General features: G+C 41.1%; 2 protein-coding genes across 2 annotated transcripts; one reads left to right on the top strand and one right to left on the bottom strand.

Annotated features, from left to right (window-relative positions):
- Positions 1-1809: 1809 nt before the first annotated feature.
- TMEM229A (transmembrane protein 229A) lies at positions 1810-4871 on the top strand. The gene has a single exon (XM_075599884.1). It carries the CDS (start codon positions 2227-2229, stop codon positions 3133-3135), a length of 909 nt encoding a protein of 302 aa, XP_075455999.1. The 5' UTR covers positions 1810-2226; the 3' UTR covers positions 3136-4871.
- A 7356-nt stretch (positions 4872-12227) lies between these two features.
- Positions 12228-36255, bottom strand: LOC142495030 (ADP-ribosylation factor-like protein 8B-A). The gene is made up of 7 exons (XM_075599885.1): positions 35919-36255; positions 34793-34873; positions 25622-25695; positions 24988-25081; positions 17867-17934; positions 17093-17163; positions 12228-14946 (listed from the first exon to the last, which is right to left on the bottom strand). The coding sequence occupies exons 1-7, from the start codon at positions 36039-36041 to the stop codon at positions 14897-14899; spliced, it is 561 nt and encodes a 186-aa protein (XP_075456000.1). The 5' UTR covers positions 36042-36255; the 3' UTR covers positions 12228-14896.
- Positions 36256-52451: the final 16196 nt, after the last annotated feature.

The raw sequence follows: 52451 nt of genomic DNA on the forward strand, positions 1-52451 counted from the left end.
GACACTAAATGTGTAAGGTAGTAAAATTAGAGCAGAGTGTAATTTCTCTCCAAAAGGAATTTGATAGACTGGAAACGTGGGCAGGTAAATGGCAGATGAGGTTTAATAACGTGTATTATTTGGTATTTATATGATTGTCATATGAACTACTACTGTGAAGCGCTATGTGCATTGATGGCGCTATATAAATAAAGACATAAATACAAGTACATAGGTTATGCATTTGGGAAATAAGAATATACAGGTGACTTAAAAACTAAATGGGGGAAAATTTGGTGAATCCTTGATGGGTAAGGATTTAGGAGTGCTTGTGGACAGCAGGGTTAGCAATAGAGACCTATGTCAAGCAGTAGCTGCAAAGGTAAACAAGATCTTATCTTGCATTAAAAAGGGAATGGATGGAAGGGAAGTAAGGATAATTATGCCTCTTTATAAAGCATTAGTAAGACCACACTTTGAATATGGAGTACAGTTTGGGGCCCATTTCATAAAAATGACATTATGGAACTAGAAAAAGTTCAGAGAAGAGCCACCGAATTAATAAAGGGGATGGGAAATCTGATTTATGAGAGGAGGCTTGCTGATTTAGATTTCTTTACATTAGAAAAGAGGCGTGTAAGAGTGGATATGATAACTATATACAAATATATTAGGGGACAGTACAAGGAGCTTTCAAAAGATCTATTCATCCCAAGGGCAATACAAACGACACAGGGTCATCCCTTAAAAGAGCAATCCAAGCAGTATCCTACATGGTTTTTTTTAATATAAATCAGTTTTATAGTATTTGATAATACTTAATACCTTTTTATTATAAAATTCAACTCTTAATGCCATGTTTAATGAGCTCTATTACTGTACATTGAGCATCTTTTGATTTCTGTAGCAGGTTTTAACCCACCTCCCCAGCAGTGCAAGGTCTTTGCAACACTTTCCTGTTTGTGATCATTTGTTGCAAATATTCCCAGCGGTTTGAGATGTAAACTGTAACAATAGATAATGTTACCTTAGAATTATAAGAATACATTGTATCTACTGAGTTACACTGATTAAAGTAGCCATTATGTTAGGCACACAATCAGGATTTTAACAGATTTGTAACAGGAGCATCAAATGATTGCCAATTTAGGTAAGAATGTAGAATTATACATTGTCACACGCTTTACATATAAAAATGATTAAAAAAGAAAAAAGTTGGAAAGTAGTATTGTTGCTTTAAATCACTTGTCACAGTTAGCAGTTACTCCTGGGCCCAAGAGCTCAGTCAAAATTAAAAAAAACTCATATAACAAGTTTTATACATTTAATTCCAGTACAAATTGACATACAGTAAGTGAATATTCTGGTACCCTGAAGTGATTGAAGGAAAAACTAGTGAAGACAGAAGTCTGCATTTAAAATAAAAAGCAAAATGTTAAAAAGTTAAACATTAGACCCTTGTGTTGTGTTTGGTTTCTGCTACTCTGGACAAACTGCTGGCTGAGATGTGTATTAATATAATTAAGAGTATTGTACGATGTTTTGCCTATAAAGACAGGTTGGTATAGGCGTTAACTAAGCATTTACTAACAAACCGCTTTACTTCCACGTTTAAATGCATTGCAGGCCTCTCGGCAGCTGACGAGCAAATATGCTTTTGAAAGGCAAATGTTAGTAAATATGGAGTTAATAACTTTTTTTGAGAAGACAACAGTGCACACATAATGCACAAGTGTGAGGATTCAAAGGGAGAAGTGCCAGGCACTACTTTTTCTCAGGGACTGTTCCAGTTGCTTTATGGGAGATGTGAAAGCAACACTGCCATTCTCAAAAGACATCAGGTGAAGTTCAGCCTCTTTGTTAGCTATATATAGCATGCATTGTACTCTTGTATTTCCAGTTCTACCAGATGGAAATATCCTTCACCCAATGCAAGGGAATGGAAGATGAAGAGATTCCCCACATCTCTCTTTCAACAACAACAACAACAACACCAGCACCAGCAGCAATACGTGAGTATGAGGGATGGGGAAAAGAACAGCAGCTGTGCACTAAATGAATAGGACAATGGTGCCATGTGATGACTTCGTGCATGACCCGAGATATAAAAGGCCTTCAGGTGAGAGGGGGTGTGCTTCTTATGACAAGTGCAGAGCGCAGCACACAAGGAGGGGCTGCTGAGTGCCGCTCTGCAGCAGCACCCACCACCATGCAGCCCTGACACCGGACCACTCACGCGCCAGCAGCATGGGCAGGAGCGACGGCGCCTGGAGGTTGCAGGAGGCCAACACGCCGGCAGCCAGCTCCCCTCCCACCTCGCTCAAGCCCCTGCCCGCGTGGATGCGGTTGTATTTCTACGGCATGCACGGCCTGACCCTGGACGTGCTGAGCTCCTGCGTGCGGCGCTTCCCTGGCAGCCAGGATTACAACCTGCTGGGCTTCTCCTCTCCATCCCGCTGCCTGCTGCACGCCCTGGCTCACTTCGCCCTGGAGCAGGTCTACCTGCGGAGGGGGCGCTTCCCGGGCACGGCGCCGGCGTTCCACCTCGTCTTCTACCCCGCAGTGTTCGTGGGCCTGCAGCTGCTGCAGTGCTGCCTGCAGGAGCGGGCGCTGGGCGCGGCGGAGCTGGGGCTGCAGTACGGGCTGGCTGTCTACCACTCGCAAGTGTTCCTCAGGAGCTTCCTGCGGCTGCACTACTGCCAGGGGCGCTGCAGCCCCGGCGCTGCCCACCGGCTGCCCGCCCTCCTGCGCTTCGTCTTCTTCGGCATGCACGGCTTCCTGGACGAGGTCTTCTTCACGTCCATCTTCAACGCCCTGGAGAGGCCAGCGGCCCCCCTGCGCGGGCACACGTCCCTGTGGTCCTTCCTGATGTACGGCAGCTGCAGCCTGGTGGTGGAGAAGCTCTACTTCTACCTGGGCTGTGGCAAGGGATGGGGAGTGTGGAGGAGATTCCCCGTCTACATCGCCTTCGTGTATGCGTGGGAGTTTGCGTGGGGCTGGGGGCTGCGCAATTGGAACGCGTGTTCGTGGGATTATTCTCATTACCCTCTGAATTTCATGGGGTTGGTGACGGTGATGTACTTGCCAGGCTGGGTATTTCTTAGTTTCTACCAGGATCTGCTGTCTAAGGTGCTGCTGGGGGTGCGCTATACCTAGCTGCCTGTCCCAGAACCCCATATGTAGGCATCCTTTTATTTAAGTAGCGCTGTACAACATGACAATACAAGGTAAAGTACAAACAAGGGATACAAGCACATGACAACACACGGCAAAGGGTGGCCCTGCCCCAAAGAGCTTACAATCTAAGTGATATGAGCATTTTTAGAGAAACCGGACCATATGACATTGTAATAGAAGTTTCCTGATTCTCACTGACCTTGTAGATGACCAAAGATATTTTGGAGGCACTGCACTATACAAATGACATTTAATAGAATAGTTCTGAAGCTAGTGAATGAGACTGTTGAAACTGAAGCAGATCATTCAAGCTGCGATCGCTGGTGCCAACATCTAAAGACCTTAACTAAATGAAAATGTTGTGGGCTCTTTGTTTTAGGAGAATACAATAATCGAGGGAAATAGTTCTGATGAAAGGAAATAGGTAATAACCCTCCTTTTATTAGACACACGTTTTAATACCTCAATGTGGTTCTTGGTCAGGAACACTTATATGCTAACACTAACCATTGTTGCTCCAATAAAAAGGTGTAATACTGCCTATTTTTCGTCATCTGAAATAAGCTTTGTACAGTTAGTTTTTTTTTTTTTTTTTCAGACAATTTCTCTGTACTGGAGGAATATCTCCAAGAAACCAGATAAATGACAGGGATAGGTTGTTTTACAAATCCCTTAACTAGAATTTATGGTAAAAATTCATAGGTTTGGCCGAGTTCCATACTAAGTTTTTCAGCAACCATTCACACTGTTACTCTCTTGCTGCATTCCGGGTCATTTGAGTATGCTGGAAATAACGTTGAACTTGGGCTACCAAACTTATGTGGACATAGAAGAAAACAGAACAGCACTGGGCTAGATAAGCCTTGGGTAACATAATCATTACTTAAGGGTCAGGTGTAGATTTTGGCTAGTCCTTGAGAAAGCACCAATGTAGGTGTGAGCTGCAGAGTTTGTGGGGTCACCCAACCCCTACGTATTACTACAATCTGTTATTTTTTTCTATGATGTTTTGAATGTATGTCTGTATTGATTTGTTTTTTTTTTGTTTGTTTTTTTAACTCTATGGCTGTGCGCTGGTTTTTTTTTTTTTTTTTTGGTTTCTTCTACAAATTCTTTTTTTTGTCTGATTCTGTTGAATGAGGCTCAATTGAGTCTTGTCACACTTCATATAAATGAGACTTACTTTAACTGTGTGAAACTTATTGTGATAGCAACTCTAAAACAGATATTTTTTTTTGTGGGGTACTGTGCACAACTACTGTATATTTTAATTTTGTAATAACTGATGGCGACAATTTCCCCCTTTTTTTCTTTCCTTTGATACACTAACCAATGGTAAGAGAAACAGTACACAAGGACAAAAACGAACCCTCCAGTCCTAATAACTATATCAATCAGTGGGGGTCCTCGGTACTCAAAGAAAATAAAATCACAAAGAAGGAAAGTACTGAAAATTACGAAATGTAATCTGAAAAATGAATAAAAACAAAATGCACAAAGAAAACACAGGCTAAACCAATGGCACAACAGATCATCTGGAACAAATTACATGCATTAGAACATACAGTAGATAAATCCACAAAACCAACTATGAAAAGATGTCTATACAGAAAAAACCTGGGAGTAAATACTAACTGATGCTGGGGGGCAAGGCAACATAGGGAAGAGAAAAAAAAAAAAAAAAAGAAGGTTGCAGAGCTTCGGGGAAAACCCTTCACTAGGCCCATTACCAGAGGTCCCTATTGGACCCATGGTACTTCCCTTAGATAATCCTTGAAGAGCGAAGTCAACTGCAAGTCTCCTCCGTGCCTTCCCCAGTCAATAGAAGCCCAGACATTCCAGACATGCATTATTTTTCAGATGAAATTACCACATTTTCAGTTCTTTTCTTCTTTGTGGTTTTACTTTGAGTGCTGATGATCCCCATTGATTAAATATCCCCTCTAATCTATTTAAAAACAGCAATCCAAGTGGACTGTTTTTATTACATAGCATTGAAGCAGGGCGTTTCCAGAGCTGAACCCTGTTCATTTCAGCTCCTGGGACCCCCTGCTCCCCGAGATACCTCCATAGGGGGTGCCTATATCTCTGTGCAGTTTAAAGGTCCTTGTCACACAGACCAAAAGAAAGCTGCATCAGATGACAACACGGCTTCCTATTAGCCCACCAGAGTCTTGAACACCTCCATTACAAGAGCCCAAGCTGCAGCTACTAACAGCACACCCTATGGCGGTAGCTCAGGAAGCAGTGGGTAACTTGAGCTTAAATCAATGGGGTTCAGCTCCTGAGATCCCCTTCTTCAATACTGTGTGTATTATTATGTTAAAAAAAAAGGAAGCAGGATCCACTTGGATTGCAGTTTTAAAATGTTAGAATATTTGGCACTAGGCAGTTTTAAAAAGTTAGTAAATAGACCAAAAAAAAAAAAAACATTTAGCTACTCAAAACCAATCTTTTCACCACAGGTTAGATTAAAGACTATTAAAACCTTTCCAATTTATAGAAACATACAATTCCAAATATATGTAAAGGTATCTTTTGGAGCAGAACAGGAGCTCTTCATGGCTGAAATTATAGTATACAGAGCTTTGAAAACCATACAGGTTCCTTTTTATTTTGTCTTCTTGCAGAAAAAAATCATTCAATTTGCATGAACATTTGAGCAATTATAGAACTGTCACAGTAGATTACTACATTTAAGAATGATTTGATAATGTAATAAATATTCGGAATTGGTGATGGCATTATGACTTCATCAAGTGCAGTTATAAAAAGGAATCTAGCGAAGATGATAAGCACGTTATAAAGTGCTTGAGACAGAACAAGAATTATGATCCAAAACGGAACAAATGATTCCTGATAAAGGATGGTCGCTAGGACTGAGAAAACTAATTCATAAAACAATGTATCATTCAGGAGTTGCTGGATCAACACATTATCGATTATGTAATCAGTGGCATTCTTGTCTTTAGTGTGCTTTCCACCAGGACATTTTGAACACACGCACTTTGAATTCAAACCTTATAGTAATTAGTGTTTCAGATAAACTGTTTTAATCTAAACACATTTACAAGCTACAAAAGAAAAAAAAACACCTATCAATCAACATGAATCTACCACTGTATCTGGTACTTGTTGACATAATGTTACTAAATTGATGTCACTGTTATCACTTACCAGTGTATACCAGTGTAGCCCCCTGTAAACAGCACAGGCTATACCTATCTTCCTTCTGCTGTGGTAAGTCCTGTTAAGATCAGGCACCAGTAATCATCATGGGTTTTCCCCCTTCATAGCCCTATCCTGAATGATAGACACAGGCCTGGACTCTGCTGCAGGCGTGAGCAACAGGGGAGGTCCTGTTGACATCACGAGGGGCGGGGCTAGCTCTATATTTAGCAGCCAACTCCGGTGAGTAGAGTTCGTCGTTCGTTCGAGATTAGTCAGAGAGAGTTGATAGTGATACCGAGAGTCTGGAGTTGCCGGTTAGTTATGCCGGGAGTATGCAGTGCAGTTAATATGCTACGAGTCAAGAAATCCTGCGGATCGGTCCGAGGATTTGGAGGAGACTACGGTTTCCCCTGCGCAGAGTGCAGGCGAAAGAAGAGCGGAAAGATTCAGCGTCCTTTAGTAGAGCTGATAGAATTATAGATTTGGTGGACAAATGTGGCTAAATAAACAGGTAGTGGAGAAAAAGTAAAAGGAAGAGGCAGGCATTTTGATTATTACAGTCAGATGGATGGAGGCATAGTATCAGAATTTGAAGGAATGTAACAAAAAAAGGTGCAAAAGGATCAAAAATTAGCACAAGGAAAAGAAAAAAAAAGACTGCTACAGGAAGATCAACCCTAAAAAGTTATTTAAGTACCTTAATAACAAAGTGATTAGAAAATAAAATATAAGACCCTTTCAGTGTTAGATGGGCAGGCAAATTACTAGAGATAAAAAGCAGAGGTAGTAAATAAATTTGTTGCCTCTGTGTTTACCAGTGCTATTGTGTGTTATGGGTCAATAACACCCTCTATTTTGCATTAATTTTGTCTGGTGCAGATAATTAGACCATTCTGGTCTTTTCTTCAAGCTCTATATTTACCAGGGAAGAATTGCAAAAATAGTGCCACAGGAGGAAGCCACAACCTCTATATTATTCACAATTGGTTAACTTGGGAAGCAGTGCATAGGGCGGCGGCTTGATAAAATTAAAGCAAATAAAGCACCTGGCCCTGATTGCATACACCCAAGAGTTCTTAAAGGAGCCAAGTTCAGTAATAGCCAAACCATTACAGTACATTTAATATTCAAGGACTTCATATCAGCAGGCTCTGTACCACAAGATTGGCACAAAGCAAACATGGTGCCTATATTTAAAAAAGGGATTTATATCACAACTGGGGAATTACAGACATGTAAGTTTATCAATAGTGGGAAAGCTACTTGAAGATTTAGTATGGAAAAATATTCAGGAATACCTAGTGGCTAAACATAATTATTAGTAATAGTCAGCTTGGATTTATAAATGATAGGTTGTGCCAAACAAACCTTATTAATTTATTTGAGAAAGCAAGTAAGAATTTAGGCCAGTGTAATGTAGTTGATGCGGTCTATTTAGATTTTGCAAAGGCTTTTGACAGAGTGCAACACAAGGTTAGTGTACAAAATAAAGGAAATTGGATTTGGGAAAATTTTTGCACCTGGATTGAAAACTAGTTGAAGGATAGACCACAGAGAGCGGTCATAAACCTTTTCTGGTAAGTCTAAAATTGTGTGGAGTACCTCAAGGATCAGTACTGGGACCCCTGCTTTTTAACTTGTTTATTATTAACCTTGAGGTTGGTAGAGAGAGCAAAGTCTCCATCTTTGCTGATGACACTAAATGTGTAAGGTAGTAAAATCAGAGTAGGATATCATCTTTGCCCAGAAGGACTTGGATATAGACTGAAAAACTTGGGCAGGTAAATGGCAGATGAGATTCACTACAGATAGATGCAAGTTTATGCATTCGGGTAACAAGAATAAACAGGTCACTTACAAATTAAATATGAGTTGGGGCAAATTAGGAGAATCCATGGAGGATTTAAGAAGGCTTATAGACAGCAGGTAGAAAAAAAGGGGGGGGACCCCTAAGTTGATGCTGCAAATATTGCAAAGTCTAAATTAGGCACTGAGACAAAATGCCTTGATGAGCCGGTATATGTAAAAAATAAAGCAATGACTGTCCCTTGTGTAGTGCCGATGGTGTGTGTGAGCCTAGATGACCCCCATCTCACCTGTATGGAACCGGGATGGACTCCGACCGAGCCGATGGTGCACACCCCCCGTGGCAGATGGGGTAAAACCCTCCTCAATCGGACATGCGGTCACGGCTACCCGGTGTAATAGGACAAGCTGATGGTAGTAGAGACCTGCACGCAGTCTCCCGCCGCCTTACCGGGTGCCAGATGAATCTCCCGCGATGTACCGGTCCGACACTGTCAAGGGGGTGATAGATAGAGCGAAGTCTCCATCTTTGCTGATGACACTAAATGTGTAAGGTAGTAAAATCAGAGTCGGATATCATCTTTGCCCAGAAGGACTTGGATATAGACTGAAAACTTGGGCAGTTAAATGGCAGATGAGATTCACTACAGATAGATGCAAGTTTATGCATTCGGGTAACAAGAATAAACAGGTCACTTACAAATTAAATATGGGTTGGGGGAAATTAGGAGAATCCATGGAGGATTTAAGAAGGCTTATAGACAGCAGGCATCGTAATAGTGCCCAAAGTCATGTAGTAGCTGCAAAGGCAAATAAGATCTTATCTTCCAATAAACCGGAAATAGATGGTAGGGAAGTAAACAAATTATGCCCCTCTATAAAGCATTGCGACCACACCTTGAATATGGGGGATATACCATATAAGTAAACGTGGGGAGGATGTTGTTCCAGGGAGAAGTTTGATTGCTGTTAATTGGAGTCAGGACGGAATTTAATGTTCCCTTGACCAAAGATCATTGGCAATTTCTCTGAGGTTTTTTGTTTGCGTTCCTCTGGATCAATATACTACAAATACAGGATAAAGCAACAGTCATCTAAATTTTGCATAGGAGGGACATATGTCTTTTTCCAACCTCATCTACTATGCAACGTCAGATGAATGTAGTATACAGAAACTCCATCAAGAACACACAAATCGGAGAAGAAACGAAAAATAAAATTATGGGTTAATCAATGTGATTTTATATCTGGTTTGACAAATAATTGAAAGTGAATATACTGCATAGAAAATCAATGCAAATACAATCTCAGATCCATGTTCAAATATAATATATACAGTCCTATATTTCGTGTAGTGTAAAAACCTATTGTACAGTATGTTGCCAAGACAAAAAAAAAAAGCAGACAGATAAGCAGTGCCTCCAGAGATCTCGCTAGATAGACAAGATTTCCAGACCCCACGTAATGCAGAAGAGTGGTCAGGCTGCCCTCAATGTAGCGAGAATGGTCAAGCTCAGTACTTCTGTCATATGCTCTATTTTATGGGTTGAATGGAGTTGGTTTTACTATCCTTGTTAACTTTGTCAGCCTATGTCCTATTCCTCTTTTCTACTTACCTCAACAGATTTATATCAAGAAGAGTGTTCCCAAATGAGGATGTGATTCCACCCTGAACAAAAAAAATTAAAAAGCTATACAATAAAGACACTGGTTTGTGAGAACCATTTATTTGAAATCCAAAACGTTCCCAAAGTTTCCATTATTTTTAGTATCCCATGCACAGTTCTACAGAAATGTAGCACGTTCCGTTAAGAGAGATTTTATTTACCGGTAATAAAACTTGTACAACCAACCCAAAGATATGCCACAAACCCTTCCGGCACAGAAAGCCGTTTTATGGAAGAGAACATTTAGTACATATGATCCTCAAACTGTTAGGATCAAATATATAGTGTTGTTTATGACAGTAGTGCAAATCAGCCCTTCGTGGGGTCAAATAGTATATATGCAATATTTCCGTTTTTAACACAAAAATAAAGCACTTTAAATCCGCCTGAAATTTTATTAATACTCCAAGGTAACAATACATTAAAAAAAAAAAATTAAATAGATATGGACAGTACTCATTGAGCTCTTTCAATTCCTGTGGGTTAATGTTATGGTCTTTCTTGAACTCACATTCTGAGCAGCTTTGTTATGATTACTTGAGCAGAGGGTGCTCTGGAGAAGCTTCATGGCCCCTCAATGTCTAGGAACTTGCCAGTTTCCCTACTCTGAGAACTGGCAAAATAAATGCCCTCCAGACAAAACGGTGACCAGATTTGTATTTTTTGGTGGAGGGGGGGAGCGTGGTGTCAAAGCCAGCAGAATAAGTTACAAAGATCAGGGAAACCCAGCAATTGTGCTAAATTTTTGGCAATAATTATTTAATTATTATATAATTATTATTTTTTTTACATCATAAAAATTAATTTATATATTTTTCGCCATCAAGGCATCTGAATGGGGTAAAATCGCATTTACTCAACCTCTGCTGACCCTTTTGGGGGTGAAGAGAAAGGATAAATGGGAGCTTTAACTGCAAACTTATTTTCAATACAATAAAAGGGAGACGCTAATAGAAGGCAAACCCATCATATTTCAAGCCACCAAAAGGTCTATAAACCAATGTGAAACATTCTTACAGGTGTCCGATTTTAAAAAAAAAGTGTTCACCTACATTTTTTTAAATTCTTTTCATGTCACTGCCATTGCTTAGTCCAAAATACAGCTGTCCTATGAATATATAATGTATATATTGGCCATGTCAGTCCATTAAATTAATATCAATGAGCCAATTAAATAAGGGTCTATATAAAAATAGAGGGGGTGAAATAAAAAATAAAAATATTAATCAGAGGGGGAAATCACACAACCTTCCCAGTGTTAGATTTATTCCAATACAAGCCTAACCCTAAGATTACTCAACACTTAAATTGGGTGATAATTCCTGGGAGTATGAATTTTAAGCAAAGGAGAGGGGGGAATTTTTTTTTTTTTAGATAATTGCACTCTGACAATGTATTTACTCACTTATTTTATTTGCCAAGGTATGCAAATGCAGCAAAATGTAATAGAGGTTCCAGCAATGGGAATACAAATTCACAATATACTGGGCAGGGGCATTAGAATTGAACAAAATAGGCATTTCAGCCACCTACCTGTAGCACGAAACTCCTCCCATAGAAAATGTAAACAGAATATCTATAGACTGTATGACAACTAGATTGCAAATCAGCGTTTGTTAATATGGGGCCTCTGTATTCAGGTCTTTAAAAAGTAAACATACAGCAATTGTTATTGCTCATGTATACACAATATAGCCTGTTAGAATGCAGAATGTCACAACATACTGTATCCCACAATAAGGCTGCGCTTATAGGGTGGCAAACAAATGCATTGTCGCGGTCGCTTATAGTGCACGCGACAGAGCGACTGTGCTAACAGAAATCTGGTAGTCACGATTATTTTTTTGCCGACGGTCTCCCCTTGCGGCACTCAGGAGCTTCTCCGTGCCTCTGCCCTCCCCTTTTGACGTCAGCCAGTGATCTCCCCTAAACTTCAAATACAACTCATCGCAATGGTGACGGGTGACGTCATTGGTCACGTTGCCGGCTGTATAAGCGCAGCCCAAGGCACAAAAAAATATAGACTGCTACATCTACACCTCTGTAAGCAGTTGTTTGGGGAAAGGGGGGGAGGGGAAAGAGGGTGGGAGTTCCATTGTGCCCCTTTATACAGTCCCCTTAGTTTTCAACAAGAAGTTGCGTTACCGGCTTTTGAGAAATTCAAAGAATAGTAAATTGATTGCAACGAACAAGAACACCATTTTAAGCACATGCTTGCATGCTATAGTACACTAAATGAGTCAACAAAAAACTTTAGCTATTCACACGTTATGTCATAGAATTACAGAAGCACTGAAAGAACTTCTTGCAAAGAACCAATGTTGTAAACGGCAAAAAGGATTTGCACACAGTCTTCCTTGTCTGTACGACATTTTCACAATAGCAATGTAATGCGGTTATACCAAACATACGACAAAAACAATGCACTGGGATGTGGGGGGTTATTTATTAAAGTCTGTTATAGGTAACACCACACTGGGCATCAACTCCCATTCAAGTATAAGGCCTGGCCGATCAGGTATGTTAACCTGTACAGGACCTTAATGAGTCTGCCTCTGAATGTTCTGCAACGAAACAGATTATTCACATCTTATTTCTGTTCCATTTTATTGCAATGTTTTACATAGACATATGCATAGAAAAAACACAATTTTACATCTGTAAAGCTTATATGAAGTTGAAGATGCTACAAACAGATTCTGTCCCAAAATAAGGCAATCATTTTTTTGCACACAGCTCATTAAAAAAAAATATTTGCATTGCTCATTAATAGGTTACCACCAGGACAATCAATACGAATAAATAGTAGGGTGCTGTTCATTAAAAGTGTAGCTTTGTCTTTTCGTAGAGTGTTTACTTAAAGCAGCAATCCACACCGCTCACAATTATTTAATTTTTTAATCTTACCTGAACTGGGGAGGTCCACAGACCACTAGTGAAAACTAAATGGCTGTGGAGTCAGGGCATGCTCCCACAGCCAACAGAAAGTTGCAATATATTTTGGGAACCGAGGTGGCGAGTCCCTGGAGGTCAGGGGAGCACAGCTGACCTCTGAGGGAGCCTCGGGTTCAGGTCATTTGTTGGGTGTGGATTGCTGCTTTAAATGGCTTCAACCCTATTGCTCATATCTACTTATGGTATCTCATTTAAAAATATATACGTAAATATTACACATAGGATGCTGCATTTCATGTCTAGTTATAATTTGGTAGCATTGTAAATTATAAAAAGAACCATTTGTTAGATCATACCTCGTTGCTACGTGGGAGGGGAAAAAATGCAATAAAGGAGATTCATTTGTCTGCCACTTTGATCTCTTTGTTGTCATCTGGGGCACTGTTATGCAGGCCCATAAGCCCCTCCTGCTGCAAAAGATGTAAAATAAACAGGGGGAGAAAAAAAAAAAAAAAAAAAAAACAACTATTCCCTGTGGTCAAGGTTGTATCTATAGACTGTTTCAACCTCAAAACAACAAAGTCTGTGCTAATGCAATACACCAAATTACCAGATGTTATTGAAATACATTATTATGTCATATTTTAAACTATTCTCCATTTATTACCACCATATAAAGTTGGTTAATTTTGTGCTTAAGGCCATTTATTTTAGCGCAGTACAGTAGTTCACACCTGGCATAGCCAGATTTCACAGGCTGCGAGCCACTACTTATGGACCTCCAACAATAATCAGCGGGTAAGTCTAGGCTGAAGAACAGACTTTCCTCTAGAAAATTAAGTGGTTGGGGCAGCTATATACTATAATACTGTTTTGTAGTGGGTGCTCATGTCCACAGGGTAAAATGCCATGAGCTGCCGCTTTGATACAAAATGCACAGGAAAGCAGTGGATAAATAAAGTGCTTTAATGGTAGTGGTGACAGTTACTTGAGTATAAGGGCTTTGCAAATCCTCAACCTATTTTCTCAAAGGGTTTCCAAGAAACAGGTCTGTAAAACTGCAAGCAATTCCCATGACAGCCATTGCCAGGTGTTCAGAGTGCCCGTTTTCAGTTCGAAAAGGAGACTGGGAGAATCCTAAACCTGTACTTCGAGATTTGTTTCCAAGATCCCCAAATACAGTATAAAGAACACAAGTGTTTGAGGTGTTCAGTCACATACTTGCAAACCTAGCTCAAGAGAAAATATATTTTGCATAGAGCACTCAAATCAGACAATAGCGTAATCTTATTTGTTAAAAAGATGACACGCAGCACTTCAAGCAGTCGTCTCATTAGGAACATGAAAGTGAAGGAAAAGTAGCAAACACCCCAATGCAGTCTGTGAATTATAAAAAAAACCTCTAATTTTGTTACTGATGATTGCAAGTATATTATAACTTGAGCGGTTTCTTTGGCAGACAGGTGAGATTATGCAGGTACTATAATTCATTTAAGGCAACCCTGACAGATCATTTTCATATTTACAGCAATTGACTTGAAAATATTCAAGGCAAACACATATACTGCCAACTTGGCAAGGAAACAACTTCACATTTCTACACTGCAACAAGATCTCAACATACCAATTGAAAATACATTTCGTAAGCTGTACCCATGCAAAATTTTGATTGTATATAGAATGAAAAAAAAAAATCTACCAAAGACACTACAGGGGAAAAAAAAAAAAAACTGGCAGACAAAAAGCAATTTTATTCAGGGAAAAGCAGCAGGCACCTCTGAGGCAAAAGAAAGGCGTTTTGTTTTTTGCATGGGGAAAGAGACAAATGCATTTCTGTTTTAACCCATTTAACAAGGGCCCTCCAACCACATGGGCAAAACAGGTTCAATCGGACGGATATGGCCGACTTCATGCATCAAATATACCTGAAAAAAAAGTAATCCATATATTTCTGTCTTTACACTGTAATTTCACAACTGCTCGAAGGTCCTGAAATGCAGAGTACAAAAGGTCAAACGACTACATTTCTGACTTCTTAATGGAAAAAAAACAAAAAATAATCGGCAGTTGAAGCTTGCATCAACTGCATCAAGTGAAGAGTGAATCCTGGTAGTGGTTTTCTTCATTCCCTTTTCTGCCAGTAAAATATATAATTGGCAGAATACAAATGAGACTGGGAAAAAAGATTTGATAGCGAATCTTCAATAGTGCCTGGACTTGGAATGCTGGATAAGCCACTGCAATGTTATGTCTGGGGGGATAAAAAATAAATTTAAAAAAGTCAAACTCCTGCTTAATAAAAATACATACAATTAATAAAAATATTAAAAAAATAAACAAAAAACGCAAGAAATACCAAGTTCTTACAAATTTACTGCATGCAGAGAGACATTGCTCTTGTAGGGAAGCTTCAGCATTGTTGCAATGATCCCCAAAAAACATTTGTTCAATGTCAGAGCAACCTGCAATGCACTGAAAACCTTTCCAAGACGTGTTGGGAGGCATCAGATTGAGGGTTGGGTAAGGCTTCCACGTGTATAAATCAGTTTATGGGGTCACAAGGGTCCCCCCCTTCAGGACTTCCTCCCCATAACTGTAGCAGTTCGAGACCATACAACTGGATTCACAAACCACAGTGCTACCCCTGCTTAATATGCATTTACACCATGGGTTAATTAGTCAATAATGCAAACACAAAGACATACGAAAGCTGTTAATTGACAGTTGAGATTGTAGTACATCTTTCCATTTTCTATTTTATCAGGTATCAAAAAGAATAAATATTTTTGTCCTAACTTTTTATGTCCCTTCATGAATGAATGAATAAGGGTCAGAAATGTTAGTCCAATCTGACCGAAAATGACACACTAGTTCTTGTTAATGTATAATTATTCCTTTCCTGTCATCAAGAATGCAATCCTTTAATTAGAACAGGCACAATGAAAGTCTCCATGGCAAAAATGGGGTAAAGAAAATATTACTTTTATGATAGTAATATTGTGATAAGGAGAAACTGAGATTAGTCGCTATTGATGTTTTCCCAATATTGCCATTATTAGCAAATCAGACATTTTACAGACAGCTGGTGACATGCAGCTTAAAATGTCAGCTTTATGAAAGCAGCAATCCTCCCTTTTACAGGATGGGAACCGGGTGGTCTTCTGGAGCTAAACCCTGCCATTTTCAGCTCTGGAAACCCAGTGGTTACCAAGATACTTAGCAGCAAAATTATTGGGTTTAAACCTCCCTCCAGGGTAAACAAAATGGCTGCTAGATCTCCAGCCAATAGTAAGCGCAACATCAATGGTTGCGGCTTCCTTTCGGACGGCTACTTAAATTCCCTATAATAAACTACTATGAAATACCACAAAGAGGTTCCGGAGCTGAAGCTAGTGGGGTTTAAGCCTGGAGGACTCCTGGTTCCAATCATGTAATAAACATAAAAACAAAGCGAGGGTTTGTTAGAGGGAACTGTTGCTTTGAAGACACAACTTCCAGTGTAAATGGCATATTGGCACTCCTAATGGCGTTAATGTTTTACTGTTTTTATTGTGTGCTTACTGTTCTTTTCTATGCTTCCTAGTCAGATATTTTTCACAATAAAAGTCATAAAAAACATTTCCCACTATTGGATATCAAGATGTTTATGTGCTATACCAGCTTTTTATTGCAGAACTGTTGCAACCTTACCCTAAAGAAAAAGTTAAAACCAGAATCCCTCATCAAAACCACAAATTATGAAGCACCCAAGAGATGCTACATACCCAACATAGATTACGTTTTTCTTCAGGCCAAAACCTTAACTGCAAAATGCACAAAGTCTACAGCAAAGTCTTGAAATTACAGGTTAAAGGATCATGTCCAAATAAGGCAAGACTTCTGCAAAGACTTCAAAGTTATTGTGATCTGGACAAAAGTTGAAGTCATTTCTTAGAAAGTTCAACAGTAACATACAAAATGGCACTAATAAAAAAAATATATATATATTCTTGAAAGGTTTCAATCCCTAGTCCACATAACATTAACATGTCTGTCTGCCCTTGTATGGCTTGTGTTCCCCCAGTCTTATCTTCCTTGATGAAGTCCCAGGTTGCCCCACTTTAGTGGTGTAGAGAGCTTATTGTATATTGGCCAACTTTAATTGCTGCTGTCCAAACCCTATCCAAAACACCAGTTTCTTATTTTACATCTCTAAAGAACAGCAGAAGACTAGAACATTGTTAGAGTTACTCTGTATGCTATATTTGTGTAGTATCCATCATATAAATGCCCCTTTGCCCTCTTTCAGCTGAAACATGAGTTTTCTGTGCTGCACAATTATTGTGAAAATGAATTAAAAAAAAAAAATGAAACTCCATATAAGACTTTAACAGAATGTTAAGTATGCAAAAACATACCTATATTATCTTTCTCTTTACAGGAAATGGAATAACAACAGATTTCTCGGTCTTGAATGGCAGAAAGGTTTCTAAAAAACAAAAAACATAACACATGCAAGTAATTAGAGAACATAGTCATGCCCGGAAGGAAACATAGTTCTAAAGATTCAGTGAGTGTAGATGAAACGGTTTATTCTGTGGGCTCCTGTTACATACTCCATGCAGTCAGAGCTTTTCCACCTGCATTTTGTTAGACATTCTGAAATTACTTGTGTAAATCAAGAGACGGAACAGAAATTATATTTTTCCAAATTTGAGGTAAGTCTTGTTTAGTAGCTTTTGAAGAGGGGAAGAAAAAAAAAAGTCAATAGCACATGTATATTTATATAGCGGCACTTAATACATTTACATACATACGCATCACTTTGCAGTGTTACAATACTAGGAAAATAAAGTACAAACAATGGGGATAAGGGCAGCAAAAGTAAATAACGTAAGGCAAAAGGAAGGCACTGGCCTTAAGAGCTATCTTTTGCATAAGTGGTAGCCTTCAAACCCTCTATATGTGTCCATTACTACAACACATTAATACCACAAGGGTATTTATCTCAAGTTTCTGTCAAGACCAATGTCATGAAAATGGCACCACTGCAAGGCATTTTTTGGTCGCAAAGTATAAATATTCACTTGCTCCTATATTTATTAATATACTACAATGAGATTAAGATGGGATAGTTAGGCATTATTACGATCACAATTTAGGTGGCCTTATATGATTAATGATCAACTTACAATTTTTCAATAAGCTGCTTTTCGTCCAATGCATTCGGAAGATCTCTTTTGTTTCCAAGAACTAACACCTAACAGACATGGGTGGGGGAGGCAGTGGGGTGGGGAAGAGGAAAAAAAAAAAAAGGTGAACATGAATTTCAATCACAAACCAATGTTTCTGTAACAGGGTATGCAATATGGAATTCAATGATAGACATTACCCAGTGTACCTTCTTGAAATGATTTTACAAGGCATTTATGAAATAACTTTAAAGGCTTTGTGTACATCACTAAAGCAAATACCTACATACATAGCCCACATTAAAAGGAGACATCAAGTAAAGAAGGTTTCTCTAGGAAATGAAACATTGGAGTGCATAACAAATGAGGAAGCATAGAAATCTTACTTTTATAAAGTGCTCTGTTCCGGGGGGGAAGGGGGCAGTCACAGATGTAAAACCTTAGCGTGGGGGATCATTACTGAGGTAAATAGATATGAGGGGGCAACAGCTGAGGTAATAGTAGATGAGCGATTGTGTTCTCTCGAAACCAGGATTCGATTTTATAAAGATCCAGTATGAGAACCCCCATATACCAAATAGTTTACAATGAAGTTTTAAATTAAAACAATTAGAAACTATTTACAACCATCGTAGATACCTTTCTTGGAACAATCAGAATTTTACGTTTAAACAGGAATGTTTGCTCTCGGTATGGAGTACAATATGATTACTAGTATATATTGGGGAATCAGGGCCATCAGTATATAATTACACATTTTAAGAAGGCCCCTGTGAATTTGCACGCATGAGATTCTAGCGCTGCACAGGTCATGTTTGTAAGAGACTAACAAATGTATTTACATTGTTTGGTTATGGCATATTGGTTTTTACTATGAAATGAAGGTGCTCACAAAAGGCATAATGGTCATTTCTTTGGCATCTTGTAGTAAAGATGCTGGTCTCTATGTTTTAAATGAAACCATTTTTTAAATTCCTTTTCTATTTACAATATTACAATGAAAAATCAAAAAAATATATATAACTTTTTGCAACATTAGCAGGCAAGAAAATGAATAGCTTTACAAATAACCCCTGAAGAGAACAGGATATTTGCAAATACAAAATGTTAGCGTGGCTAAAGCACTATTTCTAAGTCAGGTTTGTGAATGAAGAGCACTCGTGCACCCTTTAAAGTCTCCTAACCTGGTGTTCTCCAGATCTCAGCTCCAATTCCTTGCTCTACAGTCTACCCTTAGACATAGGTCTGCACAGACCTGCCAAGTTGCTTTCCTTCTGGCTCCACTTAACTATGAATTGCATGTTAGGCTACTCTTTCTTGATGTGCCCCAACGAGCAACCTCTCGTGCAATTACAATTTGCATGGCACGTCTCGTATAAGGATCCACCTTCCCTCCCCAAATTAGATTGGAATCTCCTCGGACCAGGGACTCTTCTTCCTAAATGTTACGTTTATGTCTGAAGCACTTCTTCACATGAACCGTTATTTATATATGATTGTCACATGTATTACTACAGGGAAGCGCCATGTACATTAATGGCGCTATATAAATAAAAACATACAATACAAATGATTCCACTGGCACCCTAAACACCATTAGCTCTTAAAACTGAACAATTCTCCCTTGGACTAATCTCGCCAGAGAAGGGATACTATAACTATAGCAGTTGCAGGCGATTGGCTAAATATATTCAATGTAATTGAGCAATCGCCTGCAACTGCTTATTGAGCAGTTTGTGGCAGGGCAGCGCCTCCTCTTCTAGGTATATAATCTCCTAGCAAGGTCCCCTTATTTCACTTCACTTACATGTGAGTATCTGTACTGGTATATACCAGTTTTTAATTGCACTAGGTTATATAAGCATATGCTTTGATATTTTAACCCCTTCTGGGCTTATTTCACATAACACTAGTATGCATTTAGCGTAGGGACCTGCAAAAGAGACTTACCTTGACGTGGTTAGCAGGCTTGGCATATTTGATCAAAGTATGTATACCAAAAGTCTCCTTTTTTCTTATAGGTATTTACACCATACATATATTTATATTCCCCATTGATTGCTATCCCTAAGGGAGAAGCGCAGGGATTCACTTTCTGTTTTGCACATTTGTATGGCCATTTCCTTCTCTAGCTGCATGCTCCTTACATGGAGAAGCGCAGTGATTATATATTTGTTTTACAAGGTTTGAGCTGTGGCTGCCCATGGTGCAGCCATTGATCTGGTAAAATGTGCTCGTGGACATTCTGGAATCTTACCTCCCTTGTATGGTATAAGCCAGGGGTGACCAACTCCAGTCCTCAATGGCCACCAACAGGTCAGGTTTTCAGGATATTCCGCTTCAGCACAGGTGGTTCAATTAGTGGCTCAGTCACTGATATCCCCGTGCTGAAGCAGGCGTATTCCCTAAACGTGGACCCATTTGGTGGCCATTGAGGACTGCAGTTGGCCACTCCTGGTTTAAGCCCTTGTAATACCTTACTATAAGAACTTGTTGTCTTGGAGGCAGCCTGCCCTCCTCTTGCTCCGGATCTGTGAAGATAAGGTTTCAGACATCTCACCACGTCCAAAACGTATGAAAAGTCTGTTCATTATGACTTACTGGATTTGAGCAAAGACTATGGTAGGAATATCTCCTGAATCAGGTGGAAAAAAAGGTTACTTGAGGCAAAAACTGCTGCACTGGCTCATCCTGATGGTGAAAAGGGCTCTTTAACCAACAAAGCCTACAGCTTGCTGTTTCTGCACGCTGATGTCACTGCTACAAGGAACAATATTCAGGGTAAGATCCATATCAGAGCACTGCAGATGGTGGAATGGGGGTCCAGTGAAGGCTTCTAGCACAAATGCCAAATACCAGAAGGGAACGGGATTTCTGAACTGTGGTTTAAAGTCTATGCACAGCTTGAAAAACAGCATATGATGAGATACACCGATGCCAGCCGAACAGTGCAGAAAGTGCAATTTCTTGCACATTTAGACAGCCGATATGGAGCCCTCTCTTCAGACCCGATTGTAGAAATTCTAGAATAGATGATATGGGTTGACTCAAGAAATAAACGTTTGGATGCTTGTCCCATTGGCAAAAGTGGTTAAAAATTCTGTAACACACTACACGTGGTTACATTTATTGCTTTGTATGACCTTCAAAGATGACCCTTTTCTCTGCAGCAGGCTCTGCTCAACCGCTAAAAGAACATTTCTCCAGGTTGAGGTGCCGAATCAGACCCGGAAATGGGTCTGGTGACACTAGTAACCATCATGGCTACCTTTTTAGCATGTTAATCAGCTGTGGCCTCTGATTTGTCCCTTCTTATTTTTCCTAGTACTTTTGAAATTAAGGGAATACACACGAAATTCCATTTGATGGAGTGCCTGTGTGAATTGCTCCAGGATGGGGGGAAAAAACGCATCATTTTGTTTTGTTTTTTTATGGCTGAGGTCCATTTGCGGTTTGCCCCCACTTCTGCACGAGGTGGGCAAAATATCTAATTTTGTAGCCCCATTCCCCATGGCTTATCGTTTTTCCGACTCAGGAGATCCGCTCCGATTGCTTTTCGATTTAGTGTATGTTACATGTAGGTTCTCCTAGTGTTGCTCTGCCCGATTGAAAATGTAAAGTGACTGCCTCAGACTTCTTGTTCATCCATGCTTTTTGATCAGTGAATGCTATCAAATTGTATGACCGAATCAGAATTGTTCTTTCTAGATCCAGTGAAAAAGAAATAGGTGCTTGCATTATGGCCCTTTCCAAAAGGTTTGCTGGAGCACTGCGAGACCGAGTAAGTAATTTCCGCAGCTATTCTTGAACTTGCGGTCGTGACTCACCTATTCAATCCGCAAACAGCACCTCTGTTTTAGATTGTCCTCTTTCTTCCACCATCATGAAGGAATCTTTTAAATGCTCTGGGGTGCAGATTAATTGGAGAATTTCTTCTCTGGCTCTCTGACTGATAAATAAAGTTGACCTAAAAAAACCAAACATGTGTGCCATCTTGCTTATTTGATGACTTGTAATGACAAGGAAAATGTTCCTAGGAGTGTCACGGATTTCCGTGATTGAAGATACTCCTCGTTTCTGACTGCTCTGATGCTTTGCCTTAGATCTTTTCACCTGTGGAAGGGAAACACACCCTCGCGCTGCAACAAACTGTGTGCCTACGTTGATATTGCGATGGGATGAGGGGACATTGCGATTGATCAACCAAATGTGCCCCCTTAGAAGCTCCAAAACTCGAGAGATGCTGTATTTAAAAAAATATTCTAATCCCTGGCTTTTATTAGGATGTAATTTAGGTAATGGAATATATAGATGCCTTCTTCTCTGATCTCTGCCATCAAGGATATCAGAACATTTGTAAAAACCATTGGAGGTTGCAAGGCGAAATGGTAATGACGTAAACTTAAAGTGACCTTGTCCCACTGCAAACCTTAGGAATTTCTGGTGCGTCCTGGCAGTAGGTATGGGGAGGCAAGCGTCCTTCAGATCCATGGGCACCATCCAATCACCCTGGTTCCCAGCGGCAATCAACAAGTTCATAAAATTCCAACCTGAATTTCTCTAGTCTGAGGAATGTGTCAACGCTTTTTAGATCCTAAACCATCCCAAAGGCATAAAAAAAAAAAAATTCTGGACAGGGAACATTATAGGACACACTTCTTGTCCTGATTCAATGGCACTGACCTTATACTCCATTGTGTAATAATTTTACACTGAGGACCAGAGCTGCCTCAGTTTCTTCATCCAAAATCTGCATTTCCTGGGAATTTTCTTGAATTTGAGAAAGTAGCCCCTGGAGATCATACTAAGAACCCAGAAGTCAGTGATGGATTGAGCCCAAGTTTTCCAAAAATACTTGTGTTCCCCTCACAAAAATCAATGCTGTGCTCCCCTCATTTCATGATTATCTCCCTATAAGAGAAACTGCAACCTCTTGGGGAAAGAAAAAAAAAATTGCTATGCACTGCTCTCCAAGTCGACAACCTTGAATAAGCTATTCCTGGTCTGTAGGATCTCATGTCCCTTAAGTTCATTCCATCATTCTACCCCAGGGTTCCTGCGACTACATCCAGAAGCGAAAATATACTTTTGCCCCAAGAAGCCTTCTCAATCCAGTTTTTGATCAGAGAGTAGATGACCTTTGAATGTGAGCATGCAGAGATTATTCTGAGGAAAAATCCACCAACCAGAGATGAAGCAATAAGGCTCTTCTAGCTTCTACAGACAAGATCATAGATGTGGCCGCTAACCCCACTGAATCCAGCAATGCCTTCTAAACGAAGTCCGTAACTTATTTAAATTTCTGACCGTGTATTAATAATTGAAGCATTCCTGACACCCTTCAAGAGCTTTTTCAACGTAGGTAATCCACAATTTTTATTCTAGAAATGGCAGTTATTGCTACAGGTTCCCCCTGCCACCACAAAATATTTTCTTAACAAGTACTCCATGCCTGTCCATCGGCTCATAGGAAGAAGTGGTCATTTACTGGCAAAGATATTCTTCTTGCAAAGCTACTTATAGCTGCGTCTACGTTTGACTAGTGCCATACCGTCGCCACTTTATTTTTGATGGCGCACATCCGTGGAAATGTCTTGCTGACTGACACCTTATCAAGCTGTGTTCACCTCTTTAGTAATTATATTCTTCATCACTTCATGGACCATTACTGTTCTGGGCTTTCTGCCATGCTCTAAACATAGTCTTCTGGATTCAGGAGCATGATCTGGATCCTCAATCTCCAGAATTTCTCCTACTTCTTTTATCAGGGGTTCGACTAAGTTGAGATCAAAGGAAGCTGGATCCTCTTGTTCACCATAATCTTTGGATGAATAGGGCTCAGTCAAAGACACCAGTGGTCTATCTAACCTAGTCTCCTTATGACCCTTGCCTCTGGGACGACGCAGCTCACTGCGGGCTATACTAATCTCGAAACCCCTTCCTCCGATTGAATAACTGGGGTACTGAGCATAAGGATTATGAGTACTAGCCATCTTTCCCCCCCCACAACAAAAACATTGTTATACACTTAACTCACTCCCTTGGCCTAACTTGGCTTTTGGTTACAGTATCTTTAGAGGCACACTGTTGGTGCAGGCTAGTTACTTCCAGAAGTCCTGTGCAAGTTTGAGCTGTCCTCAGACCTTAGCCAGGCAGGGCATCAATGAGCACACCATGCCAGCAGGTTCTTATACTTCCTTGTTCCACCCACGTGACATCACAGCAGCGCAACTCCCTGGAGTGCCCAAAGCACACGAATCATTAGAGTGGAAGGGGAAAACAGATGCCGAGAGTGACCCCGCCTGTTAAGGTAGGACAGAGCAGTAACCGGTAAAGGAAAGGAGGAGACGTGAGCGCATCCTGGTCCCAGAGGGGAAAGCATTCCAACCAGCCATTTGAAGCTGCAGCATGTCAAGTATTGGCATCCCCAAACTGATGGCATGTGAAGTCAGGGCCCCAGCAAGAGAAGCTGAAAACTCCCCTGGATGAAGGGCAAAGAGGCAGTCAAGTAAGCTGAAGCTAAGGCAGGGTAGAAGGAAGATAGATATATAGCAAATGGAAATATTACTGTATGTTCATTTGCATGTCTTAGACAGGTCTGCAACCCTGTCTTTCACCATTATCACCCAGCACTTCCACTGCAACAAGGGATTCTGGGAAATGACATGCAAATGAGCACAGTGTGCCACCTTTTGTCTCAAGCTGATATTACACAAGCAACCCTTAAGCCAATGCATGCTGCTTTAAACACAGCTTTTAAGCTTAGGCTTGGGTGAGATGCAAAGCCAGTAAACCCACTCACATGACTGAGGTTTATCTGACCCATCACAGCTGGAGGATGGGACAAACACACAAACAGTTATGTGGACACACACACACACGGTTGAATACAAAATGACTCCTGTTTAGGTATACCTATTTGAAACAGGTTTATAACCGATTAACATATCTGAGAACATTTAAATGGCATTAACAGGTAACAGTGGGAACAATCTCACATCATAAACAAAATATAAGTATATTAGTTGTGTATTTTATTTAATAAATGCATCTTGACTAAATTAAAGAAAATACAAAACTTCGAATACATTCTAGATATAAAAAAAAATGGATAAACTTACTGGGATTCCATGTAACTGTGGCTTGTCTAGCAAGTTGTGCAATTCATATTTAGATGCTTCCACTTTATCCAAGTCTGCTGCATCTACCATGTACCTAAATACAGAAGCATATAGGCATTTACTAAATCAATCCATCTAAATAATTCCTTTATCAATATTCAGAGTCAACAAGGAATATTACTGGCAGTAGGAAAATCAGAATACACAAATGTATCTACTGCAAAACAAAGCAGCAATACAAATACACATAATGTCATTTTCTGTAGAGCAGTACATGTACATACAAGGTCACTCACATGCTTCAAATAGGAGGAATCAGAAAGCAACCACTTTCCACTAAGCCAATCCCTCATGTCAAACTTCTGCTGTGATCTGAGAATGTGCCAACAATTGCAAAGCCACGGCAGCACCTTTGCTGAGCCACGGAAAATGGACTTTCCGTGGTTCAGGGAGAAATTAGTCTGGCTACATTTATAGCATTCAAGTCAGGTCCCATAAACATTCTAACTCAACCTGTGCCTGAAATAGTTTGACAAATTATCAATTCCTGACTGGAGAGGAAACGTATTAAAACTCTGATAGGCAAAAGGGAAAGTAGCAGCACAATATTGGTAGTAAAAATGTGTTAACTTACACAACTGCATTGACACCTCTACAATAGCGTTCCCACATACTACGAAATCTTGGTTGACCTCCGATGTCCCAAACCTGAAAAAGTAGGAAACTATTGTTAGCATGTTAAGTATTTTAAAGACATAGGGGCCTATGCAGAGAGCAGCGAATTTGAAAAATGGCGAATTTATTAAAAAGTAGCTTTTTTGGAGAGTTTTATTCTCCATATGCAGAAAAGTGCGAATTCTGCTATGTTTAACATGGATGCGTCTGGCGAGTTTAAATTGGCGAGATGCGCGCTTCAGAAACTTGTAAAAACAAATGCGCGCCTTTTTTTTTCCCTTTGCAATGGCCGCGAGCGGCCGCTTCTTGCCAATTTTTTCTGGCGAGGGAAAAAGGAGACAATAGCGCCATTTTATTGGCGCGAACAGCCGCTAGATGCCGTTCGCGGCTCTCTGCATTAGGATATTTGTAAAACTGGCGAGATTGAGGTTTTTGCCAGCCGCGAGGCGAGTTTTACAAATAGAAAAGAAAAATTGGCGCGTTTTTCGGAAATCTCCATTTTCTGCTGTTTTCTGCGCGATTATCTCCAAAAAATGGCGAATTTCGAAAATTCGCTGCTCTCTGCATAGGCCCCATAATCTTTAGACAATTAGATAAAAACTATTGTGCGATTCATAGTTTAGTAACAGTTTCTTCTAGTGTGTGCACATGTGCTACACACTTCGCCTAACGAAGTGAATTAAAAAAAAAATTATTTTATAATATATTAATTTTTATCAATACAATTGAATTCCGTGACAGAAAATAACTGAATTAAAAATATTTAATCATATAAAAAAAAAATAAGCACAAACAGGAGATATTATAATATATTTAAAAAAAAGTTAATACAGTATGTTGATAATTAAAGCAAAACCAGTTTTATGCTGCAACAAATGCAATGCCTTTAATGTTTTTAGGCTGTGGGATGCTAAAATAGAATTAACTTCTTACGGAGTCAAATGTTTATGGATGCTACATTTCTGGTAACAGATCACAAACAAAAAGACACAGGTGTTAAACCTAGCCTGTGCTGGTAGGAAAAACAATAACACAAAAAGGTACTATAATCTTTTAGCCACTTCACTGCCACTGCAAAGCAATATGTTGTAGGCCCCTGAGGCAGTAAAGGTGTTACATTAGGTAGTTCTGCAAATACTGATGAAATATTGATTCCTTTGTGGTTCATTAACCTGTTTAAACACAGATACAAATATTTCTTATACCGGTGGATTCCATATATACAAGACACTTGACAAGCAGCCCTTTGATTTACTGGCCTTCTGTTCTAATTAGTTAAGATATGCAGGTATTACATTTTCCCTGCAACATGTCACCTACAGTATTATGAGGCATGTCCATTAACATTTATCATATAGGAGTAACTTTTTATAAAAAGTTACCTTGCCACCTAAATCTTAATAGTTACTTTGAAAAAGGAAAAGAAAGGCGTAGGGTGTATACACAGTGGTAATGATTTTAAGATGTCCATAGTAAATTAGGAAGAATTATGCTGCATTGCAAATGTTGAAGCCTCCTTCAAAAATTACAGGTACAGTACTTGGGCAGTATGACATTTATTGGTTACATTACATGCTAACAGCAGCTCTGACTCAGTCCTAATGTTCAAAACACATGATATCATTAAGTTTACAATAAGTTCAAATGAATAAATAGCAGTAATGACTGAAGCAACCAACTACTTGCCTTATGACTTACTCTTTTAATAAGCTTTATTTTTTACTAGCTTTGTATTTAGTAGCCGATACTCCAGTTACACCGATACCAAAAATTGTATTTATAATAACCGTCTGAAGTTTGCATAATCTAAATGAATTTCAGGAAAGGATTGAAAATATTTTCAGACAACTCAATGTGCAAACTTTATATACAGCAATATAAATTCGTATTTTTTGAAAAAAAATAAAATCACGCAAGGCCATTATGAAAATGCGTTTCATGATGTTCTTCCCCATCAGTCCAAAGTCCGATAAAAGACCAAACATTTTGCGTGGTTTAGTACAGCACTAAAACCTTTTGAAAGGGTGTAAACCAAGTGGAAACATTTTCTGGAATTTCTAAGCTGCTTTCATGGGGTTTAAAAGCAACTCTTCACATTTTTTAATATGTTTAAAGCAGGACATCCCTGGAGATGCACCACATTGATTTCAACTCCAGGGATGCCCTGTTTCCAGAGATACTGGCATCAATAGGTGCTGCTGGTAGGAGCCCCGCTGGGCAATCAATATAGTGGTTTACAAGTCCTGTGGGCCAATAGGAAGCAGCAACGTAATCCCTTGTGACTTCTTATTGGCCCAGGTGACACGTGCTTTAAACTGCGCAGATACCTCCATACTATGGGAGGCAGGGTGTTCCCAGAGCAGAAATCAACACTGTTCAGCTCCAGTGTGTGGTAGATATAGATATTCACCAGGACTCCTTTAATACCAGCTTGTTATAAGGGTATTACTAGATCACTCCAGTTCGGCAGGATGAAGGTGCTAAAAGCAGACTAACTATAAATTGGATAATAAAGAACATCCCTACTCAATGACTGAGCTGCTAACCATTTATTGTTATTGTCAAAGTTGGAGGCAGGAAAACTTTACAATTCATATCATAGAAGTCACAAACCTATAGCTAAATAGATATTAGATCAGATGCTTGCACCCTTAACATAAGTAGATAAATCCAAAATCTAATATACAATAACTCATTGAGCCGAATAGAAATTAAGCCATTGATATACAGTAATATGCATATTAGAAATCTGAGTAGTGAGCAGAAAACATAGAAAACACAGTTAGGAATTACCAAGCATGGGGGTAGTAGAGATTCAGACCTTTTCTAAAACAATCAGTGTCCTTCAGCATGACATGTAGTAAGACATTATAAATTACTGGAACTGTTTCACAGAACAAATCTAATTGGTCAAGTTATTTGCAAGCTTTTGAGGACTTAAACATTTGATGGGCAACATTGTGCTGAAGTTAGGAATGTGTGCGAATCATGGCAATGTTAAAGCTCATTTCTCGAATGGGAACTTATGAAATTGTTTACATCTCCTCCAAAATATGGAGACTTGTAATATATGCAAACAAAACAATTTAAATGCGAAATCCTTCTACACACAAATAGATTACTTATGCTGTTATTTCAGAAACAATGGTTGGAAGAAAAAAAAATAATGTCTTGTGTCTTGTTTTTTTGGGCTCATTCCCACTGTCCACCAACACATTCAGTCTAAATATGCATTCATACTCAAAGCTGGCTTATTGTGAGTTAATGTGGGCTAAAGCACTGGTTTCCAAGTATTAGCCCAAAGGGTGATTGAGAGAAAGATTAATGGTCTACTACCCATTATGGTTTTTTATTTTATTTTATTATCTCCCAAAGATAACATTGTAATGCTTCTCTCAATTGACTAAATTTTTTTTTTTTTTTAAATCCGATTCAAAGGAAATAAAAACATGGTTAAAAAAAATAAAATAAAAAAAACTTGTCAGTTTGCCCACTTACACTCCAAGCAATTGCACACACTTTGTTTCACCCACATAAGGATCACCTTGTGGGATTCAAAATAGTCTTGGGTCCAAATTGAACTTAAGGGCTTCAATCCTTAAAGAAATCCACTCATGCATATTTTTTTTTTTTTTTATAAACACCCCAAGGTCACAAGGTGGTGGTACTCTGTCACAAATATTACTTCTCAGGATCCACAAAGGTTTCTGTCATGGAACAGAAAGGGGGAGGAAATAGATGTCTGATGGGACACATCAGGGCATCCTGTGAAAATAATTAGCTTATGAGATGCACCTTCAGTTTTTACCCATGGAGAAAAAAAAATAAAAAGACGTGTAGAACAAGCACACAGTATGTGTTCCAGCAGAAAAACAGGCAACAGGCAAACAAACACACACTAAAAGTGCCACCTAGCAACTTCAGATGCTGTGATGTTCAGGGAAACTGCAGCTTCAAGGAAATTGAACTTTTTATGAGACGAGGAAGTCTACAGTACACACATTACTGCCATTGCACAAACATGTTCGTATTCTGCACTCATTAGGTTATACAAACTAAAAGTGTAACAGCAATTACATTTACTTAAGTGCCCCACATCATCCTCCAATCTTCCAATCTAAATCTTCCTTACCCTGGTAAACATCTGTTTTGAGTGGCGACCGCCGCTTTCAAATGGACAAAGCCATTTAAGAAATGTTTGCAATTGCCATTACATTTAGTTTTGATCTAGATCTAATATTGTACTCTAGAAAGCTACAGTATCAGTTTTGCAGATGAAAAATTACATTAACAGGGTGGTAAAAATGACTGCTGAGAATTTTCTAACAGTGTTTTTATAGTTTAGCTGTTCACCAGGAATGGGATTTTACGCTTTAGTTTCAGTTAGCACCATAGTGAAGTTCGTGAACAGAATTGATTTAGAAGGAGAAAATTGACTTGGCCAAGATTTAAAGGGTTCCAGGCCTTGACTATACATTCATGTTCCTTAGTGTTCATCATTAAGGATAACATTACTCTGACAAATCCTACTGACATTGCAAATGCATTAAATGAATACTTTGTGGGGTGTGCTAACTTATTAGCAAAACACAACACAAACTACAAACATGAAGCACAATCTGGGAGTACCCCTTTACCCCACCCTCTCCCAACACGGCTCACAATTTTCAATTTGTCCCAGTATCTGGAGAAGGAGATTTCACAAGTGCTCCTCAAATTGAAATGGAGCAGCCAATGTGGACCTGACCTACTGCAATCAAAGTTCCTTCGACTTGGTGTCCCAGCCAGTGCCACATCACTTGCTTCCCTAAATCAACTGTTGTCCGCAGGCCATATCCCTAAAACAGAGTTGTCCCAATCCCTCTTCTCCATATACTATCCAAAGAAATGGAAAAATGTGTCCACTCACAACTAAGCAATTACTATACTAAGACAACTTTCCCTAGCCAATTGCAATCTGACTTTCACCCCAAATACTTCACTGTAACTACCCTCCTAAAAGTTTCCAATGAAATACAGTGTGGAATGGGACAACTTACTGGTGCAATATTCCTAGATTTTGAAAAGGCTTTTGATACTGTTGATCATGTTATCTTGCTAAACAAATTTCAGTGCTCTGGAATAGGGAAATAAGCTTTAAAACTAGTTTCATTCCTACCCATCAGGCAGATCCCAACATGTCTCCCGGGCACCAATTCCAACCCCTTGGATATCACTGGCGATGTCCTGCAAGGCTCGGTTCTGGGGCCCCTACTCTTCTCAGTCTTCAATGACCTACCTACAGCTTGTAAGGGAGCTTCAATATACATGTATGCATTGACAATCCTATATGCACGCTGCCCTCGCCTCTGACACGTACTTCAATCTGAGACTTGAAAATTAGATTTCCCAAAACAAAATTGTTTTTAAACACCGACAAGACTAACAATGGTATTTGGGACCAAGGCTACATTTCTAAAGCTACCAATGACAGAGCTTCAGATAAAAACAAGGTCCAATACCATTCTAGCCCCTTTTACTTGTTTTAACTATCTGGGCATATGGTTTGACTCCCATTTGGGTTGCACATTGATACCCTGACATCCAAAACCTATGCCAAATTAGGTGTACTTTATACAAACAAATCATTCCTAAGCTCCCTAGTCAGAAAGCGCATCATACAGCAGATGCTAATGCCAATTATAGACTATGGGGACATAATATATGGTACAGCACTCCAAACTCACCTTAGCAAACTAGACACCCTCTACAATTCAATGTCGTTTTGTACTCCAAAGTTCATCTGTCTTGCCTTCAAATACTTCTTGGGCAAGCTACCCCCGTATCTGAACAAGCTCCTCACCCCTAATCACCTGAGATCTGACCAACTGATTTTTCATGTTCCCATGTTTCAACAAAGGATCCGGCCGCTCCTCCTCTTACCGGGCACCTCACAACTAGAACCTACCCGAGACTCACCACAAGTCTAAATTATTTTAAAACTAAAGCCGTCTCACATTTTAATGTTGTCTGTAACTGTTACATACGCCTATAACTTATTTCATCTTTAACTGTTCATGCAATGTCTTCATATTTAATGTATAATCCAGTTCACCTAATGTAATGATATAGATATAAAACCCTGTTCACCTAGTGTACCCGTGTACAGTATATCATAACTGCCCAGGACATACTTGAAAATGAGTGGCAACTAAAATGTATTACTTCCTGGTAAAATATTTTATAAATACAGTACATAACGCCAAATTAGTATTTGTTGTTGCTCATACACGATTCCAGTATATATTGCACAATATAAAATGTTTTTCAAACATGTACATATTATATACAACATAACAAACATTAATAAAGGCAATGGTCAATTATGTTTAGTGAAAACAAATTTTTATGGGCAAGGGTCAAAATATGCTAATCGTTAATAAAAGTGTTTAAAAATGTGTTTAAAAACTGAAATCCAATATGGCTTTTTATTGTTCAATGGGCCATTATCCCAAGGAAAAATGTAGACGTTGTCAACATACTTAATAGAAAAATGAATTAGCATTTATATTTGTTGCATCCTGTACAGTATATAAATGAGCTTTCTGTTCAAAAAATTGTACTGTACATTCTAATTTGTATTGAACTAGGATACACAATAGAACGCAAACCAAACCGGCCATATGCAAGCTTGATTTACAAGCCCAAATAAAAAAGTTAAAAGCCTCTGTTGCTGCTTATGGCTACGTTCTGATAACATTCACAATGTTGACCATTTTAAAGCGCGCGTATATTACCATTTCTCTAAAATAGAAAGTTGTCCGAGACCAACAGGGTAATTAATATATTTTAAAAAAGGAAAAAAAATGCAAGTCTAAGAAATAAACTAGTGTTAAAATGTTTCACAGCAGCTGTTTGCAAACCATGTCATTTCTGAATACCCTGCAATACCCATATTTTAGAAGATGAATGCAAGGAACATACTTGCATACGTACTATATGAAAAGCAGTGTATTTAAAAAGAGCTAGCCAAGCAATATCCAAGGTTTTTTTTTTTTTTTTTAATCAGTTCTGCAGTATTAGATAACACTTAATATCTTTTTTTGAAAATGCAACGCTTAATGCCATTTTGAAGGAGTTTTAATATACTGAGCATCTTTTGATTTCAATAGCAGGCGTTAGTTAGCCCAGGGGAGTGCAAACTTTTTTTCCCTGCGCCCCCCTGCCGGTGGTTCCCCTCTCCATGCCCCCCACCCCCGCTTACCTCGGCTCCAGCAGCATGACATCACGGCGTCATTTGATGCCGCGTTGCCATGGCAATGCATCTAAGAAGCCGCCAGAGCCAGGGTAAGTCTGGTTCACAGAGGCCCTGCAGCTCCCCAGGCACTTAATTTAAGTGCCTTTGGGAAGCGCGCGGGGCCTCTGTAAACCCTGCGCCCACCACAGTCTTGCGCCCCCCCTCCCCAGGGGGTCATGCCCCCCCTTTGCGCACCGCTGAGTTAGCCCACCTCCAAAGCAGTGCAAGATCTTTGTAACACTTCCCTATTTGTGATCATTTGTTGCCAATATTCCCAGCAGTTTGAGTTGTAGACCAACAATAGATATTACCTTAGTAGTAAGAATATATTGTACTGTAGCTGCAGAGTTACACTGACTGAATGATTGATTTGAAACTGAAAGCCATTTAGTGAACCCTGGGAAACAGGATTTTGCTTCTCGATCATGGGAGAACCAATTGATTGTCAGCTTAGATATTTAGTTTTCAATAAAAAGTAATCAAATGCTTCATATATTTAAAAAAAAAAAATACGTTTTTTGTTTTAGGCCTGGGACATAGTGCCTTTAGCAGTGCTGAGGCGCGCTGAGGCTCAGGGAAAGCGGTGCTTTCCCTGGCCTTACACAGCGCACCGTCAGGGGCGGGCCAGTGATGTCACGGAGTGATCTCACCTGACCGGTCCTGCGCTCCGGCAAGCGGAAAATCTCAAACCTCCGTCAGACACACGCTTCCCCAAGCGTGCGGACGCGTGCGCGAGCCCCTGCTAAAGCCGCTCTCGTTGCGGCTGCAGGGGCTCAGTGCCGAGCAGCAACACGGGTCAGCGCATAAGCGCTGACCATGTCTGAGGCCTTAAAGCTGCAGTTCAGTCAATATCCTGCATGTGTGTTTTTTTTAATAAATCAGTTCTATAGTAAGAAAAAATACTTTACGCATTTTCTGTTTTCAAAAAAACAACTTTGAAAGACCAATTTTCTTGTATTCTATTTTAACAGCCATTTGCTAAGGCACTGCCCTTCATGTCCTGTCACAAGCCCTGGCACACACCCCTTTGTCAGCCCTGCCTCTAGCATGTCAGTGCAGGATTGCTCATGAATATTCATGAGCTTCCACTGAGGGAGTGAAGCAGAATATAAACAGATCCCTACACTAATTATGTCACCAAATTTTGCCTATCTATACATGGAGAACTAATTGCCCTGCAGCTATACAGCCCTTTAGATCATTAGAGATTGCACACATAAAACTATTGAAAAAAAAAAAAAAAAAAAAAAAGACTGAACTGCAGCTTTAAGCCGCTTGGGTTGCTTCTTTAAGGCTCCACCAATTAGTCAGTTGGAATGAACTACTTCAGTACTGCTGCAGACATCTGTGATGCAATCTGCACATGATCTGTGGTTGCAGTCATGTGACTAAATGTTAAAGCATTAGGGAGGTTTCAAATTATCCTGTTTTGAAACCCTTCCACACTATGTTACAACTTGGGACACAGCTGACCTAGTGGCAGCATACTGCCCAAAAATGTAGTCCTTAACATACAGATGCAAAACAGAGAAACAAAAAGTACATATAGTAGAAGTATTTAATGCGATTGCAATGTATGCTCTTACACAAATAATTCCTCTTGCCGGCAATACAACTGCTAATAAACTGTTTGGTCACATACAAGTGGTTTAGTGCAGACATAAAAGTACTATAATAGTTCTGGTTGCTGTCCGTTAGTTTGACAGTGGAAAAAATCCAGGCATTGAAATGAGCAGATAACCAAACTACTTTACAGGACCTCCTCCAAATCCAGTAAAATGTGCACAAAAATAAATAAATAAAATTAATTCAACTGGGCCCCTGACTGGGTACAATGAATACAAAAACACATACCTTAATGGTAACATTTCCTTTTGTTACTTTTCTCATATTGAAACCAACTGTAGGAATCATGTCTTCTGTGAACTGACCAGACTGAAAATAGAAACAAGTGTTAAATTCTTCAGGATAAATCAGCACATTTTTTTGTTTAACCACACAAAACAAAAAAAAAAAGTTGTGAAAGTAGCAAAAAGAGTTGAAGGGAAGAGAGTGTGGTAATGTGAGAGACAGCTTAGACAAGGGCAGGGAATTAACAAGACACACAACCTATACAATAAAAAGTCTCAAAAATATCACAAAAAATTGGAAGAGTTACGGTTCTCAGATTCACAAACACCACTCCACCTTGGATTCTTCATAATATGCACAATTTATCACGATAAGACCCTGTACTTGGCTGCCCAGAGATAATGTATAATAGTGGAAGAGATAAAAGGCCAAGGATGACCCAGAGAACATTTATATGAGGCGATTGTGGAGTTTAAAAGTAAGTCTGTATAACAGTGTATATCTATGCAGCAGCTGGGGACAGATCAGGGCATGAGGCATTTATCAGGGGTATTTTAGGACAGGTGTATAACAGACTGGAAGTGTTAGGGCAGATGTATATTCAACGGTTAGGGCAAGTGTATGAGAGGTGATTCCCGAGATCAACTTCATGTAGATCAAGAGAACATTATTCGTTTCAGGGTATCTATATCTTAGCAAAGAACAGGCCAAAGGCAGGTTCACATTATTAAGGGAGTACAGGGACAGCTCCCAGATGTATACAAGATAATGGGGCATGGGGCAAGTAGCAAGGTAGAGGGGCTGAAAACAGGCCAGGACGAGGTGATGAGAGAGATAGGGGAAGGTGAATGCAAGGTAAAGATGAATGTGGCGAGTTCATAACAGATAGTGTATATTAGGGAAGAAGGCAGTGCATCTACGTCAGGTGTATACAAGAGGCTGGGCGAGTATGGGGCAGGTATACAAGAGGCTGGATGAGTATGGGGCAGGTATACCATGAGCTGGGGCAGGTATACAGTAGGGTGACAGAGTAGGTATACCATGAGCTGGGTAAAGGTCAGGCCGGGTGTAGGGGAGACGGGGCCCCGGAGGGGTGGGGGGGGCTGAGAGCTCCCGGTCGGCTCCTTACCGCTATGACGTTGACAAATGTCGTCTTCCCGGAGTACTGCAGGCCGACCAGGGTGAGCTCCATTTCCTCCTTCCAGAACAGGGACTTGAACCAGTCCAGCAGCTTGTTGATGAGGGCCAGCATGGTGCCGCGTGTCACCGGGAGCAGCCCGTGAGAAGGGAGAGGAGTGCAGGAGTGCAGCAGCAGCCCGTGTGACCACAGCTCAGACTCCCGGGACCCAACGGCAGAACAGCCCCGAGGCGGCCGCTGGTCATAAGACACTCGTGACGTCACGCGCCGGTTCGCCAAAGGGGGAGAGCCTACTAACGAGTCCAGGAAGCAACCGCTGGTAAAAGAGGCACGCGACTCTGTCACGTGACCGACGCGAGACGGTGAGTCACATGACGAGGGATGAGAGGCCCTCTAGTGGTCACATGGCGTGAGTGATGGGGAAGGGGGAGATTATACTTATTATATGGCTGAATTTATAAATGTTTGTTGCATTAACGAATGTATTCATGATCATTTTATATTTGTTTTACTCTTTAAATGTTGTATAGATTTATAAGCCATTATTATTATTATTATTATTTGATCTAAAGCGGCATATATTCCAAAAAAAAATGCCTCCCCGCCTAGGTGGGAAGCAGATCCGCATTCATTTCAGCTCCAGGGATCCCCTGCTCCCTGAGATACTTACCTCTGTAGGGGTACTGGCCAATAGAAAGCTGCAAGGGATGATGTCACAACTTCCTATTGGTCTGTGCGACTCGGGACATTTAAACTGCCATTTTGATAACGGTCTAGGACAAAAGCCATTTCGCCACTAAGGTAAGACGCTAACCTTCCCATGAAAATCCTTAATCTTAGCCCCTCATACTAACGCTACCCCCTGCCCTAAAAACCTTAACCTCTTACCCTAAAACCCCTTACCCTAAACCGGTTACCCCAAACCCTTACCCACATCCCCTACTCTAAGAACCTTAACCCCTTACCCTTAAACCCTTATCCTTAACCCCCTAACCTAACCGATAAAACCCCTTAAGTTAATTTACCTTATTGTCGAAACAGCCGGCGGCTGAGTGTCCAACGGCTGTGGCGCAGGGTCCCTCTGCGGCCAAACACTGGCGGCGACTTGGTCGCGACCAAATGTCTGCTTCTGTTATGATAGCCCCACATAGGCCAGCCCTGGCTGCTACTGGCACCCTCTACAGAGGTCAGTATCTCGGGGAGCAGGGGGGACCCCGGAGCTGAAACTTACGCGGTTCAGTTCCGGAGACCCGATGCTTCAAACTTCTAAAAAACACTCAAACCCAGAGTGCTGCTATTTTAAACGATCGATTTAATGTTTTTTGTGGGAAATATTTTGTTCATCTGATTTTTTCCTTAATTATGCGTGCTGTAGCAGATCTATGTACTGTATAATTTTATTTTTATATTTTAAGAGCCCTTTATCCATTTGTCATAACCCATAATTTCCATAACACCTCATTATGTCACTCTTCCACACGTATGGAGTAATGAATGTAATTACGCGCCCGCCCATGCTCTCTACCTTTTCACTGTCCTATTACCTCGTTCATTCGTTTCAATTACATAGTGTTGGGGAGTGGAGATATAGAATAGCACACCCGTCTTGTCAAGAAAAGATGCAAACATTTCTTGTAAAATCAATATTTTACCATACATTTTAGCATTTTTCCTTTACAAGACCGGTGTACTATTGTACTTTTTGCTATTTTGGTTACATGTTTGCGCCAGCAGGACTGCAATGAAGGTGCACCCAGTAGCTTTTTTCCGCGTTGGTCTACATCTCCATTCTTCAGAATGTCTGGAGATATAAGCCACACTGCAGAGTGTAGCACTCGGCTGAGTCCATAGAAGCAACGACAGCGCTGATGATCGCGGACGCTCCGCGATGAGCCCCGTCATCCTCAATGAGGATGTCTTCAGAAGAGGCTTCCGCGAGCGTCCGCATGCACGCTGAAGCACTGGGATTTTCAGCCGACAGCTGAAATTGTTCCAGAGCGCGCTGACGGCTGACACACCCAATCGGAGCGAAGCAGCGTGAGGACGTCGGCGCCGTGACGTTGACATCGGCGCTTCGCGGGCTATTGGCCCAGTGACGTCAGTGCCCCGCCTCCGATCGCGCACGCTGGCTCGCCTGCTAGTCCATGTAATCGCTCCTGATTGAGCAGGCGAGCCTCAGCATCAGCGCGGAGGAGCGCTGTCGGTGCTTCTATGGACGCAGCGTTCTACGGTCCCTGTGTACAGTACACATGAAGATACCCATGAGGTTTTCAAAGTTCTGTACACTACCATTTAATCTACAAAGATGCACATCCTCCTGAAGGTATCACAACCAACGACAAAATTCTGCGTTTCTCCACGACCAAGACAAATTCTAGAACTTTGAACTAGGATGTTGGAGCAAATTCAAACAAACATTTTGCGGAGAAAAGAGAAAAAGGTTTGTAGAAGTAGGAGGTGAATAATCTCCCGAGTCCCAACAAGCAGGACTCATCTCCTTCAAAAGATGACCTTCAGGGCTGTCGTGTCTCACTCATTTCAAAACAATTTCTTAATCATCACAAGAGGTCCCATACACTATTAAGGTGCAGTCCCATTTGACACATTTTTACACGTTTGAAAGGACAATGACGTCTATAATAAAATGGATGTGTCATGAAACAGACACAGTGTCATGGAACAAATGAACACATTCCCTCTCATGTCACCATTAGACTCTTCAAGTGGACTTCAACTACTGTACCACGAAGTGGATTCAAATTGACCAAGTAACACATCCGGAACATTATAGGAAGTTTCTTAATATACAGGTTTTATTTTTTTAAAACATGCCTTAATTTCTTTGTCAGCGATGACATCTAATCTTTCATTTACAAAATGGTGACTGAAATCCTAGGTGGGAACATTCGAAGACAGCAACTTAGTATCACATTTCCAAAAGGAATAAGAATAGTTTCTTCCATATTTTTTTAAAATAAAAAGCTAAGGATTTCCAGAAAACACAAGAGGACACGCTCTGCAGTGTTGCACTCATGATATAGGGTATTGATGAATTGAAACTTAAACTTTAATAGGTAATGCAATAAAATAGGTAGACAAAAATGAATATACAAAGACACAAATATTAAAATTAGTCTACGGAGGGTCTGGGCTGTGTACCAGAACAGTGGATAAAGCAGCTGCAGGCTGTATTAGCCGTAATGGGTCTGCTTCTATCCTGGTCTGATATAATGGTACACGATGTGTGCTGAGGGTGGGATAACTCCTCAAGTTACTGTGCCAGTTGTCTGTATATAGTCCAAATAGCGTTTGATAGGTATATCCAGGTGCGTAATCGTATTGCTTAGGATCACTCTAAAAGGGGAAAGGCGTGCCCACAATATAGCAATCGACCCTATGGAGTAAGATCCCAGTAACTACTGCCATAAAAGGATACAGCAGCTAAGCGGTTAATTCGGTGCTCAGTGGGTGGCAAACATGTAGGATAGAGCCTCCCAGTGTAGCAGACAAATGATACAGCGCTGAGGATACACAAGTAGCACTATGGACCCTAGGATGGATATTAGAGTCAATACTATGTAGCAGGTGTACCCTATAATAAAGGCTGCTAGTGCTCAGACAGTCCTGTAGCAACAGTGCGTCAGTTAAATACTGCACTTACTTAAAGTTGCAGGCCAAGCAATACAGTATCCTACATGTGTTTTTTTTTTTTTTATTAAATCAGTTCTGTACTACAGTATGAGAAAATACTTGTAGCATTTTTTTAACCAACTCTGAATGACATTTTTAATGTATTATAATGTAACAATTTTTTTTTGTTCCTTTAGCAACCATTTACAAAGTCTCCTTCCTCTTCTGAAACACGACCATTTTTGAGCCCTGCCCTCTCTCTAGCAGTGTACCAATTGTATCTAGAGATTGCCTGGTCACATGATCTTTCCCACAGAACGTTGCGTCTTTGGTCCTCTTCTGCTGCACTGACGGCCATTTAGTGAACCCCCGAGCCGAATCTACGCCGATCGGTCACAGGAGAACGGATCGATAGGCAACTTAGCTAATTACTTATCATTGCCTGGATTGTATTGATGCACATATTAAAGGGAAAAAAAATAATTACACAAAAAAAAAACAGCAGCTTGTACTGCTGCTTTAAGGAGGGTTACATTGCCATTGAATAATTTGGCTAAATTGTGCCGCTTTGTAATATGATACCAGGCAGGGTACTGCTAAGCCTCCAGCCAGTACAGGTCTTTTCATATTGATTTTGTTAACTCTTGTTTTTTTACCTCCCCATATAAAATTGGAGATTTCAGATTGAAGAGAGCACAGGTCCTTCATTCTGAGTGGCACTGGTAACGTCTGGAAAAGGTATAGGATACGGGGGAGTAAATTCATTTTGACGCTATGTATCCTTCCTTTTCAGGATATCCTGTTGAATGCCCACCTATGTAAATCAGATTTTAGAGTCCGGATCATGTTTGGGTAATTTGCTTTATATGTCTTTGACATTTTTGGTGATGTGGACACCGAAATATTTTATATGTTTCTGTTGCCAATAAAATTTGAAATTTAGTTTTAGTAACTTCTCGGTATGTCTGGGGAGATTGATATTGAGGGCATCAGAATAGGAAAACATACTGGACACCTAACAAGCTCCTATTGAACCCCCAAAATGACCACAACATATATATAAGCATATGAGTGTCACAGAGGAGTGCTACTGAGCATGGCAATATATATTTAAAACCAGAGACAGAACATAAAACACAGACAAAGCTCAGTTTTTAGCACATCCAGTGAGACTCATACACGGTACAGTGCCTAAATATATATGTATAAATATCTAATAAGTAAAATGGTCTTTTAGTTTGACATTTTTGGCCAAAATTGTTGTAAGCCCCTGAGCCAACGCCACGGCAGACCACATATCAGGGGTCCCTAACGCTAATATAAATTCTTAATAACCTGTGTAATAACAGGAAGAATGATTTATAGTAAATCTGTCAATATTAGTTGCAAAGTTCTAAGTCTGACTGAAGCTTTTATTAACCTGTACATTACCAGGAAAAGCACTCTGTATTAGAGATGTCACAGCCAAACTGCAAGCAGGCAAGTTCCCCTGAGTGGAAGATGCTATGGAGTGAGCCCATAACCATTTAAATGTGGGAGGGGGTGAGCTTAAATTAGGAAGGAGGTTGCCACCCTCCAATCAGCCATGACTAGCTGGACAAGAATTGTAAAACATACTGGACACCTAACAAGCTCCTATTGAACCCCCAAAATGACCACAACATATATATAAGCATATGAGTGTCACAGAGGAGTGCTACTGAGCATGGCAATATATATTTAAAGCCAGAGACAGAACATAAAACACAGACAAAGCTCAGTTTTTAGCACATCCAGTGAGACTCATACACGGTACAGTGCCTAAATATATATGTATAAATATCTAATAAGTAAAATGGTCTTTTAGTTTGACATTTTTTGACATAAATCATTGGGCCTCAGAATAGGACTGGTTTAATTTGAACACTGAGATCCTTGAGAATCTATCCAGAAGATCAAATAGGTTTGGTAAGGAGGTAAGGGGTTTTGTGATAATCAAAAGGATGTCATCTGCGTACATGGCCGCTTTATGAGATTGGGATTATGCGTTTAACCCCGAGATGTCAGGGTTGCCTCTGACTTGTGCCGCCAGTGGTTCGATAAAGTGGGCATCCCTGTCTCGTGCCGCTTTTTATTTGGAATAGCAATGAAGGGTAGCCCTGATGTAGGACCCTGGCGGTAGGGCCTGAGTACAGCGAAAGAATCGCCTCACTCATTCGATCTCTAAAGCCGAATGCCGCAAGCGTCTCCTTTAAATAGGGCCAGTCTATCCTTTCAAAAGCCTTTTCTGCGTCCAGACTTAACAACATACTTTGAGTGTTCTTTGTATTAGCCAATTCCAACAGATCAATGAATCGTCGGGTATTATCCGCTGCTTGCCTCCCCTTAATAAATCCGACCTGATCTGGGTGTATAAGTCTGGGTAGGATGAGACAAAGTCTATTGGCCAGTAATTTGGCATATATTTTAATATCGGTGTTAATTAGCGATATTGGCCAGTAGCTTTTGCAGTCCAGCGAATCTATACCAGGCTTATAAATTAGAGATATAGACGCCTGCAGCATCTCCCTGGGGAGGGGAGCTCCCACTAAAATTGCGTTGAACATTTGGAGCAACCTTGGGGCGAGTGATTTAACAAATTTCTTATAATATAGCCCCGAAAAACCATCCGGCCCAGGGGCCTTTGATGGTTTTAGTTCCTTGATGGCCTGTGACAATTCCTCGATGGAGAAGTCTGCACTTAAGGCCTCTCTATCTGTTTCCGTCAATCTCTCCAGATTTGAGCTGGCTAGGAAATCTCTCAGCGCCCCGCTCGTTTTAGTATTATGTGCCACTTTCTCGCCATTGTACAGTGTTTCATAGAATGAGCCGAATTCTTCTACTATTTTCTTAGGATTAGATGTGGGCGTTCCAGATTTTAAGCGTATAGCTTGGATGTTTTACTTAGATTGCCTGTCCTTTAGCATACGGGCCAGCATTGTATCCGGCCTGTTCGCTTTCTCGTAAAATTTCCTCTTTGCCCAACTCAGTGAGTTATCAGCCCTGGAGGTTAGTAGCATATTTAATTCAATTTTGATGTCTTTTACCTCCTGTAAGGTTTGAGGGTCCAGACACTTTTTATGTTTAGAGGAGTGTAATTTAGTTTGGAGCGTGACAATTTTGGCCTATCTCTCCCTTTTTGTTCTAGCTGTGATACTTATTAATGTGCCCCGTAGCGTTGCTTTATGAGCTTCCCATAAAACTAACTGTGATTCGACAGTACCGGCATTTATATTGAAAAACTGGTCTATTTCATTACCAATAGTATCACAGATCTCGGGGATTTTTAGAATTGATTAATTAAGTTTCCAGTTCGCCCCTGGTCTATCAGTTCGAATATTATTGCACCTTAGCTCTATCGGTGCATGGTCAGACCATGAAATATCATGGATCCCAGCTCGGGTAACCATAGAAACCAGATGACAGGAGACAAACAAGTAATCGATTCTGCTGTAAGAGCCGTGCGGATGGGAGAAGAACATATAATCTCTCTCTGCTGGGTGTAATTCTCTCGAAATGTCTGTTAGTTGGTTGTCTTTGAGGCCCCTACACAGAGAGATTCCCGCTCCCTTGTTGTATGTGCCCACCCCCCCTGATCTGTCAAGGTGAGGTTGCATGACCATATTGAAGTCCCCCACGAGCACAACGCAACCCCTAGCTATGGAGTTTAAAATGCTGAAAAAATTATCGAAGAAGGGGCATACACGCAGGCCAGCGTAATACTCTGACCCCGAATTGTACCCACTACAATGACATAGCGGCCATCACTATCTCGTTTAGTTGACTGCAAGTCAATTGGGATATTATTTCTGATTAAAATGGCCACTCCGCGTTTTTTAACAGCTGCTGCAGATAAGAAAGCCTGGGAGAAATCTTTATCTAGAAACTTAGGGGCGCAACTTTTGCTAAAATGTGTCTCTTGTAATAATAAGACGTCCGCTTGTTTTCTCTTGTAATCCGTGAAAGTTAGCTTTCGTTTGATTGGGCTGTTAAAGCCCTTTACATTGTGAGATATTAGCGTTAACGCCATTTTTTAATGTGTGTATAAAGCTGCAGCTTGATATTTATCAGCTTACCTGGGTCGCCCTCTTTCGGTCTCGACCGATCCATCACCACGAAATATTCTTGTTCAACAGCTCCCATACCCCGCCAGGGCTGATGACTCTCTTCAGGGGGGGAGGAGGGGAGGGGGATGGCCAGGGAAAATTGGCAGGGCAGACAGAACAAAGGAAAAAACGAAAGGGATAAAACTGAGAATAGAAAATAAATTAAACACAGACACCAAATTGAAAAAAAATGACAAAGAGACAAGAGCCCATCTCGGGAGCCCCCGAGTATGGCTCTTGCACCCATGGGGTTGGTCTCTTGGCCCAGACTTATGAAGGAATCTCTCCTTCCTACTGGGACCCGACTTCCCAGGGACTTGTCTGCGATCCCTTCTTTTCAGGGACCGAAACTGAGAACGCATGCACGCCACCATGGGTAATCCCACCGGCGCACTTTCGTTTCATCTTGTATATTCACCTCAGCAGAACTTTAGAACTTCTAACACAAACTACATCACATAACCTTAATAATATTCTCAACACAGCAGAGAACCACATTTTGGTAACAAATACCCGAATAGCCGAAAACCTGATAATTAATCCTCTCATTAATGCTAGCTTTAATCTATAAGACCCTTCATATGGTCGTAGACTATTACCTACACTATATGCTATATATATATATATATATATATATATATATATATATATATATATATATATATATATATATACAAATTTACAGATATGACCCACCACCAATGTATCTCAAGATTTATATCCAACCCCAACTATCCATTAGCAAACTATTTTCAAGCTATTTAACAATTCTTTGGTTACACCTGGATCGTTATGTATTAGTGATTGACTGCTCATCAACTAGGTTGTCTAATCTAAACACGAGATTGACCAATTCAACTGCTTAATACTTAACATTTTTTAACTCATTTGATGCAATCAACTTATTAAACCTTCTATTTATGTAACTGTGTCTGTTGCACTGTGTCTAACTAATGTTTTTTACTGTGTCTAACCGTACTATTTAACCGTGTCTCGTTATTTACTTTTGCTATCTCAAGTTAATATCGATGGTCATTATTCCGTAGACACGTGGATATATTAGCAGGCAGAATATCGTAACAATAGCTTATGGTAAATATTATAACAAGGCCTGTAACCTAGTATGTAGTGAAATATAGTGAGACTTAGTGGAAAGCTAACATAAAGGGCCATATCGACTAACATCCACCAATACTCTCTAAGGCCTAAGCGATACACAATATACAATATATGTTCAGTGCCTGGCATATATACACTAACCAATATACAACATATACATACCTTGCTATACCTAATATGAACACAGTACATACTACACAGTGTATATACAATGCTTGTTACACCTACTGCAGGCATGACATCTACTTAGCTTTCAATTTACATACCCTTATATAGTATGATATTATATATACCATACGCAATATTATATATTATAACTATTTATCGTATTTAGGCAGTTCCCCCTATCCTCGCGTTGTGATATCCGCTGGTACTTTCTTATCGTGTATGTGCATACTTCTGTTACTGTATATGGGTTTAATTACTATCCCCTGTATTTGTTTATATCGATTTTTTTGTTTTTGTTTATATAACTATCCGACCCCTTTAACTCTCCGAACCCTCCCCCTTCCCTTCCCGCTCCTGTCTTCCCCCTGATAGTTAACAGATACTCAGATCAAAAAGTCATCAGGGGAACTTTGGTTGGATCTCGCCCACACGTATCTAATCCCCCATTAGGATGGTCCGGTTGACTTAGCCGCTGGTCCCCGTCTGCTGGTTTTCCGGTCATCTCCGGCTTCTCCTGCCTTTCCGGGGCCTCTCCGGGGCCGATGGTAGTGAAGAACCTCGAGCAGGAACCTCTCCGTAGCCATTTTACTCTGTGGCCGCTCCATCCCCCAGCGCCGCCCCCTCATGCCTTCCATGCGAAAACGTCATAGACCAAGTCTCGCGAGGGGTCGGCGCTGCACAGTGACATCACTGAACAAGCCTGCGAAAGCCACAGATGTTCCCGCTCTCTACGAGGAAGGAGCAAGGTAAGATGGCCGCTGTTCAAAAGTTGTAAGAGGGTCTGATCTCGGTGTGGCTCTTAGATTCCATAGTCTGGGGTCGGTAGGGGATCCAAAAGAGGTCTATTGTGGCCGAATTATCGAGGAACTCTTCGATCCATTCTGGTAAAAGAGTCACATATATCAGGTAACGGCTGAACAGGGGGGTAACCTAGATGGAGCTTGTTGCTTCCCCCGCAGAGCTGTCCCCTGCTTAGACGGCACCCATTTTATTCCATGAGGGCGCGGGTGCGCCATCTTTTGCCGCCACCGGACGAGGGGGACAATGCGGAGATCCTGAGACTCGTTTAAGGAAACCCTCGCCATCCACAGCATTCTTTAGAGTACGAGCCACTCCATTTTTTAGCAACAGGAGCGCACATGGGAACAGCCAGGGGTACCGTATACTTTGATCCCTCAGTGCTCTTGTGATGGGGGCCAAAGCTCTTCTCTTGGCAAGCGTAGCTGGGGACAGGTCTTGGAACACCTGAAATTTGATCTGTTCAAATTCCATGACCTTTGTTTCTCTGGAAATTCGGCATGCTTCCTCCTTGGTGCGGTAACGGTGGAATCGGATCACTATGTCTCTGGGGGGATCTCCTTGCTGAGGTCTCCCCCTTAGTGCACGGTGGCACCTGTCTAACAGGAGATCTCTGTCTGCCATGTCTGGGAAAAGGTGTTCTAACCATTTTGTGGCGACCTCCTCTGGATCAGTGATGGATTCAGGCACTCCTCTCAGCCTGATATTGCACCGCTGGTCTCTGTTCTCGGCATCTTCTATCTTGTCCTCCAGGGATCTAACTTGGTCCTTTAAGGTGGCCATTTGGTTTTGCGTTTGGGTCAGGGCAACTACAGTGTCGTCCGATTTGGATTCTAGAGCGTCCGTTCGCTCCCCCAATGCATCCACATCCTTACGAAAAGCCCAGTTCAGATTTGAAGAATTTTTTCATTTGTGCGCAAAATTCCTTCATATCTTTGCGCCGTACCACTTCCATATCATCTGACTCCTCAGCCGGGGTATCTATTTCGGGATCTGAGATGGCCTGCTGTGCTGGGGTCTCCGGTTTGTCTGCCCTTGCCGCGTCTTTGTTTTTTAAATAATTTGACACCGGTTGAGTTTTTCTCCGTACTGTTTTACTCTATGCCACCTCTGAGTGTGTATGCACACTTTGCAGGTTTGAATCACTGCTGTGTTCGCGCGTCTGCTGTAGATAAATCAATTATAAGCGCCGGGGGGAACGGAGCCTAATCCCTAAGCATCCATTTACCTTCCCTTTGCGCATGCGCCTCCTGTACCTATTTTATTGCATTACCTATTACAATTTTAAATCATCTAGTGGATGCCCACCTGGCCTCTCTGTGCGGCCCGCGATGACTCCGGCCGGGCGCCAGTTAATTAAATAAAAAAAAAAGTTTTAAAAAATGGCGGTGATTCACCCCCCCCCCCCTCCTCTCTCCCCGCCTCCGGGTTTTGCGGTGCACGGGGACAGCAGCAGCATGAGGAGGATGCGGCAGCCGTGAGTATTTTTTTTTTAATAGCAGGATGCCGGGGGGCGGGTTGGAGGTCAGAGCATGCCGGGGGCGGGGCCTAGTACCGGGGAGGATGTGCTGATCTAAGAGAGGTGTGTGTGTGTGTGTGTGTGTGTGTGTGTGTGTGTGTGTGTGTGTGTGTGTGTGTGTGTGTGTGTGTGTGTGTGTGTGTGTGTGTGTGTGTGTGTGTGTGTGTGTGTGTAAAATGGGCTGGTGGGGGGGTGGGTGTGAAAAACAGGCTGGTGGGGGGGGGTGGGCTGCTGACATGTGAGGGCGGGGTGGGCTGCTGACATGTGAGAGGGGGTGGGCTGCTGACGTGTGGGGGTGGTGGGCTGCTGACATGTGAGAGGGGGTGGACTGCTGACATGTGAGGGGGGTGGGCTGCTGACATGTGAGGGGGGGTGGGCTGCTGACATGTGAGGGGGGTGGGCTGCTGACGTGAGGGGGGTGGGCTGCTGACATGTGAGGGGGGGTGGGCTGCTGACATGTGAGGGGGGTGGGCTGCTGACATGTGAGGGGGGGTGGGCTGCTGACATGTGAGGGGGGGTGGGCTGCTGACGTGAGGTGCAGGGGGGGGAAAGTGATGTGAGGTGCAGGGGGGGGAGAGAGTGATGCGAGTTGCAGGGGGGGGGAGTAATGTGAGTTGCAGAGGGGGGAGAGTGATGTGAGTTGCAGGGGGAGGGTGTGATGTGAGTTGCAGGGGGGGAGAGAGTGTCATATTGAGGGGAGGGGGAAAGAGTGTCATATTGAGAGGAGGGGGAGAGTGTCATATTGAGGGGAGGGGGAGAGTGTGTCGTATTGAGGGGAGGGGGAGAGTGTGTCATATTGAGGGGAGGGGGAGAGTGTGTCATATTGAGGGGAGGGGGAGAGTGTGTCATATTGAGGGGAGGGGGAAAGAGTGTCATATTGAGAGGAGGGGGAGTGTCATATTGAGGGGAGGGGGAGAGAGTCATTGAGAGGAGGGGGAGAGAGTGTCATTTAGGGGAGGGGGAGAGAGTGTCATATTGAGGGAAGAGAGACATGGGGGGGATGCTGACTTGTGAGGGGGGATGCAGACATGGGATGCTGACTTGGGGGGGGGCTGCTGACATGGAATGGGCTGGGGGGATGTGGAGAGGGTATTGTGTGTTTGATGTGGAGGGGGGTATTGTGTGGGTGAGGGGGAGAGATGGGGGTATGAGAGATAGATGGGGGTATCGTAAAAGTTGATAGTGAGGGGTTCTGGGGGAGATATGAGGATGATGATGATGATGATGAGAGGTGCTGGAGGAGAGATGATGATGATGATGATGATGATTTAACCCGTGCAGCCCAACTTTTTTTTCCTTGGAGCAGTTCGGCCCTTCTCACTTTACGAGTTGGGCAGGCCTGCACTACACTATATCATGAGTGCAACACTGCAGAGCGTGTCCTCTTGTGTTTTCAGACCATTCATTTATCCTGCATGCACCTTGATCTCAACACCACAATCCTACTGCACTAAGCTGAGCAGGAGTTGTTCTCTGTACTCTAGTAAGGATTTCCAGTTACAAAAATGACCAAAAAGAAGACCCTGTTGTAACCTTGACTTGTCTGTCCCAAGCATGTTTGAATTCCCACCTCTGTTAGGAGGTTACTCAAACTAATCCACCACCCTTTCAATGAAGAATGACTTCTTCATATTTCATGTTGACTCCAACACCCTCCAGCTGCAGAGCACACTCTCTTGTTCTAACATTGTGTTTGAAATATGTGTCCATCTTGTACCGTTGGGGAAAAAAAAATTATATATATATATATATATAATACATTTCAATCATATCCCCCTCTCCATTCTGTCCTCCAAGATGTACATGGATGTTGACTGAAGGCAGCACTCACATGGTCTTCAATATAAAGGATTTCTATAAAAGGTCCCATAAATAAATACATCTTTTATATTCATAAGACCATGTTGGTGTCGGCTGCATCTAACATCTTACCATTGTATATTTTTAGATCAGCTGAAACAATGCCTTCAAGGTCCCTTTTCTCTATAGTGGATGACTTTATGCTGGCAATTATCTTGTATTCTACCTTTAGATTTCTGTGCACAAGTTCCTGATTTTGCCTGATTCATTGGCCTTCAATTGTTGTTTACGCACTCTTGACCATCACTCTAATCTATCTAAATCATTAATCATCTGGTTACCCTCTTCTTCCCTACCTCTGCTGCCCTACTACTTCCACCCTCCCTTGCCCCCATCCATCTTCTGCAGCCCTCCTCCATTTACTCTCTGCTACCCCCCTCTTTCCACCCTCATCTTACCCCATCCATTTACCTCCAGTGTCCCCCTTTTTTAACCTGCTGCTCTACAACATTTCAAATTAATTAAAATAGATCCTATATCCAGCAAAATATTTATAAATTCAATTAACGTGTCCTATGATCACATAGGATGAACTCATCTGAGTAAAACGTGAGGTTATGAGAATGTCTTTCCACTCAACTGCTCTATTTGTGATCTCTGCAAAACTTTGCGGGTCTCTTAACGTAATATTCAAAAATAAGGCCTTCCCTAACATGCCTGTCTAGTTGCTTTCTCAATGACAAATATTTCGTCCCAGCTATTTGGATTGTAGCTAATGGGTGTACAAAAAGGGCCTTACATATACAGTAGCTAAAATATTTTCCTAAAATCTTAATTGTGGTCCCACAGTATTAGGTCAAACACTATTTTCTGCATCTAAACTTGAAATTGCTGGTGTAGGGTCAAAATGTGGAGAAAAGCATGGAGACTTAAGAGTTCCAGTATGTATACGCAGCTGTAATGATTTTTCTGACATTAGTAACGGAGTGTCAACATTAAATACATATAGTTTGGTCTAAATAAATAATTTTGGGGAAGATACCTTTTAATACTATAAACAAACATTCTTGTGAAAAGTTTATAATCTTGGTTTAGGTGGGCAACCAGGTCCTTGGGATGTTAGTCTGTCTTGGGGATAAGTGTAAAAGATTTTGAACTGAAATAAATACTTAATTTCCTAGCCAATTAAAAAAAAATGGTAAAATGTCTACAAATCTGAGGTAGAGTTGGTACCCGACCAGGCCAACCCGTGGACTTGCCTGATAAAAGGTATTGGCTTAATAATATAATACTTTACTGAGCCTCCTTTCTCCTGTGTTTTACATAAGAAACATTTTGCCCTCTGCCAGAAAGAGTCTGAAGTTTGGATATGTATAGAATTGTTTATCGCAATCTCTGTCTACGCTTCAGATAAAATGTCTTGAAAAGTTGCATTTGTTGCAAACTGTGAGGTAAATTTCCCCTGTTTTGGATTAGAGGCATCTAGATTCAAATTAAGAGTTGTGGATGCATGGCCTGATAAGAAGATGTTTTCAATATGAGCCTTAGGAGACCTTAGAAAAATATTATTCTGAATAAATGTAATTTGTACCAAAGAAAGCATTGTGGTCTTTAGATAAACATGTGAAGTATTTCTCTACATGATTATAAAGTCCTCCACAGATTAATGTGATCTAACATTTTTTGAAGTGGTAATATCCAGATATCTTTTATGAGCGGCATGCTTTGATTTCAAGTGTGTTGTAGGAGAATTAATCTATTTAGCCAAAGAAGGGTAATTGACAGATTGAAGTCACTGGGTGTGATGTATCAAGGCAAATTTGTGTTCCATGCACGCATATTTCTTTATGTCACTCAATGTCATTGCTTTCCTAAAATAACTTTATTAATGTTTTCAAGTTAATGTGTGTCCCATTGTCATGCAGTGTTTGTATGTTTGTTTGTGGATTTCCTCCATTGGCTCGGGACAAACATTCAATGAGCAACTAATCCTAACTAAATACACCTCCTTTCAAATATGTGCCTCATAAAAATAGCAACCTGCTAACTTCATGCCTGTAATTGTTCCAAATGCAGAGCGTGTCTCTCAGCGTCTCTGTATGATCACTATGTAGTTAATGTGCAAGGTAACAGTGTTGCAGTTGTGGTGTAAAAAGAACCACAGCAGAAGAAGCAAAGAAACAATCCCATTGTTAGAAATATAATGTTTTTTCTTTAATAATCCTGGTGAATGTTTTGTTCCAGCATTGCAGCACTTTTGCATTGATAAATAGACCCCTTAGTAATCCTATAGAAAAACAGGTATAAAGTAGCCTTCAGCCCCTAGGCCCCCCTTGCCCCCCTTGCCCCCCTTGCCCCCCTCATTGCATTGTTTGGTTACGTGGGGTAGGGGGGGTGGGGAGGTTATATAAATCATGTGCAGGGGCGGGAAGACAGTCCACGCCCTTCCAGTTTCCACCCACCAATCCCTTTGTTATGAGGTCACGAGGTCATACTGTTATGCTGCAACACTGTTTGATGCTTGTACTTGTTGAATAAAATGTAAAAAAGAGAAGAGAAAGAAGACAGAAAAGTTAAGAAAATACTTTAATGGCTGTTTATTCTTTTGAGGTGGGAATTTTGAGCCCAGTTGCCTTTGTCGTGGAAGCTGCTGGGGGGGGGGGGGGTAAGTGTGCTTTAACCTTTGCAGATGGGGCTCTAAGGTTGGGTTAAGCCCTGCGGTGGCTGTGAGTGGAGAGTGGGCAGGGCGCATTTAAGTGTGACTTCCTGGCACCCATTCTTACTAAGCGGCCAGGTCGGTGCAGTGCCGGGCTTGGTTGGTGTGGCGGTCCATGGTTTGAGTACCATTGGCCTTTACTTGGTGGTTGAGTACTCTGGCAGAGTTGGCACTTATCGGGTTACGTGATGTATTTTAATAAAAGCTGCAGCCTTTGTACCTCCAGACCTTTGTGTCCAGGCCTTTGTGTATATTTATTATAAGTATTTTTATGGGGATAGGTATACACGGGGGCTGTATCGCAGGCTCCAAGGTCAAGTCGACAGGTTGCCAATGTCTAGGCAGCAGAGATCTGAAATAATGAAGGCCACTTAAAATCAAAAGGGTCTACGATTGTAACATTGAGCCATATAGAAGAAAGGGGTGCGCAAACTGGGGGGGGGGGGTGGGCACTATATTTTCTGGGAAAGGGCAAGGCAGTTATAGAAGTCCCATGCTCTCCCCCCAGACATTTAAATTAAATGCCGGGGGACCGCGCGAGGCCTGTATAACACACTTACCTTCCCGCGACACATTGTCATGGTAATCCGGCGTCAAATTACGCTGCAGGGTCACGTTACCATGGCAATGTAATGTTATTTGACCAGGGG

Source organism: Ascaphus truei, chromosome 5, assembly GCF_040206685.1.
Source record: "Ascaphus truei isolate aAscTru1 chromosome 5, aAscTru1.hap1, whole genome shotgun sequence".
Taxonomy (NCBI): Eukaryota; Metazoa; Chordata; class Amphibia; order Anura; family Ascaphidae; genus Ascaphus; species Ascaphus truei.

What these genes read in the sequence shown, in the direction of transcription:
- TMEM229A (XM_075599884.1), top strand. Translation starts at nt 2,227, where the DNA reads ATGGGCAGGAGCGACGGCGCCTGGAGGTTGCAGGAGGCCAACACGCCG.
- LOC142495030 (XM_075599885.1), bottom strand. Translation starts at nt 36,041, where the DNA reads ATGCTGGCCCTCATCAACAAGCTGCTGGACTGGTTCAAGTCCCTGTTC. An exon ending in CATTTGTCAACGTCATAGCG is followed by an intron (nt 34,874 to 35,918) that starts GTAAGGAGCCGA and finishes TTCTATTTTCAG; the next exon opens with TCTGGTCAGTTCACAGAAGA. An exon ending in AAGGAAATGTTACCATTAAG is followed by an intron (nt 25,696 to 34,792) that starts GTATGTGTTTTT and finishes CTACTTTTTCAG; the next exon opens with GTTTGGGACATCGGAGGTCA.